Genomic DNA, 72,089 nt, shown 5'->3' with positions numbered 1-72,089 from the left:
TGATCAAAAGTCCAACACAGCAAAAAGATGACACAACCAACAATGTATCCAAGCACATTTCAAAACACAATCATATATGCTTCCAAAATAAATAAATAGGGAGAAATTGATGCATCTACTTCAAAACAAACTACCCTCATAACACACTTTATACATGTGCCTAAGAAACCAATTTTGAGATTTGGGGGGATACCCAACATCCCAAATGACTTTCTTGAGCACACTACAACTATGTCTCCATATTTTCACAAAATTTTGCAATTTCGAAATACCTTCAGAAGACTGAAGAGAATAGCACCAACAAGAATCCAAAATAAAAACCCTCTATAGAAGTGTGCCTAAGAAAGTGATTTGCAGAGTTGGTAATAGGACCAACAGACCAAAGCGCTTTCTTGATAACATTTCCAATTTGCCTGCCAAATTTCAAACGTATGTGCATTTTGTGCTCTTTCCAGAGAAACCTATGAGTTGTGCTTAAGAAAGCGATTAAAGTGTTAGAGCCTAGCCCAACAACTCAAATCGCTTTCTTAAGCACACCTGACTCACTGAGGGATTTAAAAAAAAAGTAAATTCAAAATAGGGATGGACTCCATCATACTGATGTCTAGGTGTGGTAGACCCTGTGCATGTAGGTTAGTCTGTAGCGTGGCGATGGATCCTAGAGCACGGTTGATGGATTTGGAGCATGCACGATGGAACGAGATAGTAGAGAGAACATTTAGAGTGCAGTCAACAGAATTAGACCATAGAGAGCTTGAGTAAATGGACAAATGAGGTATCAAAAGGGATCCAAGTAGAGTATCCCAAAAAAGGAGCTGGATTTTACCTCCCATATTGTGTCTAGGCAAAATCCTATACCAAGTAGAATCATCACTCTTTTTGTCAAGAGTCTTGCTCCTTTACTGGTTTTATTTTGACTGAATTTAGATACTATGTAAAGCAAAAGTGTGCTTAAGAAAGTGATTTTGCCTTTTGGAATTTTGTCCAATAAGCCAAATCACTTTCTTGAGCTTAATTCTTGAAGTGTGTTAAATTACTCCTTTAAACACAATTTTTGTTGTGGTTCTACTCTCTATTTGGTTGTTTATGCTTTTGAAATATGAACTTGCTTGCCAGATAAAAAAGATAAGGGTAAATGCTAACAAGAAAAGACAATAAAGTTGACTATTGGGGTTGTGGTCAAGGGCCATCCTAGACAGGTATGTTCATCATTCTATGTGTTCTTTTCAATGCCATTTGTCCTTAAGAAGTGTGGGGCCTCTATTAAATGTGGATGCAAAGCATTGTTAAAATGTGCTTAAGAAAGCGATTTTGGCTATTGGAGTGCTGTCCAACAGGCCAAATCACTTTCTTGGGCACAAATCTAGAATTTGTTCTTTCTTAAGAGGATGTTTGCATCTTTGAGTCATATACATTTAATGCCCCCATAAGGTCTCTAGTTGCTATTAAATTTCTCCTTTGTACACAATTTTTATTGTTGTTATGCTCTCTATTTGGTTGTTTATGCTTTTGAAATATGTTTCCTTGCTAGATCAAAAAGATACGGGCAAAGGCCATCAAGAAAAGATAATGGAGTTGACTGCTAGAGTTGTAGTCAAGGACCATCCTAAACCGTATGTTCATCATTCTATATGTGCTTTTCAATGCCATGTGTCCTTAAGTAGTGTGGGGCCTCTATTAAATGTGGATGTAAAGCATTGTTAAAATGTCCTTAAGACAATGATTTGGGCTGTTGAAGTACTGTCCAATAGGCTAAATCTAGAATTTGTTCTTTCCTAAGAAGATGTTTGCAGTTTTTAGTCATATACATTTATTGCCCTCATAAGGTCTCTAGCTGTTGTTTAAGTGTGCAGAAGTTCTCTTTCAAGGACATATTTTGCTCATGTTCTACTCCTTTTTTTGTTGGTCATGCCATTGAAATATGTTTTCTTTGTCTGATCTAATAGACAAGGGTAAGAGCTCCTAGAAGGAGACCCAAGGTAACCACTTCTGATTTTGGGGTCAAGGACCATCTTATTTAAAGTAGAAATGTTTTTGAGCCAATTTATTGAAGTGATTCTTCAGAATGTGCTCAATAGGCTAAATCGCTTTGCTAAGCACATTTCCTAGGAATTCTCTCAAGTGATATTTTAACATGTTGAGCACGATCTGACGCGTCACTTAAATAAATTGGCACAAAATGATGCCTCATATCAAGTTGAATTTCTATTTGTCTTAAGCACAATGTGTAAGTTTTCTCTCTTTTAAAATATGTTTGCTTTATCAGAACCACAAGATAAGGGCAGGGTTTCCTATAAGAGAAATGTGAACTTCACTTCTGCTGTTACCCTCTTGGAGCATCCTAAACCTGGTAGACTCTCATTTCATGCATCTTGATCTTCTTGTGTTGATGTCTAGACACAAGTAGATATTGATGAAGAGTTTTAAATAATGTAGGGAAAAGGAAAGGGGGTTCAAAAAGAGTATCAAGTACCCCCAAGGAAAGGACATCATGACATGCCCACGAAGGTTCCAAGTCAAGAGAAGAAAAAAAATCATGTGATGAACTGCTTTTTGAAATCCTAAGTGCAATTCCCATCACTGATTTCCACATTTTTAATGAAATGTTCAACAAGGAGCTGGATTATTCACATTTGGTTAACCAACACATTGAATTTCTGGATGAACAATGCAACATCTTTCAAAAGCTCACAAGGGAAGGCAGCTGTATTGCAAATAAGTATCACATCCACATCAAGGATTTATTGACAGAGAATAAGTTCAAGACTTCCATTCATAAGAGATATGATCTTTTGCCAAAGCATTTTAAGGCAGAGTGGAACATGCACAATAAAAACTACAAACTTTTGGAGGAATATTTGGAGTTTTTGTAATGTACCTGAACTATCATCAAGTTGACACTAAGGAAGGCTTGAAGATGCAAGAGGATGAGGAAGAAGATTAGAGGCCCTAGGATCAAGAGGAAGCCTTGGTATGTTAGGAAACTTAAATACATGAATGTTTGTTGTTGTAAAACACACAGACTTTGACTTGGCCTGGCAAGCTATGAATGACTTGAGATCTAGTTGTGTTGGAGCATTGCTCCATGAGGATCAATGCCCATGTCTCCCCGATGAATGTGCAGTCTATAGGCCACCTGGATCCTCATCATGTGTTGCAAGGGAGACGAGGTTTGGTGGCCTAAGGTTTCTGTGGGAGCTAGTAGTTTTTCCAAAGGGAGACCGTGAGTGGAACTGCATTGAATGCATTCATGGCACATACAATCATTGTAGTCTGAAGCTGAAGAAGAGGCAATTTCATGTCTATCCAAATGAAAAGAGGGCAGACAATCCTAGTGCTCTAAAATGGGGGAGATTTGAAAGTGTCAATGTTGAAGGATCAGATGAAAAGAGATGGCTTACTATCGTATAAGAGCACTCAGCCGAGGGAGCTTATAGGTCACTTGGTTTAATCCATCCCAAAATATGTGCTTCATAATTTCATGGTCAACTCTAGTAGAATAAGCAGTCCAGGATGTGCCTTGCCAATTTTCCCCATGACACTATTGTCTCTGTTATATATTTTGCTGAAAATTATCCATTTCAAGGACAAGATGAGATACAAAGTGCTCAATGGTACAACAAGCCGATAACAATTCTTGTGCATATCACCCTGGGGGGCCACTATGTAAAAAACCCATATAGCACATGCGATCAAGGGGTATTAAAAGAAACCCCTACCTATAGATTTTTATAACCTATATAGACCCCTTCAGTAAATTTTGAGATGATTAAAGTATCCCTTATGTATGAAAATTTTCACTTTTTGAATTAAAAAACCCCTTATGTATGTATATTTTCTATAACTCCATAAAAAAATAAAACCCCTTCCATTGATTGCGCGTGCTATCTTACATATTTGTTAGTGGACCCCCTAGGCATATCACGTACTATCATTTGCTTGATTCTTCTACAATTGATGGCAATATTTTTGCTGACTCACAAGAGTACAGGTCAGTGCAACGCACATGCCATTTCTACATTTCAAATGATAGGGAACATGACACCTTATTTGTGCAGCATGCTTTTTCACTGCATTGGGAATGGCTAAAAAAAGAAGGTCCCCATGCAAAAATATAAAACAAACACTATTGTAGATGAAGTGATAACTATTTTGTAGGAACAAGAACTAAATGGAATATTACTTTTTATAATGCTAAAAATTGCCATTCTTTAATCCTTTTTGAAAACATGGCTTCCTATCATAAGTTCTGGAAACAAAACCGTGACAAAATGAAATTCTTGACTTGATTGGATAGTATGAAAACATAAAATTGATCACATTCTCCATAGACAAGGAAAAAAGTTAACATGATTGCAATTTTTAAAACACCATCATATGAAAATGAAAGAAGAAGGTGCCCATCATACAAAATATCTTACAAATCATCATGTATTGCATCCTTATCTATATTGACACCCCTAATTTCCTCACTATCAGCATCAGCATCACCATCACCATCACTAGTCGATGAAGTTGATGATCTACCCTCCTCATCACTATCAACAATCACATATCCTCATCCCTAGAGTAACTCTAGAAAAGTGTCTAGCTTTATCAATGTATTTCTTTGAGGGAAGTTTTTATTTAATGATGCCAATTTTCTCCTTGCGAAGATGTCCAGCATTGGTCAATTGGAAGTCATAAACGAGTTCAATGTAAACCTCATCAAGAACAAGCACTCTAACATGTGCTTGATTTTTTGCCCCTCTTCACTTTCCCCTACCACGAACATTTGCGACCATTTTAGGGGTACTTTCCATTGTACGCATCATGACTCTTGCTTCTAAACCAATGCATTTGAAAGAAAATAATATCTCCAGATTCTGGTCAAACCAATCACCTTTGCAATCCAAAATAAATGGCCAAGAGAATCATCCTCTACAAGTGTTGCAACCATGGAGTTCACCTTTATACCCTGCACACTTCCACTCCACATTTCTACAAGTTGCTCTTGTCTTTTACAAGACCTCCATGCACCCAAATACATTTCTCTTTGTTGTGCATTAATCATAACTTGCAATTGTTTATGAAGAGAATTTGTTGCATTTTCAACAAGATTTGCATGAACTAATGGCCAATAGAAAGGAACACTTAGAGTGACATCATTATGTTCAAACCTAGAAAGAATTCGGAATTGATCTTAAAAGAACTCATTCCACCAGCTTGTGTCCTCATCTCTTGCATATGTGTGGGCCTTCTCAATGAGATCCTTCTTTTGTCAAAGGCATTTATGGTAATCAATGTCTCTCTTTTGGCTTTAAGCCTGTTGCACTTTTGATAAAACCTCCAGTGGATCTTGAAAAGAAGCACAAATCATATGATTCGGAATGAAAGATAGAAATAGCAATCCATTCTCTAGTAGCCATGATGGAGATGAAGAGTAATGCTTGCCATCCATATATGTTTTTCCATCTCTCATCTTTATGTGAAATTGATGATGAAAGCTTAGGTCGTTTAACTATTGAATACATATGTTGCATGAATTTGAACCATTCACAAAATGTCTAAAGTCAACTGTCTCTTTCAAGTGTAGCACATGAGGATGTTGTGTATATGCTTCAGTTATAAGTGAAATCATTATTGTCAAAGTGAAGGCATTGTGCCGCACTAGCTCCTTTGAGAATGTGCTAAACATCTAATCATTTTGGTAATGTGTGTGACCAACCAAGAGGAGCTGAAGTTTGATCTTAGTGAAGATACCTTTTAGCACCAACATATTCAAAAACACAAGCAAAATTTGATTCTTGTTCTCTCTAGCTGTGTTGTCCAATTTCAAATACAAGAACAAAGGAAGAAGCCCTTCCCATGTTGTAATTATATGAGGAAGAATGGTGATTGTTAGATTCGCATCATTATGGACATTTGGATATGTCAAAAATACTTTTGATAAAAGCTGGTTGTTATATATGAGACATCCAACAAGATGCATCTGCACAAAAGAATCCTCCTTCAAATCCTTTGGTACCCTAACAAAATGTGGGAGGTTGGTCTTTTTCTGGTCCATGCCATCAATACAAATCCCTAAGTATTTGTTTGGATTCTTCAAGCACTTCTTCCTAGGCTTTGTAAGCCTTGCTTATTCCAATGCTTGCTATTCTCTATGCACCTTCAAAGCCTCATTTACTTGATTTGAAAGCACAATTTTGGTATTGAGAAGAATAAAAAACTTAATCTAAAGTAGATGGACAATACATGAAATATTGAGCATGGAGGAGTACCCCTTTCACTCTTCGATTTTGCATTTTGCCTCCTACTCTTCAACTTTGCACATATGCTACATATCCCCATTCTAATCTTTCTTGGAATGGTCACATTGTTGAAGTAATTCTTCCATAACCTTGTGAAATGGCAGTAGTAGCTCGTGTGTTGCTCATTACTGTTTAACGTCCCATCTTTGTATATTGAGAATATTTCAAATCTTGTGTAGTTTTTTGTTAAGTGTAGTTTGCCAGTGGTTGCCATTACCTCTGCATGTTCCTTAAAATAACTTTCCATCCATGATCAAAACTTCCACAAGTTTCAATCAACTTTCCATAACAGCGATTACTCCATAGACCATCCTTCAAAGACCTAGATTGAATCCATTGTTGCAGTCTATTGTTGCCATGTGTGAGTGCATGCTTGAATGCTCCTCTACAAACCAATAGATGATCAAGGTAGTATCCAAAACATCTTTTGTAGTTCGCATGATTGATCGACATAGATAAGCTTCTTGCTTTCATGATTAAGACTGAGGTAGTCAGATCTAATGGACTTGATCTTCCCAACTTCTAGATGTCTCAAGCAACCATTATGGCAACACTATACCTTAGATGTCTTAGAGAGCTGAGCTACAGATAAAAAGAATTTCCTTCTCCTCCTATCATAGCTAGAATGTCTTCTATTGATGTATAGAGGCACTTCCTATTGTACAAGTGTGTGATCATCATTGCTATCTGAAGTTTCCCTTGTGCTTTGTTGACATGTTTCACTAGGCTGGTGTTGGATTCCTAGACATGATCTCCACATTGCTAGATGAATGGAGGCCTGCCCCAAGTGGGAAGTCAATATCCTTGAGTATTTGTGGCTTCAATGATTCAACATATGATTCCAATGATGACTCTAAGAGTAAGCAACCCTCGCCTTTATTTGCCATAGAGTAGGGAGACTCAATATATGATTTCAATGATGACTTTTACAAAAAACAACGATCATTGCTACTTGCCCTATCACATGAGATTCTGCATTGGGTGCTATGAAGCTGGATTAGACATGTGTCTAGCAAAGACCCATGCTTTTGAGTTGAGGTTGACGGAGAAGTAGTGTGGTAGGATGGAAGAGAAATAATGCCCCTAGTCATTTGTTCTTGACAAATGAGGAGAATGAAAGAATGGAGGATAATGCACATAACTTAAATGTGCAAAAAAGTAAAGGAGCATTGTTTGGGACGTCCTAACCCTAAACCCTAATTGTAGAAGCCTTGAAATCTAAAAGTTTAAATTTTTTTTAATAAAACAATTCAAATCCATAGAGTATATAATAGAGCATCAAAAAACAATTCAAATCCATAGAGCACATTCCCCAATTGCAATGTTCATCTATGCTGTTACTCATACCAAGGTCGAGACATTATTTTGTAGCAAATTTGAGGAGTGGATTGGAGTGTAGACTTTAACAATTCAAGAAGAAGAGAAAGGCCGGGGATGTATTTTCTATTAAACATTAGATATTCCATAAGGAATCAAAATATTCCTTTTTGAAATGTAAATGATTTAAAGGTATTGGTAATCACATATTTTGTTTATCAATTGAAAGAAATCTACATAGTGTTGATGAAGTTATCACAATAATTGATAACATCATCAACTTGAGTCATAAATTATGAAGAAACTCGATAACATCATCCAGTTGTGTTATAACTTATGACAAAAATCAATAACATCATAGAGTTGTGTCATGACTTATGACAAAACTTGAAATATCATCGAGTTATGTCATGTATTGCTTCTTAACTCAATGCTATTATGAAGAAGAAATGACAAAACTTGGTAATATCATCGGTTGGTGAGGAAAACATAGGATGCATGTTTGTGGAAGTTCAAATTTGATCTCTGTCCTATGACGAAGGCATCTATATGTCTTGATAATAGCATCAAGTGAACTCATGACTCATGATAGAAGTTGATAATGTTATCAAGTTATATGATAAGTTGAAGCAAAATAGCAATGGGCCATAATATGAGTTGGATATGGGAAATTAGAGCTAAATTTATGCTAGGATTATTGCTTGGTTCTTGTGGGGTATATGTGTTGGTTAGATGGAATTTCCTTCTATAAGGAATTTTGTAGTGGGTAATGACCCCCCCAACCTTGCACCCAATTTTTGAGTTCCTTCTTCTTCGAATTTAAACAAAGTTTTGGGGCCAAATAATGGGTTGTAGGACTTGGCCATTCTAGAGCCACTCATGTGCTCTAAATTTTGAGCCAGAAAGCTCCCAAAACGGAGTCTTGGTTCAAAAGTTATGGCCGTTTTACTATTTCAATATTTGTTATGACAAAATTCAATGATGTTATCAAGTTCTATCATAACTTAGGAAAAACTTTGATGACATCGTTGAGTTCTATCATAACTTATGACAATCCTTGATGTTGTCATCAAGTTCTGTTAAAATCATGCCAAAATTTGATGACATCATCGACTTTCATCATAACAATCACTACAACTCGATGCTGTCATGAATTTAGGGTTAACTTTATGACATTGATCAATGATATCATCGAATTATATCATAATTTGCAAAAAAATTTAGGGTTTATGGTACTGTTAAGGCGAAAGGAGACCTGCAAGAACACATTCAAAATTATATTTTTCCCAAGTTTTTCCTTGATCACCTCTCTTTTTTGCAAGGTTTTTCCTTGATCACCTCTCTTCGAGAGTCACCTATGATCTTCTAAGCTTGATTTTTTGTCTCAGCCACATAGAACTTGCCTTCTTTCTCTCAAACTTCCATTTTCATCTCTTCATCTATCTCGAATCCCCTAGCTCATAGAAGCTACCTTCTTCCATGCACATGTTGCCTATCTCATAAGAACAAAGACAAACGAATTTCATTTTGGTGCCATTACAGAAGAAGAACAAAGAAAAGATATTTCATTTTATTTCCAAGAGCATGGCCAGGTACCTCTTATTGTACTGTGTTAATAAATCTTTCATCAAACTCGATGATGTTACAAGTTTTGTCATATATTATAATAAAAATCGATGATGTTATTGAGATTCGTCATAAATTAAGACAAAACTTGATGATGTTATCCAATTCTATCACAAGTTATGACTTTATTTGATAACATCATCAAGTTGGGTCTTGCTTTCCCTGAATTGTTATAAAAAATTGGATGGCTTCTTTTTTTAATGTATTGGTATTCCTTTGACCCATGCTACTAATTCTTTATAATACACCCAACAACATTCTCTCAAGTTCAAATTGAAAAATTCTTCCATGACTAGGGATAAAGATGAATCGCCAGAGCTTGATAGCCCAGTCCCAACAAAGCGTACATCATCTCAAAAGTCTGATCAAGGAAGGCAGCCTCACGATGAGTTGGACTCACCAATTTGCAGCAAGGGTATGAAGGGAAGGGCCCAAAATAAGGATGAGGACATTGACTCACTTATTGTTGGGAGAGGAAAATCTCAAGGACAAAGGAGACAGTAGCAAGGCTATGTTGAGACAGATCTAACACCTCCTCCCAAGAAGAGCAGTGCTCATCAAATTAGCCACAATATGAGTTGCAAGAGGAACTGTCTCCTATACCTAAAAGGAAAAGACAAAAAAGGCAATTGCAGTCTTCCTTAGAAGCTTCTTCTTCTCATAGGGACATGGGAAAGAGTATAAGCCAGGAGCTTGCTACTATCAGGATTGAGCCAAAGGACATTTCAAATGAAGCAAAGCCTTTTTACTCGAATCAACAATGGGCACTAACAAAACAGGTACTAGGTATTGGAGTAGTTTCTATTATCTCAAGAAATAAAGGCATTGATTTGTTTGGTACACCAAAACCCTTGGGTGTTCTTACTAGTGCTTGGTATAATGAGGATGACACCGACGCTCTGCACTTCAATCTTATAAATAAAGGAAAGGTATGTGATGTTACTGTTATGGAATCTCTTTTTAGTGAAAATGTTTCTACACCTATGGAGTTTGCCAGAGCAATAAGCCAAACTATCAAAGACAATAGACACATTATCACTGAGCTACCAAAGCATCACTTTTGCTTCCTCTCAACCTAAGCAAGTGCTGGCTTCACAACCCCAACAATCAAGACATCTAGATGAGCCTATTGAAACCAAGTCCTCACATGCTTCTCAGAGGAAAATATCCATGGTAAAATCTAGAAGACCTGAGATAAGGAAGGATGACAAGAGAAAACGTATGCAAGATGGTGAAGATGTGAGTGTTCGGCACAAAGGTCCCTTGTGATGCTTTGGGATTTGGAGCTATAGAATCCAAATAAAATAGAATAAGGGAAAAAATTCAAAGAGAAAATCTTGTGGATGTCAGAATTTATTACATACTTATCAATAAGCTTCATCAACCTGTTATTCATGACCACACTAGAATGAAAGTATTAGAAATCTGTGCACCTGACCCTTTGGATGTCCATGACCTAAAGACTAAGATAAATATCAATCCATTTGCTAATGTTCTTCCATTTCTTGTAATGCGTCATCTTGCACAATTTCCAATGAAAGATGACTTTGATGCTCATCAAGTGGATCAATATGACTACTATTGCATTGGTGGTGATCATTCTGCACAAGCCAAGAGAGAGCTAGTACTTGAGTTTTGCTAACTCCCCATATTTTAGGAACTGTGAATGTAAAATTTATGCAGGTCTTAATAGAGTGGAGGCAAAGCTCTTAGCATGGGACCATAATATTGAAAATGACTATAGATTGACTATGACATTCATTCAACACATCCGATTCTTTCATAGTGAGTATCTAGAGTGGATTGCAGAACATGGTAAAACTTCCATTGAATTGAGGAAAATTTTGTTGCTTTGAAACTAGATTGATATTTGATGAAAGTAAGGCTTCTGATGCCTTATGAAAACATGATAATTTCTTCCAGGAAATGGTCCACTTTGGGATTTAGTGGACCAAATCTTTACCCTATGGGATATTAAAAATTTGAAAGGTCAAAAGAAGCCTATCTAGCGAGATGACCCGAATGTGTCCTACAAAGGGAAAGAGAATAAGGTTGATGTATCTCTAAAGTCCTTTCCAGACAATATGAAAATCACTCATTGGAAGTCTTTGTCATTTCCATGGCTTTCCCCCATTATTACCCATAGCCTAGCTTTGAAAGGAGCTAGTTGTGGAGACTTCTGTGAGAAAAGGTGAGTTTGACGAGTGAGTTTTTTTAAAAGTTTTCATAAAACTTTTCTAATGAAATACTTAATAATTTTATTTATTAATGATGTTAACACATGTATCTTGGAAAAAATAGGCACAAGACTTATATAAAATGTAGGAACAAATGATGTTTCACTTAAATTACTTGTCATGGGAGGAGGTTAGGTAGAATGACCCAACCTCAAGTAGTCATGGCTCATTGAAAAAATTATTTGTTTCCTTCAAGAATATTGTGAGTTTCGTTGAATGTCTTATACTTTCATTGTTGATAGTTATAAATTCTTCCTTCTTTATATACCTTACTCTAGCTTTTGGTTGCTACTACATAGAAATACTAGTGTAAATGTTTCTTGGATTCTTCATGATTTTTTGCTCAGAAAACAAGGGATAGAGCAATTACAATAGAGTTTCCATGTCCTTCCAATTTTATTTCCCATATTGAATATGCAAATTTTGAAAAGGAGAGCAGAGCCTTTCAGGAACTATTTTTGCCAACTTCTGACATGAAAAAAATTACTCTATATTGATGTTGTGGACATGGTTGATAAGATGCCAAAGCTAAACTACACATTCTGCATAGTTGGCATTCCATTTGGCTATAAACTAAAGGGATCAGCCTTTGACCAAAGCTCCTTTAACTATGAGCAATTGACACAAATGCTCCAAAAATTTAAATAGGTAACAACAACCCAACTTCGGAGGATTTTGATATTCCATTCTATGAAGCAATCATTTGCAGTTGCAAAGGTCCTCATGTAAGAAACACATGCACTTGAGTCAATGTGATGGTAAGCATCCTTATCCCTACCGTAGTTTTCTTTAATGTTTTCTAAATTTTTGCACTGATCATATGTGTTGCAAAAGATTTATTTTTATGGTTGGTTTCTATAGGTATAAAACAAATCTAACCAAGAGAAAGGATGATGATCTATTTTGAGATGATGACAATTGGGTATTTCTCTACCTCTCAGAAGAGAAAGGTTGGGATACATTATAGAAAAAATAATTTTGAAAATGTATTTAAGCATCCTACCGTGACAAGAAAGTTGCATTTCTCAGATGCATCCCATCATATGGTGAATCCATATCAGAAGCCCCTATGGCTGTGAGATGATAGACTTGTTTTCTTTTGAGAATGACTTCATCTTGGACCTCTTCTCTAGTTCTAGTACAACTATAGTTTGTGCTTTAAAGAAGGGACAAAACTATGTTGCAATTGAGAAGGACCAAGGGCAATCATCATTCATTATCCAATGGATTGATGCCATGAATGAGTAACTTGATGCTCATCATGAGGTGGGAATTGCAGAAGTTAATAGTGATCGAGTGCAAGCATCATCATTAGAGCCTCAACCTCCTCTTTATGATGAGGCTGGTGAATTTGTTGAGCTAGAGCATGAAGCTATTAAGGACACTGGAATAGGGTCAACTATTGTACAAGAAGGAGATATCGCTACCATTTTTTATAAGATAGGCATAGATTGTATTGATATTTAGTTAGACATTTGGTTTTTCATATAAATTTTGACATATGGACATATTTTAACATATTTAAATGATTTGGTGTTCTATTTGTCATAAGGATTTTTCATTCGGAACATATTTCACATGTACTTCATTTTGTTTCTTGGTTATAATATAAATAATAATACCTTTCACATTCATTTAGTTTGAATTAAATTTCTATACCATCAGTGATGATGAAATATTAGGGTGATTTTGTAGATGTAAAATATTTCTTGCAACCTACAAAAAAATATTCATAATTTAGCATGTGTTTTGAAGATGATATTCATGTGTAGTCAAGTATGAAAGCCTAAGTATATGTATCTAGTTCATCTTAAAAAGTGGAATTGCATAAATTTGTGCCCTTTTTTAGAATCGATTGTTTTTGGAGATGGACCTTTGCGAAAATAAACTACTTTTAAAAATTGGCCAATAGTCCTAGGATTTTGAACAAAATATTTTTTTTGAGAAGCCATGCAATGTTCTCACTTCAATTGCAATAGTGTTAACAACATTGGGTGTGGTCAAATGGTGTTGCCTCTCAATTTAAATCATCCCGTAGATTCTACTTTGTCTCAAGGTTCAAGTCCCTGACCAGCGGTCTAAACATGGTGTGGAATTTCTTTGGGTCTAGCCATGGAAAGGGTGAACAGGATGGATGTGATGCTATTATTAAGCAAGCTCTATTTAAATACCAATTAACATGCCTCAAGAAAATCTCGATGATGCCCATGATGCTGTAGCATGGCTTATAATCAACCTCTCCACAAGCACGCAGTCAACATACAGTAAACAAAGCCTTAAGAATAGTGTAGTGCACAGAATGTTCCATGAAGTGAAAGTGGATGAAGTGCAAAGGAGAAGCCGGCACGGTTGTGTAAAAAATTAAAGAAGCTCGCGGTTTGCACAAAATATGGGGCTTTTCAAACAACCATCTGATGAAAATAAGAAAACTTTATTGTTTTTGCAGTACGTACATCATGGGGGATCATGACAATTGTGAGAACATTGCAACTGTGAAGACATGGGAGTGAGTTCAAGCCTTTCCCTCTATATTTATATTGTGTGACAAATAATGGAGAGACAAACAATGACTCACCATAGTTTGGGGAGAGTTTTGATGACCTCACTAACTATTTGGAAGAGGGGGATAACTTTGCAATTGTCACTACCTTTGGAGAGAACGAGGAAGATAACCCATACTTTGTGTTGCAGTGCACAAAACCTAAGCACACGGATCAAGACTTGCATTTAAGGATAATTGTGAAACAACCTATGAGAAGTGGGACGTAGTAGTTGGAGCTTTTTGGTACAAAAGAACATCCAAGAGAGGCCATAATTATGAACTGCTACATAAGAGTCCACAAACATTTGTGTACTCTCATCTAGAAAGAGCTATTAAGTTCCGGATGCAACCTGTGCCACAATGAAAGAAGGGAAAGAGTGTCTTCAAATTGGATTTAGACATGCATGAGCACATCTTGGGGTGTCTTGGAGTTGTGGACTAGGACAACTAAGATAGTACTAAGGAAATGTAGTCTCATTGCAAGGAAACAATATTCGACTTATCCTGGAAAATGGAAAATGTATTTGAGACTATGCTTCTTTTAGTAAATCCCAAACTAACCACCACGCTTGTTTTTGAAAATCCCATGCTTGTTTCCAGTATATCCCAAACAACCATCACGCTTGAATTAGTAAATCCCATAACTATTTGAAAAATCTACAAATCCTAAACAAATGAATTGTATGCCATTCATTCATCTTGTAATAATAGAAGCAAACCACCGCACTGGTGGTAGTAAATATCCTCGTGTGCAACCAACCCACACTGGTGACCACTTATCCTATACTATTGCCATGCTATCCTTAAATTGTTGCAATGTGCTGTACTAAAACAATCCCTTTAGGTTGGTTCTCTTTATCTATTGTCAGATTTCAGCCACCGGGTTGCTGACCACAAATCATATTGTAGCAATAGAAGAAAAAACACTGCGCTAGTGGCAGTTAATATCCTAGTGTGCAACCAACCACCATGGTGGCAACCACTTATCTTGCACTACCATTGTGTTGCAACATCTACTTTCTCACTTCTGATAGTTGTAGCAAGCAGGCACATTCTGATAAATGCAAGGACAATTTTCTACTTAAAACTCAAGTTCTATTAAAAAGCCGACTGTATTCGAGGGGTGGTTAGCCCCTAAGAAAGACCCAGATAATATATATCCAAGATTTATTGTTATACAAATAAATAGCGTAGCTGAAGTTCCAAGAGATCAAGTTTGACATCTTTGAAGAACTTGTGATGTGCACAAGGCTTCTAGGACATGCGCTCGACACAGAGCACCGTGGGATCTTTTAGCAACATACTTTGTAAACTGTGCTTCCTTATAATATTGGGGGCCTTCCCACAAATACTCCAACAATCGATCCATCTTACGAATTACAATCTCGGGTCGATGTTGTAGAACACTAGTTCCTCCTCCAATACATCAATCTCATGTACAACAATCTCGGGTTATGGAGGGACCCATTGCAAAATGGCTTCATCTTCCATAGGATAGGCTAAAGAAATTTTGTTGCTGCCATGACTTTCCATCTCTGTTCCTTCATTGTTCCTTCACTGGTTTGTATTGAAGAGCATGTAACTTTCAGCAATGTTGCTACAATATCACTGCAATCACTTTGGAAATATTTATAATATTGGATCATTTCGATAACTTAGAGCTTTGTACAACATCACTTCGATCACTTTGGAAAAATCTATAGTATTGGATAGATACAGACATCCATTATCATAACGACATCATAGCAACATCCATCATCATAACGATTTCCATCATCATAACCACATCCATCACCATAATGACATCTCTTCCGATCTCATTAGCATTATCCAACCACTTTATTTCAAATCTTCAATTCAGTTTAATCAAAGTATTTGGTCTCACATGGCCTGTCAAAGGACACTATCTAGTTACATAGCTAAGAAACATCACTTCAATCACTTTGGAAATATTTTAATAGTGGATATATATAGACATATATATATATGCAGATATTTGGACTTTTTCATCTAACATTATGGTTTCAAAGGACACTATCAAAACTTAGAGCGTTCTCTTTTTGTACTATGTGCTATCGATCATGATAGAGGCATCTATTCTTCTCTCATTAACAGTATCCAACCACAAATATTGAACTTAATTTAATCGAGATCTTTCATCTCACATTATGGTCCTTGGCCTGTCAAAGGACACTATCTAGTCACATAGCTAAGAAAACATCACTTCAGTTACTTTGGAAATATTTTAATATTTGATATACCATACATACATACATACATACATACATACATACATACATATATATATATATATATATATATATATATATATATATTAACAGCTGCACTGACATTGAGAAATATAAAATAAAAAGTAAAGTAAGATACATGGAGAAGTTTAAAGAATGAATTTACATTGAGAAATATTGTACAATGCCAATCCTCTCTCTAAACAGATGGTCGGTGTGGAGATTAGTTAGGAGGTATGTATACAAACTTTTCACCAAATTCCCTTTCAAAAATTGAATGGGGAAGGGGGTGGTCTCCACACTCGTCACAGAGGGGGTACCCAATCAGAGGTGCATTGGCTCAGTGAATCTAGACTTTGTTGATGATATCATTAAGAGATCATTAATGCATTGTTCTTTGAACATCTCCACATCCAGTTCAGAGTAGAATGTACAACATATGCCTTAAACCGTGTTTAAATGATTATCTAGATGGCACCACCGGGACTCCCATCATCGTGGTGGCTCAGAATTATTTTTCCCTCATTTATGATTTATTGCAAAGCAAGGACTAAAATACCAATAAAGTAGGAAGAAATATTCCAATTATCCATTTGAGACCATGCTTCTTTTAATAAATCCCGAACTAACCACCACGCTTGTTTTTGTAATTATTTTTGTAAATCCCAAATGATAAATCGCGCTTGTTTTCAATATATTCCAAACAACCACTGCACTAGTGGTAGTTAATATCCTAGTGTGCAACCAACCACCATGCTAGTGACCACTTATCCTACACTACCACTGTGCTATCCTAAAATTATTCAAAGTGCTATATTAAAATAGTCCCCTTTAGGCTAGTTCTCTTTATCTATTGTCAGATTTCAGCCACTAGGCTGGTGACCAAAAATCCTAAATGAATGATTCGTATGCCATTTATTTTATAATAGAAGCAAACCACAACACTAGTGGTTGTCAATATCCTAGTGTGCAACCAACCTCTAAGCTGCAACCAACCAGTGCTATACTAAAATGAATCGCATCGCTGTAAAGTGCTATCTCAAAAAAGATGCATTGCCCAAGTAAACTTTGGAGAACATTAATAATTCAATAGATTACATACAGATTACATCTCAAAGACACCTTTCCTTTCGGGGGCTCATTTCACATTACTTTCAGCAAGTCATCTTTTTGAGCTCCCTGATTGCAGGCTTGGTCCTCCTTGCTCCTTTCCTAAAGGAGTCTGGTTCCTCCCTTCAAGGGATGGTTCCACATTGCTTTGAGCAAGTCACCTTTTTTAGCTCGTTGATTGCAAGCTTGGACTGGTTCCTCCCTTTAGAGGACTAGCCCCTCCCTTTAGAGGACCAACCCCTCCCTTCATGTTGCTTCCTATTTACTTGCTTTGAGCTCCCTAGTTGAAGGCTTGTCCCTTCTTGCTCCTTTCTTGAAGGGGTTTGGTTCCTCCCTTCAGGCTCCTTTTCTTTGCAGTCAGAGGCTTGGGCTTCTTCAATTTAAGCTCCTTGTGTTTTGCAAATTGTACCCAAATGGTAAATTGAGTTGTAGGATCTACTTTCTCAACGTGGATAACTATAGCAGGCAGACACATTTGATTTGTCCATGACCTAGGCAATGGCACATTACATAGTCTACATACCGAGCTTGCATGCACAAACATCCCAAAGAAAAAAACATGCATAGGGTGGTAGCACACATGCCATAGGATCATGCAGTGATGTATGATGGGGGTATGGTAGACCATGCATTTCGGACCCTACTGCATAACATGATAGGCATCCAATTTAACTATTGCAGTCGTCAATACCATAGTATGACTCTGTATAGTAGGACTGGTTCCTCCCTTTAGAGGACTAGCCCCTCCCTTTAGAGGACTAGCCCCTCCCTTTAGAGGACCAACCCCTCCCTTCATGTTGCTTCCTCTTTACTTGCTTTGAGCTCCCTAGTTGAAGGCTTGTCCCTTCTTGCTCCTTTCTTGAAGGGGTTTGGTTCCTCCCTTCAGGCTCCTTTTCTTTGCAGTCAGAGGCTTGGGCTTCTTCAATTTAAGCTCCTTGTGTTTTGCAAATTGTACCCAAATGGTAAATTGAGTTGTAGGATCTACTTTCTCAACGTGGATAACTATAGCAGGCAGACACATTTGATTTGTCCATGACCTAGGCAATGGCACATTACATAGTCTACATACCGAGCTTGCATGCACAAACATCCCAAAGAAAAAAACATGCATAGGGTGGTAGCACACATGCCATAGGATCATGCAGTGATGTATGATGGGGGTATGGTAGACCATGCATTTCGGACCCTACTGCATAACATGATAGGCATCCAATTTAACTATTGCAGTCGTCAATACCATAGTATGACTCTGTATAGTAGGACTGGTTCCTCCCTTTAGAGGACTAGCCCCTCCCTTTAGAGGACTGGCCCCTCCCTTTAGAGGACCAACCCCTCCCTTCATGTTGCTTCCTCTTTACTTGCTTTGAGCTCCCTAGTTGAAGGCTTGTCCCTTCTTGCTCCTTTCTTGAAGGGGTTTGGTTCCTCCCTTCAGGCTCCTTTTCTTTGCAGTCAGAGGCTTGGGCTTCTTCAATTTAAGCTCCTTGTGTTTTGCAAATTGTACCCAAATGTTAAATTGAGTTGTAGGATCTACTTTCTCAACGTGGATAACTATAGCAGGCAGACACATTTGATTTGTCCATGACCTAGGCAATGGCACATTACATAGTCTACATACCGAGCTTGCATGCACAAACATCCCAAAGAAAAAAACATGCATAGGGTGGTAGCACACATGCCATAGGATCATGCAGTGATGTATGATGGGGGTATGGTAGACCATGCATTTCGGACCCTACTGCATAACATGATAGGCATCCAATTTAACTATTGCAGTCGTCAATACCATAGTATGACTCTGTATATGAAGAATTTTCTTCTTGATTCCTTCCTCCCTCATCCTAAGGCTACGGATGTTCTTCTTAAGCTCCTCCACTCTTTCATCACTCCATGCAACCTCCTGCTTTGTAATGTCCCCATCCGTTCTGACATCTTCAAGCCTATCTTGGAGCTCTTTGATGCACTTCTTTTCTTATTATCCTCTATGCCTTTCCATGTCGACCATTTTTGCAGTGGCCTCAGCTTGCTCTCATGCCTAAAACGTCCTTGCTTCTGCCTCCTCTATCTTGGCTTCTACACTCTTCTTGAGAACTTTCTCATGTAGCATTGCTTTGCTACCTCGATTGCTTTCTCTTGTAGAAAATTCACCTTCTAAGACATCTTGTCGTATTGCTCAAAAATCCCTTTGAGGGTAGATGTCCAAGGACATGGAAAGGCATGGAGGAGAAGAACCATGTTGATTGCAACTCTAGCATGTGGATTGCTCTTCAAGTGGGTTATCATGCTCTTGCAGATTGCCCTTGAGAAAGATACATCCCGTCCTTTCAGTTGCTCTACTACTGCTTGAACCTACCAAAACTTCACAGTTCCTCTTGTATCAAGAAAGAAGCACATTGTCTTCTTTAGCACATCCTAGAGGTATGTTGGCAAGCTAGAAGGCTTGACTCCACCATATTTACTAATCTGAGCATTGGGATATACATCTAAAGATGATCTTACACAAGTAACAATGGCACAAAGGTACGTGTAAGTATTTTCAAGTGATATTGAAGTACTTTCAAGTACTGTAGTACCACATGGAATGACTTCAGTATCACTTGTAAATAATTAAGAGTACACTAGGAAAATCTTCAGTACCATTTAAAAATGTCACAAGTTCTTTTATGTCATTCGAAGTCCACTTGAAAGTGATCAAAATATTTTAAAAGTACTTTATGACAAATGCAAAGTAATTTAGACTGTGTGTGAGTGTTTTAGGACCACTTGGAAGTACTTCAGTACCACTTTGAGATACTTACATGACCTTTTTTGCTATTGAAGTGTTTTGTAGCACCACTTGAAAGTGATTTATAAGATCTATTAAAAGTATTTTATGAATAGTATAAAGTACTCTAAGTCTAGAGGGCAAACTTGACTCATCAAGCAAATGTATGGGATGCTTTACAAAAGCACATCCTCCCACCTCTTTAATTAAACACTTTTTTGTTCATTTTGGGAGACTCAAATTTATAGTGTCAAAATTTTGAAAACAAGATCTTAAACCTCATGTGCGATGGTGGTACTTAGATATTGCTATTTTTGGCATGTTTGCAAGGGTAAGAATCCATCTGCTTTGAATAGTTGGTGAGCATTTTCTGCAGAGATGTTTCTCTTGTGGATACCGAGAATATTTTTTACCTTTGCTAGGCTGATAAATTTGTTGTTGAAAATCACATCTTTTGCTTGTGGCACTTTAACTTGTGTCTCCAGGGGGGCCACTATGTAAAAAGCCCATACAGGATGTGCGATTAAGGGGTATTTAAAGAAAACCCTAGCTATGGATTTTTATAGCCTTTTTTAACCCCTTTTGTAAATTTTGAGATGATTAAAGTATTCCTTATGTATGAAAAATTTCACATTTTGAATTAAAAAAACCCATATGTATGTATATTTTTTGTAACTCCATAAAGATATAAAACCCCTTTTGTTGATCGCATGTGCTATCTCACATATTTCTTAGTGGCATCCATGCATAATATATATGGACCTTGTCCTCCCATACCCTGGATTTTAGACAAGGGTAGTAACATATTACATATTGAGTTGGCGCCCCAAGGTGGACAAGTTGATAATAGAGCTAAAGGAGGCAGGGAAGCTGGAAAAAGGAGAGAGCTATGTTCCTGCAGCACAATGTTCAGTATGTGTGTGTGTGTGTGTGTGAGAAAGAGAGAGAGAGAGAGAGAGAGATGACTGAGCAATGACAATATTGCTCCATGACTGGGGACAATAGCAACTTTGCATGGTAAATCAATAAAGGGAATATGAAGGAGTGTTTGAAATAACAATCCACCACTACGTGAACTTTTCATGATAGCTGTTCAGCCCCATAACTCCGCTTATTCCTTTATTTTGATTTATAATATTATTTCTTACTAGCTCAATAGGAGCCCCAGTTAGTAAAAATTCGAATTAGTATTAGTATGTGTGCGGAAGGACACAAATTAAACTAAGGCTTATGGTCAAATTAATGTAAGTTTTCCCTACTGCCCCTCACCACTCTTGATCTTCCTCTAGAAGCTTCTTCTACTTCTGTGTTAAGTAAATCCCCCTTGTCGCCCTCACTCTACGCCTCGTGTTCTCTCTTGGAGCTTCCCTCATTCTGCTACTCCTCTTGGCCCCTTGCATCGCTCATCAATGGGGAGCCATTCACTTCCCATTTCTTTTCCTGTTGCACCTCTGTTGCACTCTCAAATGGGGAAACCATTTTCATTTTCTGCATGTTGGTCGATGGGCCTGCTTTGAACCTGCCTTTCTTTGTTTTATGCTCTACATTTCCACACCATTCTCTCTCGCGATTCATCTACCGTTGCCTCTCTCTCTCTCTCTCTCTCTCTCTCTCTCTCTCTCTCTCTCTCTCTCTCTCTCTCTCTCTCTCTCTCTAGCATAAGCTTAATTAACCTATGCAAACAACAAACCTTCAATTGGAAGCCGAGCAGGCTTGATTTTTAGATGTGAATTTTCTCTACAAAATTATGAACACATTGCAATTTGTTCAGCTTGAAATGGATATGGGGTTTGGGAGATATGAATTTTTGAAGGTGGACTAGACATTATTACCTTTAGCCAATTCTTGTTAGCACTTGATAAAGTAATGTTTCTTACTAGCTCATTATTACCTTTAGCCGCTTCTTGTTAGCACTTGATAAAGTAATGTTAATGACAAAAGTTTTGAGCCACCTAGCAATTATTTGACCCACATACTGTGTCATTGTATTATTTGTTTTTATGGATGTCAATTGCAAGCAAAGGTGTGTTTGGTAGGTCAGTGTAAGCTCCTCACTCATGTCTAGGTGTCAAAAGTCTTGGTAGGCAATTTGCTCTTACATGTGACTTCATTGGCTTGTATATAAATTGAAAGCTGAATTCCTTTCTCTACACAAAAGAGACACCTTTTGTATGGAGGCATGAGAGTTAGGGCCTAGAATTTGGGATAAATCATGACAATGTAGCTGTCCTTATATGAGTTAGGACCATGCACTTCCTATGATAAATTTTCACATTTTCTAGGATTGTTATTGCATCGAAATAGTATGTAATTATGTAAATAGAAGAAGCCATTTAAATGGCTATAAGAGGTGTACAACATCATGTGCACCACTTGGAAACAAGCTTCATTGAGAGACAGTTTCCATTTAAATGGACCTTAGTTGCACATCTAGCAATTCATAGACCAATTGTCATTCAACAAAATTGGCCCTTTTGTAATATCAAGATAGTTTTCAAGAGGATAAGATCGATAATTGTTGTGGTTGATATAGTGAGTATAGACTTATTTCTACATATTCCAAAGGATAAGACTAACAATTGTTGTGGTTGATATAGTGAATATAGACTTATAGCTAGTCGTACAATTGTTTATTACTTGCATGACTTAGAATTAAGGCAGCTTTTTGTAGCACTATCAGTTCTTCTCAAAAGGTTGAATCATTCCTCTCCACTTTACTATTTATAGAGTATTTATATATCTTATCATTAAATTTTGCTTCCCAAATAAATTTTAAAATTCACACCTAAAAAAAGGGAAACAATTCAAACCCCATGTCCACAAGTTTGGCAAGAGAGTCCCATAAGCATTTATATAGAAATATATGTATATATAGAAACAAAGACCTTGATTTGTATAATGCCTAGAGCTTTATTATTATATAGGAATATATGTTTATGTAGAAACAAAGACCTTGATTTGTATAATGCCTAGAGGTTTATTGTTGAAGATACTAAAACACAAAAACAACAAGAGTATACGAGTGTGCATGGGCACTCATGCTAGCTAATGTGGCAAAGCAAAATGCTAAAATATCTCTAGCACACATGAAAAGCTAACCATATTTTTGGTAAGGTTGATGTGTTGTGCTCCCCATAAAGAGCACTAGTAAGACAACTTATTCACAAAAAAAGTCATGCTTTTAGCAAAATAAATGTTATAATAATTGAAAAACTCATTACACATGGAAATTCACAAAGAAAAATCAGATTCTTTACTACAACACTACCTCTAACGAGATAGTGCCAACAGAGCTTCTTACACCTTACTGACCAACTTTCATGTTTCCACATATACTTTCGTAAAAACAACCATGCTGTTACCAGAATCTGTCAATACTTAAAGCTAACATGATTCCTTAATAAAGTAAGGATTGTCATACCAACATATTCTACTACGATTATCATACCAACATATTCTACTACTTTATCATACCCTTAGTAAATTAGGAAGGGTCAAATTAGGAACCCTTCTCTTGTCAGAGAACATCTCATGGAGGGCAATGACCCTGTCAACATGATTCATACACTTAAGGATTGGCATACCAACACATTCTACTACTTCACCATACCATTAGAAACGATGAGCTCACCTGATGGAGGGCATGACATGATGGACTCTATCAAGGCCGTTGCTCATACGAAACATTGGCAAAACTGATGGAAATGGACATTTAGTCACTGCCAAGACCACTCGAGTCATTTTATTAGCTCGCTACTGCTCTAGATGAGCTAGAAAGAACTTAGGTTGGTGAGGCAAGCTCTTGGCTACCACTAGTAATGTGTGCAAGCTTCCCTAGGTACTTCCCCTTGGACAATCACAGGACAAGGTGGGGGGCCAAGATGATGTGAAACTAGGGCTATGCTCTCGAGGGGAGGTCCTTTGAACTTTCCTTGGATGATCAAATGAAAAGGTGGTGGCCAATGTGATGTGAAACTATGGCTCTGCTTTTGGAAAGCACATCCACACTACGCTGGAGATGACTATATTTTTTAGCAATAGTAGGATCTTTTGCCATCACCTCCTCCATCTCCATCCGCTTCTTTATCTCCATATTTTCCACCATCTTGCACCTGGGTGATTTCCTCCTGCTCCTGTTGTTGTTTCTCCCCCCCAGCACCTTGCCCACCACCTCCCTCTCAATGCCCGCCACCATCGCCTCGTTAAAAGCAAATCTGATCTCCATTGGAATGCCATCCACTAGCCTTCCCTCCACTACCACCCAGTATGCTATCACATTGCACATCGCTTCCCACACCCCTTCGTCGCTCAGAATCATCGATAGATCCAACTTGCCTACCCCCTCTAGATGGCACACGCTATTATGAGTAGATATTGCATGTGCCTCCTTGTACACAGCTAACTTCCTGCGCAGATCCTCCACAGTCCTCTTGTACAAAGAATTGGAGGTGAATGTTACACTGCATTGCTTCTGCAGTAACCGATCCACAAACTATAGGCAATTCTCTCTACAATCTGCTAGAATGCTCTGACAGGATTCATTGAATAGCATTAGCAAATTAGGATATTGGCCTGCATGCTTTTGTGTCACACTGAAGGATAGCTTTTGTGCGAGCTCATAAGCTTCTGTCACCAGATTCCTACACATTCCTATCACCATACTCAGCTGATGTTGCAATAGTTTGTCAATCACTACTTGCGGCACTACATTGGGCAGATTCACCCATTGAGTTTTAGCTATCAACACTTGGATCATGTCGACAAATTTCTTCTCCATCATCCCCCATGTGGCAGCTTTCAGCTGCTTGGAAAATTTTATGAACAGAGTATGCAAACGGGCAGTATAGTGCAGGTCCGGGGCATCAGGAAACACATCCGTGCTACCACGGAGCAGAATCTGTTCCATGCTTTTCTTCAGGCCAGTGACGACCTTGAAGAACCCCAAGTGTGCCTCTACTCTACTGGAGATGCCCTCCCCAAGAGGCTCTAGCTCAATGCGCTTGCTTGTTAGCATCTTGTCGATCTATACAATCACTTTCGGGAGCAAACGTACGATACTTTTTGCTTGTAACCGCATCAATTGATTTGCTAGGCTAGAAACACCAAGCATAGATTCATCCAACCGACTGAGTTCAGGATCCGTCTTGAAGAGCTCTTGTTCTTTCCGTCGGGCATCCTCGAATGAGTCATCTTCATCCGTCCTGTTGCAGACACAGATGTATCCGAGACCAATGTTGACAGCATTGTCAGTAATTTTGTTATACAGACCTTCTGGGCACAGTATCAAGATGACCAAAAGAAGCAGGCAGTCATCGATGAATTAAAACAAAAACACCCTAACCCACCAAATTGGGAGTTCAATGAGAATTATATGCAAGAGTGCATGGGTTTGGTCTTGAAGCATCATAGATCAACCTTGAATACTTCCATCGCAAAGGGGATGGCTAAACCCAGCTGGGCAGATAAAGCTGATTGGAAGTTCTTCAAGAAGCAGAATAGGGACCATCCCAAAATGTTTGAGGGTCAGAGGAGGGTTGCTAGGAGATGGCTGGACACCATAGGTACTTCGTACTTTGGTGCAGGTAGAGGGTTGGCATTCGAGGCAACCATGGTAAGTCTACTTCTTCTCATTTAATGTATTGTTCTATTTGTTTTACTACATATTACATGCACTTTATCTAACTCTCGTAAATTGGATCCACAGCAAGCTACGATGGGTCATCTTCCTATAGATGCAGAGATGCGACACACGTTTCACATAGGAACAAAGCCGTGGTTTATTGAGCAAGAGGCAATGGGAGCGACGGTCGATTGGGCTAAGGTGGCAACTCGCACGGTATAACTCTACTCCTACCTGTAATCTCACTTTTTAAATTGTTTTATTCTTTAAGTTCCAATCTAATTTTCAATTAATATGGTTTCACTCTAAGGGTCAAAGCTCGAGCGTCCCATCACCGAGGAGGCGAGCGATCACGAGGGCCAGGGATCAGGTACACTTGACGAGGGTCAGGGAGTAGGCGTAGCTCAGGAGGACCAAGGCCAGCAAGACAAGGATGAGGAGGATGATGATGACGATTCGAATGAGTAGTAGTAGTTTGCATATACTTCGCCATGTATATCATTTTGTATATCGGCTCATTTGAGCGATTTTGTATCACCCTTTTCGAAAGGGTAATTTTGTAACAAACAATGTTGTATATCTTCGACATGTATATGCTTTTGTTGCTCAATCATTTCATTTGAGCGATTTTGTATCACCCTTTTCGCAAGGAAAATTTTGTAATAAAAAGCTTTTTTTTGTAATTACAAAAAAAAAACATTAGTGGGGCAAAACAGGGCTTGCTATGGCCCTATTTAGCCCCATTAATGCTTTTTTTTAAGTTCTATTAATCGTCGCTATAGAGCGACGTTTATCAGTGTCGCTATATAGCGACGTTTATTAGCATTGATATATAGTGACACTTTATAGCGATCGTTCTTTTTCGATGCTTATAAGGACATTAATAATGATGTTTGCACCCGTAAAAAAAAATTTAGTGTAAAAAACGTCAGTATTTTTGTCGAAAAAGGGCCTATACCTTGTAGTGAAGCCTATTTCAGTTCCTTTGGAGCAGAATGTGAAGTTGACCGTAGATGCAGGTGAGCTTCTGGAAGACCCTGCTATGTACAGACACATAGTAGAAAGTTGGAAATCGCATTTGGATGCAGCTAGATGCATACTGAGGTATGTGAAGTCCACATTGCAGTATGGACTATTTTATGAGACTGGGGTTCAGACACAGTTGCATGGATACACTGATGCTGATTGGGTTGGTAGTATTTCTGATAGACGATCTACAAGTGGATATATATTCTCTTTTGGGAGTACTGCAGTCACTTGGAGCAGTAAGAAACAGCCTACAGTTGCCTTATCGAGCACAGAGGCTAAGTATAGGGGTGTAGAAATTGCTACATGTGAGGTAGCTTGGTTGCATAAGCTACTTTATGATATGCATCAGTCTACAAATGGGCCAGTTGTCATTTATTGTGACAACATGAGCAGTATACACTTGGCAAATAACCTAGTCTATCATGCTAGAACAAAGCACATTGAGGTGCATTATCACTACATGCAGGAGAAGGTTCTAGTAGGTTTATTGATCTAGTTTATGTCAGCATAGAGGATCGGGTAGCTGACATATTCACAAAGGCATTGGGTGTAGAGAAGCTGTGTAAGTTTCGAGACCTGCTTGGTGTGTAGGAATTGGGATTGAGCTCAAGGGGGAGTGTTGAGATATTGAGCTCCACTCGTGATATGCCACGGTGACCGTTGTGCATTTATGTCATTGACTTGTTAGCTGCAGATGCGGTTGGTACACCGCCCATGAATAATATTGGATGACAGCTATCTTTATGTACTCTAGTTAGTGGCTCAGTTAGTATGCCACCTTAGTTAGCTGAGTTTGGTTTGAGACCCACATATAGGGTTCACCTATTCTTTTGTACTTAGAGTTCTTTTGGCTTTCACAACTAAGAAGAAAACTATTTTCAGCCTCCACCTTTGTGTATATTCCCCCATTGTGTATGTAAGAAAGTTTCTAGTGAGACTCCTTCCTTCTCTCCCACTCTCTTCACACGGGATAGTGAATGAGAGAAAACTGGGGGAGGAGGAAGGGAGAGTAGGGGCTGAAGAGGCTGTAGCGATCAACATCTCTGCTATTATACCACATAGCAAAGTCAACCAAACTCAAGTTTCAGTAGACTAGAACTCTGAACACACTTGATTGAACTTGAGTAACCCTCCTTCTTGCAAGGGAACAATCCTCCAATCATGGAAGTCGATTCCCATGAGTGTCTGAATCAGGGTCCTCCTTCAGCAAGGTCCCTACCTTCAAGCTCCCACACCTATGAGCCTTCTACTTGGGCTCTGATACCATGTTAGAAGTTGCCCAACAGAGGGTACGCATAGTAGAAGACTGATAGTAATGCCCAAGAGCTCACATAGTGTGCGTGTGGGGTGTGGAATCACAAACTTCTTAATGTGTAAAGGTGCAAGCCAATAAATAGACAATGCTCAGAGAAAAATATAAAAGCAATACTTTATATTTTCATCCATCCAGAAACTAGGACAGGATACAATAACAAAAGGTCCTTCTACCACAAGCTTGTCACTTCTAGATCTTTGAGCTCACGTGATGAACCTCAAGGGTCCAACCCCCTTCTACCCTGCCATTTTCTAGGCATGGTAGGCTGGCTGGAACTAGCCCTATGCCTGGCCAACCAGGTTGCTGGTAACCCCCCCACATTGTTGCTCCTCTAGCAAGCCCTTCTCCAACATCGTACAGACTCATACAATGGGGCCGTACCCTACTGATGTTAGTGTGCCCTTCACTGGGCCTTGTTGTAGGCCGTACACCTGCCCTTTGCTTTGACAACTACCCACATGGTAGTTCATGTGGTGCCCATGTGATAGCCCCAATATCACCAAGTCTACCTCCCCCATGCTCTCCTCATATGGAGGCTTACAAATGGGGAGGCGACCATTCGAACACTTCAACTCTCGCAAACCATTGGTTTACCCTCCAAGTGTAAAGGAATATAGTGAGCAATTGGAGGTTGGGAATATGGTGAGTGGTTGGAGGCCGCGAGGCATATTTTGAGAACTTTTTGGCCCAAAATGTCTGAGGACAGTTCATTCTCCCATGTGGAGGTCCAAAGGGAGGTTGTGCTAGCTGAATCAAATTCTTGATGGGTCAATTTAATCGTGTGTTGGTTAGTTTAACTGTACTAAATATTCCCACATAAATCAGCACCACCTCTTAGGTATTTATTCGCTTTCCATGTCATCAATGGTGCAAAGGCTTTCCATACATTACAAGTCCCTTGATTATGTTAGATCTTATGATTTTGAGTGAAAACCAAAAGAACACCTTGTCATACCATTTATGGGAGCACCAGATGCCCATCCTATAACATTTCCCATCTTAACAAACCATTTGAGTATCTCCACCTGTTGAGGTTGGCATTCAGATAGCCAAGGTGAACATTTGAAAAGTGGACAAGTGTTCTTGCTACTAACATCTACTAGCCCCAGTTCACCCCTTTGCTTAGTAGCTTTAAGGGCTGAGATAATTTCAACATCACTGCCTCTTCCTCGGCCCAAGAAACACCCACATCCACCTATCAATATCTAGCTAGTGGCTTCTTGTGAAGTTCCTAAGTATGTAGTGTCAGCTACTAGCATGTGCTGAATGATATGTATTCCAAACTTGACAAATTTGGTGCCAACTGAAAGGTTTTTCTTTATCTCCAATCTTTGAACAAATAAAACCGCTATCTAAAACTAAGTCCTAGACCTTATAAAGTGGGGAGAGAGAGAGAGTTTACATGATATAGCTACCTGTACACTATGTTGTATTGAAGATAATCATGAATATATACATGAGAATCCCTTAGGATTAGGGTAAGGGTTTGTCCCTAATGCCCTATCTAGATGGCGCAATTTACATCATCCTTAACAACCTCTCTTAAATTGCACTGGGTAAGTAGAGGGTGCATATACAAGACCTTTTTGTGAACTTTATTTGGTGCATATGATAGCATCCAAAATTGAAAAGAATTAGAGTAGTATGTGCATGTATGAGCACACTTACGTAGCGGAAGCCTTCATTGTACATCTTATGTGATCTTGTACAAGATGTGTATTTTTGCGTCTTAAGTTGTATGTCATCCTGTACCTTTGGGAACAAAGCCCAAAAGATATATTGAAGGGAAGAGGAAGGAAATCAAAAAGTAAGATGTCCACTTGCATCAAAGACTGGTCAATCAAAAGATGATTGCATGTATGGTTGCATGCTAAATATGACATAAGTCATCGTGGAGTGTGTAGTTGCTATGTAAAACATGGAACTCTCTTGCAAAGAAATGAACCTTATAGATCTCTTTCTTGAAGATGGAGAATGCCTTACACAAGGATGGTTTGATGCCTTGACTAGATACAAGGGCTTGTGACCACCATAGACTTTGATAATATCATAAAGTGGAGAGAGAGAGAGAGAGAGAGAGAGAGAGAGAGAGAGAGAGAGAGAGAAAAAGAGAAGTGCACATGATATAGCTATTTGTACACTATTGTATTGCACATTGTCCTGAATATATACATGAGAATCCCTAGGGTTAGGTTTAGGGCTCTCCCCTAATACCCTATCTAGAAGGTACAATTTACAAAATGCACATCTTGTATAGGATCACATATGTTGTACTCATTGTATAGGCTTCTGGTGCGTAGTCACTGTGCTCACATATGCACATACTAGTTTGATTATTTTAAGTTTTCTTTTTCATTTTTGGATGCTATCATATGCACCAAACAAAATCCACAAAAAGGTCTTGTACATGCACCCTCTACGTACCCAATGCCATTCAAGAGGGGGTACTAAGGAAATGTAAATCACACCAAACAAAATCCACAAAAATCCACAAAAATCTCTTGTACATGCACCCTCTATGTACCCAATGCCATTTAAGAGGGGGTACTAAGGATGATGTAAATCGCACCATCTAGATAAGTCATTAGGGAAAAACCCTAACCATAAGGAGTTCTCATGTATGTATTCATAATTATGGTCAATACAACATAATTATATCATGTGCATGACTCCTCTCTCTCTCTCTCCCCACTATTTCAAGACCAAGAGGAGTACCTAGGCTTGGACAATGACACCCTCTCAATTTCTTTCATTGCTAACTATGATGCCCAACTTGGTAAGGAATCTGAGTCCATTCTAAGGATGCCCAAGTGCATTCAGACTGAGAAACTTCCCTGTGGAGTGCATCAAAAAGATATACATCATTCTCCTTATTTAAACTAGAAAAAGTGACAATGTCATTTGCAAAAAGTTGTGAGCACATTTGTTTGCAAGAGGGTAGCAACATGTTTTAATCATCCTTTCATCCATTGAATCCCCTTTTTAAGAGGTTAATCAATGACACTATGTATCAAGACAAATAATAATGGTGCTAGTGCGAAACCTTGCCAAATGGATCTACACAAATCTAACCTACCATCCACCCTTCCATTACGATGATAAAGGATGGTTGCTGCATTGCCAAAGAGAGTGCTCGCCATTCCTATGAAGGATGTAGTTGTTCTAGCATTGCACGAATGAAGTCCCATCTAATCCTATTTCAAGCTTTGTAAAGATCAAATCCAAATAGAATCCATGTTTTCCTAGAAGCATTGGCATAATGGTTGTACACATATTAGGGACATTCTCAAATATTTCTTTACCTCTCATGAAGCCTTTTTGCTCATGATCCACTACCATCATGGACACTTCTTTGGTTTGAAGTGCCTCGGCGTTGTCCAACACATTGTATGAACAATTGAACATTGTTTTTGGCCTCTAATCACCGATTCTTAGTCTATTTTGGTGGTTATGAAACATTTTCCTCAACCCTATATTAATGTATTTTGAGAGAAACCCACTTCAAACTTAAGCATTACCATGTTCACCAAATCATCTTTTAATATATCCCTGACCCACAAAGAACTCTAATCCAAACCATCATGGCTCGGGATTTTTCCTTTCTAATAACATTAAAGGATTCCCACAATTCATCCTAAAGCATGGGTATGCAATCATAGACAGCTTTTTAGCTATTGTACATACTTGTCTTATAACTGTAAATATGCTTGATCATATCAAATTTGTCACTTTCAATGTACAAGGTATGTGATGGTAGAAAATGCAAATATGTGTGGATGTATCTCAACAAATTACAGCCAGATGTAGTCGCATTACAGAAGCATAACCAACACATGTTTGCAAGTCAAACTAGACACTTTGCTGGTTATGGCATTTTTTATGCTGGAGAACTCTTTCTCAGGGGTGGTATTCTTGGTGAAGCATGATCTTGAGCCACTTGTGGCCCTCAATGATCATCAAGGCAGATGGATTATCATACAATGCCTTGTTCAAGGAGAGATTTTTGAATTTGCCTCAGTATCCATTACTTGTGCACATCAAGAACCCTATTGTTGTTGTTTTCCAACATCCCCTTCATATTTTACTTCCAACCATCATCTCCTACTGCTTCCATCTGAATGATACCACCACTTCAATTTTAAATGCCAAAATTCAACGATGAGATTGCCTTTTCTCTCCATTACCCTATAAATAAACTCCCTCACCTATTTTTGAGGAATTATTTGGAAAAATACTATTGAGAGGCAATCACCCACCTCCAGCTAATCACAAACTCCTAATCCCCACTTGCTTTGCATTAAACAACTCTACCGCTTGGATAGCATCCTCAATGCCGCCAGTAATATAGCTAAATGGAGTCATCTAGTGTTAGTTACAGGGTAGCTCGTATTATTTCCCTCACCAAAGGCAAATGCTTTTCCACTCATAACTGTTACTCTCACTATTGACAATCTCATTGCTTGTGAGCTCATACTATTCTCTAAATCAAAGCATTGCAATTGCTATAGGAGTCCAACATACCATAGTCACATTCTTGACATGTGCATTGCATCATGACATAGAAATTTTCACAATGCGGATAATCCTTATCAAACTTTTGAGGAGATCTTTGCAACCCAATTGGTAAAGAAAAGCACCACCACATTGGAATATGATCAGAGAGACTTGAACCTACAACATACTTGCCCTCCTTCAAAGAATGCATCCACCTTCATCAAGCGCATAAATAAATCTATTCTGCCTGGTTGAAACTCTATCCCTTTCTTCTATTATTCCATGAGAGACCATTAAAGACTTTCAAATTTAAGTCAAGTTAATCCACTAGTCCCCATTCTAGAAAAAATTCTTCTCAATCTTGTTCAACCCCAAACCGGTTTGTCCTCATATGCAACCTACCCATATAAATTTTGGTCATGTACTGATCACCCCCCAAAACTTACTTACCCTTGACAACTTGGAGTCCAAGCCCTCTAGCATTCTCCTCAATCATGTGAACTATTATTTGGGCTATACATACTCGCCACATTTAACTCAAACCCAGCCATAGATGTCACACTACAAAAATGTTCCACTCACAATCTTAGAATAACTCCCTAGATTCTGACCAACATAGCTGTCACAGCTTTTCCATGCATGGAGAATTTACAAAAATAAAAAACCTACCTAATGGGAAGCAAGGCACAACCCATCCCTCTCACCATGCTTGATTTTTCAAAGCTAGATAATGTCTAGCTTAAGCTCCCTAACTATTGAAAGGCACAACCCATCCCTCTCAAGACGCTTGATTTCCCAAGCAAGAAATGTCTGGCTTAAGCTCCCTAACTAATGAAATATAATGTCTTGCCAAAAGAAAGATAATCTCTAGCTTAAGCTCCCTAATACACCACTTCTATGTCACCTTGTGGCTTAGTTGGCTTTGTGGAGTTCAATCTCCTCTATGGATGAGCCAGCAATCTATAGCTAGGCTACATGTCAAAGCATAAAATGTAGCAAAATGAATTTTAATGTGATCATTTTATGTACTAAATGGCTGCATTAGATAAAGAGGTGGTTTTGATGAAGAGGATTCAATGTTGCTATGACTGGTGCATAAGTCAAAGTGAAGACATGAGGTACTCACTGTGTAGAGCATGCTATTCTAGTTGCTTTTTGTTTTTGGATTACCTCAAACTTCCATCTGGGCCAAAAGTTATGAGCATTTGAATTTTGTGCCAAACTTTATCCCAGAGGGTGGGCAAAATGATGAGGTGGCATGTGATGCTATGGCAAACTGAGGTCACATGCCAATTATAAAAGTGTGCCTGTGTGGAACTGTGTACTTGCACATGCTGACATGAACTGCCATGTGTACTACAGATATGGAAGTATCTTGACTCGAGTGATGACATGGATAGATGTGGTACTATTGATGATATGGCAAGGACACACCTCTATTGAGTTGGTAGATAGGGTGCTGATGTGGCATCCTGATGATATGGCACAACACATTGCTATGTTGATGTGGCAAACGTGCCACATGGCAAAATCTTGAACTAGCCCCTTGTGTGGTGAGGTTGAGGATAAGGTGATAAGGCTGTTCAAAATCTTGAGTAGATTCTATGAGAATCTCTCAAGATTTTATCATTGTTGGCTTATGTAACCGACTTGCTATGATTGTTGTTGAGGCGGGCTATCGTTGAGAAGTCAGTACTTCTTTTTAGATGAGCCTTGTTGAGAAAAAACGATTGTCCAGCTTATTGAATCCTACCATTCTGGCATAGGAGTTGTGGATCTGGGTTGTTGCAGGGGGGATTCACTAGTAGTAATAAGGAGACGTCACCTGCGTGCAATAAATATATGAAAATTCCCTTTATCTACCCCCTATTTACGGGACCTTACCTTATAAAATGTACCTTCCTTCCCTTATATAACCCCCCTCCCTTACACTCACGTGGTACCATACGATAAACCCTAGTGGACCCCTCGGCGGTTGTTGGTCCATGATGTCATGTATCGTTGTGGTTCGGTCCAATTGATGGCTTGGAATGGCACTTGGTATGGAGTGTTGTGCTAGCTACTATCATTGTGGCACTGCTGACCATTACACTTGTTTGCTTATGATTGGAAGCCACTGACAAGGGCGGTTGAAAGTCCTTGTTTCTAGAAGTCAAATAGGAGTTGAGCTGTCTGCATTTTTTCTTAGCTACCCCGGTCGGTCGGGAAACACGTTTGTGGAGTGGTACGTTATTGAGCCCTGTATGCTTTGACATTTGGGCTTAGCAAAGAGGTGTTGCCGGTTGATAGAGGATACTTGTTGGTCATCGAGGCGGCAGTTCTGAGCCTTCTTTGCAGTAGTTTGTGGCCTTTGTTGAAGGTCATTGAAGGTTCACTATAGCTACTTCCATACGAATACTTATTCATACAAACAAAATATTGATACGAATACAATTTGATGATGTGTCAAATTTTGAAAAAATATGGCACAAAAGTAAGTTTTTCCTTGAACTTTGCTTCCAAGTGAATCATTTGATTGGTTTTCTTGATTTATTAAAATCCCAATTTCGAAATTTCCACTTAGTGGATAATGCATTACTATAAAAAAACAATGCATCAATATGCTTATACGATCTCTCTATGTACATAATGGTCATGAAACTTTGCAAATACCTTTCAAATGGTAAGTTCCTTGTACTTGTGAAAATTGACAATGATCCGACAATGTCATCCTTTATATGGTGCAACACATGCATTTTCTCATTTTCAACTATGGACTATGCACAATTATAAAAAAATCATGAATCGACATGCTTATACCATACATGTATGTATGATGTGGCCATGAGACTTTGCAAAGTCTTTTCATTGAGTATGTTATTTATACTTTCAAAGTTTCATAAGCTCTAGACATCATTTGTATGGTGGGTCATGCACATGTTCTCATTTTGAACTTGCATGGTGTGTAATTATTAAAAAATATGCATCATTACACTTATTTCATAGGTGTATGTTGTCAATAATCACAAAACTTTGTAGATACATTTCGATAAATTAGACCGTTATACTTGCACTTTGCAATTCTAAATCTAAGATTGGCTTCTAAACTCTCCATGCATTTGCAAAAATATATTCTTTTGAAACTGATGCACATCTACGATGTGCTTGAGTCATTTATAATATCCAAGTAACCCCATGATACCAAATGCCCAATCATTTTGAGCCTTCATTCTTCATCTTGCAATGTAAGTCCGTTTATGATTAATCTCTATAAATTGATGCATTCTTTCTTTGCAATTGAACAAGCAACAAATAGTTTTGATTTCCTGAAGAAATGTTGAGAAGTTGTTCTCCCAAACTTATACAAACAATTTACTTGGGCTTAGATCTTGACCCCCTTCTTTGAGGTCATTTGCTTTGTTGATACACTGCAAAGTATCTAACTAAGTAAGGCCATTGCCATTTCTTATGGCCATGGAATTTTTGAGCATCTAAGAAATTTTGAGGATGGCCTTTCCAATTTTGGAGCATCTATAAAATCTCAACATTCCATCAATTGCTAGAATTGCAAGAATCCATCCATTCTTATCATGAGAACTCGTGGGTAGCCAAGAAAACCTACATATATTGTGCAATATTCAAAACCTCTCCTTACATACAGGTCCTACATTCCTCTTCCATTACAAAATATGAATTTTATAAATTTCTAAATTATAAAACCCCTTATTCTATGAATTTATTGGATAGAAAATCCCTTCGATGTTGAATCCATGTCACATGGTTACTAATTTCCAGGTGCAACCTCTGAGGTCACCAAGAGTCAAAAGTCATACCCTAAGCAAGTCTCCCACCCTAAGCAAATCTAAGATGGACTTTTCAATTATCAATATGAAATTTTCATGGTGCATAGTCATAAAGCTAATGAGGTCTAAAATTTGGTCCAAATTTAGTGGATATCGTTGTCATTCTTGCACTAGCCTGATCCTTGGCCCTCGTGGAAGCTATCTAAGCCAAATCCCATGAGACTTGCCCCCTCGTCATCACCGCTCACCTCCGCTAATGGGATGATCAAGCTTGCACCTTAACAGTGAAACCATATTAGTTGGAAATTAGATTGGAACTTAAAGAATAAAACAATTTAAAAAGTGAGATTACAACTAGGAGTATACTTATACCGAGCGAGCAACCACCTCAGCCCAATTGACTGTCGCTCCCTGTGCCTCCATCTCAATAAACCACGGCTTTGCTCCTATGAGGAATGCGCATCTTGTCTCTTTGTTTGTGGGAAGGCAACCCATCGTAGCTTGACGTTGCCTCGAACGTGGCCCGTCCACTACTATTGAGGTGCGAAGCACCTACAGTGTCCAGTTGTCTCCTCGCAACCCTCCTCTGACTGTCAAACTTTTAGGGTTGGTCCCTATACTCCTTCAAAAACTTCCAGTCAGCTTTGTCTGCCTAGCTGGGTTTAGTCTTCCCCGTTGCGATGGAAGTTTGCAAGGTTGACCTACGATCATTCAAGACAACACACATGCACTCTCGCATGTAATTGTCATTGAACTCCCAAATTGGGGGGTTAGGGTATTTTCTTTTAAATTCCTTGATGAATTCTTTCTTCTTTTCGTCATCCTGGTACTGCTAGTCAATATTTATGCCGCTCTTGAAGTGGTGGCTCATCAACTGCCTCATGGTGGCCAGCACTTCTAAGCCCTTTTTATTTTGTATTAGTGACTTCATAGTACAGGTCCTTGGGAAGGAAAGGAGGAGTCATGGGAGTGGCACATAAGGGGAGAAATGGGGTCTCAAAAGGGCCTCCAATTAGTGTTTCCTAATTTCAAGGGATTAGAGAGGGATTTGAGGTGTACCAATGAGAGTGCTAGAAGGTGTGGGGCAATGGTATGTTGAGGCCAATGAGAGCCCCTATTGGTTGCTCCCCTTACACTAGGGACCACCCAAACCATCCCCCCCTCTTAACCCATCTTTGACCCTCCTACCAGGCGTAAATCTCCCACATGAGCCAAAATCTGCCTTCAATGGGATGGTAGGGCCCGTGTGGTGAAATTTTCTTCTCCCCTCCCTCTTTCTAGGGCCTCTTCCCCCCACTGTTCTGGTCAAGCATGATAATTCCCTCCATTTTTGAATTGCCTCCCACGCATTTTCCCTCTTCCCCCTCTTTCTCTGCTCCCTCCTACTCTGGCTTGCTTGCTAGAGCTCCTCTCTCTCTCTCTCTCTCTCTCTCTCTCTCTCTCTCTCTCTCCCTATCTCTCCCTTCTCTCTCCTATGCCTCTGTTGGTGCTGCTCTGTCCTTCTCCATCTCCCTCTTTTGTGCCTCTGTTTGAGCTGCTCTGTCCCTCTCCTTCTCCCTCTCCTGTGGCTTTGTTGCTGCTGCTCTGCCCCTCTCCTTCTCCCTCTTTTGTGCCTTTGTTGGAGTTGCATTGCCCTATGTAGGAGTCCCATTCTTGCTATTAATGCAATCTCTACAAGCATGGTGAGGAGCAAGTTTACAAGACCATGCAATGTTGTGACCTCTTGTGTCTTCCACAACACCAGAAATGCATTGGATGAGTGGATCCCTTGCACCTACAGCTTAAATGACTAGAGAGTGATGAAAGGATCAGCCAAAGGTCCACATAAGTGTCCCAAGAGCAAGAGAGGTGCTATCTTGCATGAGTGGAAGGGGCGCATCTTGAAGTTCTAGTTTGGGAAGAAAGGATGGCTAGCAAAAGTGCAACATGTTTACATGGGAAGAGAGATGTGGCTTCCTCCATCATTCAATCAATCTAGGATACCATGACACTGTGAGCCTTTCTATCTATGTACCTTTTTCACCTATAAGTAATGAGTCCATTTGGAAATTTTGTGTTTGGTTTCTAAGAGCTCTTATTCATGGTGGCAGATCTCTTCCCTTTGGACTTCGAGGAGTGGGAACTAGTTGAATCATTCATAGGCAAGTTCACTAGGATTCATGAGGATTTAGGTAAGAAAATGCATCTAGGGGAGAAGTTGGCCTCCTTGTGAATGAGCAATGTGTATTGATATAATGCAACATAAATCACTCTAACAACATCATCAAGCTATGGCCGTCTACAAATCATTGCACCACCACAACTTCAAGACATAGATTGCAGTAATGTGGACTCGAGGACATTGTAATCGTACAAGGACAAGATTGCAGATGGACTCTAAGGGATGTGCAAGAACACCTATTGGTCATGGAGGACGGCATGTGAGAGTCCTTCTACTTTACCTTAAATGGTGGTAAGATCATCCGCTGTGTGGAGAAAAAAATGCAAAGTGCCAATTTCATTCCTCCTGCAACTTTGAAGATTGCTAACAATGTATTTGACTAGTGCAGCATTTAATTTTTTGTCAAATCCGAGTTATTGCTTCAAAAAATGATGGACAATTAAATTGAAATGTTATTTCTTTTGATGTTTTCTCCTTTCAGTTCATGGTAAATTTTTTCAAAAAATTTGGGGATTTTATGATTTGTTTTAATTTTTAGGGTTTTGATATATATTAAGGGGTAAGAACCCTTTTTACATCACATTCTCACTTTCACATTTAGAGAGCCATAGAAACTCCCACCCTCAAAAGTTACTCACTCCATCAGTCGTTGTCACTATTTGCCATGGATTCACTTAGAATTGTGTTTCATGATTTCATCTCACGAACTGCATTTGCAGGTTGTGAGGAAGAGCTATTTTTAGTGTTTGATAGGACTTTAGATGTCCTAGGCACATATATGCGAGCCAAGGATGACTTCTCAAATCTCATCCTCTACATGCAAGACAATTTCACAAATTTTACTTATACACTTGACCACTCTTCAAAGATATGGGTTCCCATAGATTACATCAAGTATCTGTTCCTAGAGGAACCCAAGTTTGTAAAGCGCTTGGCCCACTTTTGTGATAATCTTACAGAGGAAGGTTTTATGATGGTCAAAGTAAAAGACATCCTAGAAGCGGGGATCACAAGAAATACAGGCACGAAATTCCTTTCATAAGAGATGACATTCATCTTTCTTCTCCAAGAAGGAAATTTAGAGGAAGAAGCCTTATTGTTCAACACCCCCTCTTGTAGAATTGCTAATTTTCTCGTTGTCCCTAGAGTAGACTCTGACATGTACATGGAAGAGAGTCTTGACTATGCAAGAGAGGAGATGGAAGTAGCTCAAGCATTGAGCCTGCTTCAAGAGCCCACAGTAGAGCAAGAATCTGCATTGGAGACCGCTGACCTAGAATCAAACTTATGGTCCTTGTCCCCCCTCATCATCGATGGAGAAGAGTACGTATTTCTCCATGACATAGAGGTTCTTTTTGAACTACGAGAGGATTAGGCACTCGGAGTCCTATATGGCTTTGATGTTGACACAAGTTTCAAAGATCCTGGGGTTTTAGGTTCTGAAGACCAGATAATGGAAGAGTTTCTCTTGACGATGCTGGTTTCAATGAGGGATGCAGACATGTCGATTTATGATGCACAACTCTATCATGCAGAAGCTTCCACCTCCAATAGAGGTCAGGAGAAAGTTCCACCTCCCAAGTGGAATAGATAGCACCTAGTTCCATCAACATTGCAAATGAGGAAGGGATAGAAGCCGACGATGCTGTAGTGGTAAGTTTGAACAATATTTTTATTTTGATGTTTTTTTGGTATAATTTGTTTTGTCGGTCTTCTAATGTTTGTTGAATTGTTGCAGGATGGGTTTGAGCTTGATGAATTGTCATCTCAATGGGGTAATGTTCACAGCACATTTGGGCGAGATCATTCTTTGGCCCATTACCTGAACAAAGTCGCAGAGCACCTCGTGGTCTTTCACAACAAATTTTCTCCTCGAGGTCCTTCGGAGTTACTGAAGTGCAAGGCATTGTCGTGCACTATCGAGTACTCCAACATTTATTGGAATGCCGACAAAGTGATTTTGGTACACGATCTCGCTGCTATCAATGCTTTTGGATCAAACATTCTTGGCAGGGCATTGACGGTAACAGCTATGTCTTTGGCAGCAGGAGAGGAGGATGTTAGTGCTATTGCGGCTAGGTTTATATCTAGGAGTCCACTAGGGGATTCAAAGAACCCTATTCTCAATGTACTTGAACTAGCCAAGAAGAAAGATAGCCTTTGAGGCCTTTTGTAAATACAAATATATATTTCAATGGATACATGACTTTAATGACTACATGTCTTTATTATTTGTTTTAAGTCATCGTTGCTCGTCATGAATTCATAGTATTTATTCCATTGTATTTTGTTTAAGTCATTGATGATATATTTTCTCCATCTTTTTAATTGTGAAAATTAATAGCCAATTTAGTATGATTTTCACTAATTGTGGGTATCAAAATTTCATTTCTATCAAATCCTAGAGGAATTTCACTGTGGCACAGAAGGGAAAAGTTTTTGGGATGTCGCCAGGATCCTAGAATGCCTAAAACCCACCACGGCATAAATTTGGCCATTTTGACAAGTTCAAAATGGCCAAATTTATGCCGTGGTGGGTTTTAGGCATTCTAGGATCCTGGCGACATCCTGGACACTTTTCCCTTCTGTGCCATGGTGAAATTCCTCCAGGATTTGATAGAATTCAAAAGTTACATTAAAATGAACAATAACTTTAGTCTAAACATGGAGAATTCACAACAATATGATAGTGTAGAGAATGTGGGTATATTTTATTTAAAAACATCGACCCTTGGGCCTCAGATACAAGATAGTGCCTTCAAGGGCAAGAGGTAGTCTAAGTCCTAAGGGTGGGCTCTAAGAGAATCTAGGGCTTTAAGCTTGGGTCACTCTGTAGCTGCATTGCGAGAGCCTTGTCCTTGTCCATGACCGTGACACGCTTTGCATGGATGGCACACAAGTTGGCATCCTCGAATAGAGCGCTTGCTCCACAGCCTCTTGGAGCACCCCCATAGCTCTTGTTCTCAATCACACATCGTCCTTGTACCCCTGTGCTATATCTCGTACCACACGTTGGAAGGGAGCATGCGGGATTAAGTTGTCGGTGGTCTTGTGCATCTATTTAATCTCCCTTAGGGCCCGTGCTCTTGGCTTGGCTCTGTATGGCTTCTTGACTCTTGGTGGAGGATTTACAGGTACCTGAACATGGTTCCATGGCCTCCTGTCTACCTTGAATTTTTTGTGCTACTCTTCTTTGCATTGATCCTCCTCTAAATCTCCCTCTCGCGGATGTCTTGAGCTTTGTCCTTCTTTAGGATGGGGCTTCCTCCATGTCTGCTTTACCCTCTTTATGGGCACAGGTACCATTTCCACGATGGGCTCTATCACTGGGAGAGAGATGATTGTGATCTTTTTAGTAGTATGTTGGCCCCTATCCCTAAGCCTCTCTATATCAAGGAGGTTATCAAATACATTTTGCTCACGCGAGGGAGCCCTCTCATAGGGAGGGGAAGGTTGAGGGGAAGGGAGGTTCTCAAATACATTTTGCTTGATCGAGGGAGTGTTATCATGGGGAGGGGAAGGCTGAGGGGAAGGATCATGCTCTTGGGACTTGGGAGTGGGCTCACAAGACTAGGGAGTGGACTCACGAGACTTGAGAGGAGAAGGCTCACGAGACTGGGGAGTGGGCTCATGGGACTTGGGGGAGGGCTCACAAGAGTCGAGGGAGTTCTCACAAGAGTTGGGGGAGGGCTCACGAGAGATTGATGAGGTCAAAATAAGCAAGATACTCAAGAGTGAGTACACAAATTGTGGTCAAAATAAGCAATATATTTATTTCATATCTGTATGCAATTACACCATAGCTTCTGTTGCTGGTCTCTCACTCTAGCTTGCAACCAATGTGTGACTCCTCGACTCCCTATGGATGCTTTCCAAACACTATGCCTTCTATTCTTTGATACAATTTGAACTTCTTTTGCAAGTTCTGATGCTTTTGCCTTCTCAGACTTCAAAGTCCTTCCTAGTAAACAACTAAAAAACCAGTCGAACATCTCATGCAATGCATTGCTATGAGTGACACCACCACCATGCCTTGAGTTCTTGAAGTAAGCTGCCTTGGCTCTATAGTGTGACTTCTCCATGCCTTGTGTATTCCAAATGGACAAAGGGCCCCAATTTTGTGTAAACATGATGAGAATCATTATAGCAACTACAAAAACTGTTTATAAAGCAAGTGCTAAATATTACGATGGTGCAAAGATTACCATGTAATGTGTAACGTGACTCCCCCCATGATTTCACCATTAATTGCATCTCGGGGGCATCACTATGTATAAACCCTCTATATTACATGCGTTCAAGGCCTATTTCTAAAATCCGGCCTTATCTATAAAGTTTTCATTAATAAAATGTACCCATTTTTTATACAAATCTGTTAAATTTTCCCAAAATTGTTTGAAATACTCCCTTATGTAAATTAACTTTTGTAAAATTTAGATATTAAAAATTTCCTTCTGTTGAACTCACGTGATAGGGTTACTTATGATGAGTGACCCCCCCTGAAGTGCATAAACTCTTCCAAAACCATCCTACTTTTATAATTCATCTCATCAATTTGAACCTGACAAAGCAATTTTATCAATGCATCTACCTTTGTCCATACTATAGCTCTCAAAGTTGCTACTTGAGGATGAGAAGCCTTATTGTTCGTGCATTCACACAATGCTTTCCAATATTCCCAACCCAAACTACTTTGAGACAATGTATGTTTGTCTTTGTTGAGATTGTGGTTTGATAGGAATCTCCTTGCCTTCCCTCCACCCATGGACACTTTTGCAAGAAGATTCCATGTTGCCCTAGACATTTTCTTATCCTCCTTAAGTTTGACATGTCCTCCATGGAATCCCATCTCTGAGAGCAACTTCTCAGCTTCTGCAATGCACCGTGTGGATACTTCTTGTGGAATTAAATTCCAAGCATAAACAAGATGCAAATACAACATCTTATAAAAAACGGGCAGTTATGCATGTAAAGTACATATGTGTACTCTCTCAAGTGGGATGGGCAAGATGGGATCCCACTTTGGATCCTTCTTGTCATGATTGGGAGCTTGCATTTGGCTACAAGCTAGAATGCCATTCTCCCATCGTAAGCCAGCCTTTTGCTTACGTTTGCAAACACATGCAATAAAGGCATGGGTTTATTGCATTTGCCCCTATATCACAACCATGCAAGCACTTAAGGGTTTTCAAATCACCAGCAAGATGCCATTCAACTTGAAATGTTCCATGGCCATCGACTGTCAATGTTTGCCCTTCCTCTTGTCTTCAGATCGTTGATGGGATTCTTGTTCTATCTAGAACCCACTTCAATGTCTCATGGCACTCTTTTGGAGTCTCAAGTGCTGCAAGCCACCATATATCTTTCTCTGATTGCACTGAGAAATCTTGCTCTACTTCCTTGTTCCCTTTAACAAAGGTTAAGGCTTTATTCATAATGCAGATTCTAACTCTCTCTAACTTGTGTTCTTTCACCAATTGAGCTTCATACATTTTGATGACAAATATGAGCTTTCCATTGCAATATGTACAACAAAAGAGAGAAATCATTAGGATAAACATGATAAAGGAAATGAACTAAGTCAAGTGCAATGCTATAATGCATTTCCTCTTACCATCTTCTCTCATGTCATAGAATTAGACTGTTGCTTCTTGTAGTTTCTCAACATCTAAGTAGACATTGTTGAAAGCATTCATCTCAAAGGTTTGCAAGCCAGATTTCTTTTTACTCTTCCAAGTCATTGTGCCCCTTTACGTAATGGTACCCTCCAAGCATTTCTGTTGCACATTGTTGTTTCTCGCCATGCACAACTCACAGACCAAGGTATGGGTAGGGGCATTGTACACTTCTTATACTTTCCCAAAATAGCAGACTTGAAAATTTTGAAAACAGATGTGTAAGCTTCACGACTTACACCGACAGTATCACAAGCTGCAAGCATCTCCTTTGCATCCACAATATCCTTGAAGTCCTTCATCACCTCTTCAGCAACTTGCATACATAGACACTTGTGTCTTGGGTCCCTTAGTATCCCAATGGCATTGCTTGACTTCAATAAACTAGCTAGAGCATATGAATAGTCAATATCATCCCCATCCGTTCTTCCCATCACATCTTCCATGAAGTTCCTAAAGAAGAACACAAGAAAAACTTAGTCACAAACAGTGTAGCACAAAAGAGTGTAATTTCATTGGAGCATTTGATAACCAACCTTGTAGCGCGGACTCTCCTCTTTCTAGCACCACCAGTGGGTGCCAATGCATCCATGTCATGTAAATACCTTCTTTTCCTATCCTTCAATCCCAAAGGTGTTTCTTTCATCTTTTGCACTCGTTCTTCTACCTTCTCTCGTTCCTTCTCTATGGCTCGTTGAACTTGATTGCATAAAGATGTTTCCAAGCCTTTTTTGGACTTAGCTAGCTTATAGAGTGACTCTTCTAATTTATGTCACTCCAAGTCCAATGCATTTTGCTCCAAGTCCAATGCTTTGGATTTATCATGAAGATCCTTGTTCTTTCTTTGAAGATCCTGCATAGAGGTATGCATTGCAACAATGGTGCTATTTCCTAAATGTGCTAGCATCTCTGCTTGAGCTCTATGCATCTCGCTTGCTTGCATAGCCATTGACTGAGAATTGTTTAATTGATTGCAATAACCAAGCTACCCCACATGTCCATTTCCAACAAACTAAACTAGCTCATGCATTGTATGGAAAGGAGGGCTCTTTTGGTTGGCAAGATCTAAAGGATACAAGGACCCTTCTACCCAAAGGTCGAGATGCTTCTTTCCTTGCGAACGAAGACTGTGAATTTTGAAAGCCCCCCTCAATTCCAGACTGCATGTGCTTGCATATTCAGCCTCCAACTCTAAGTGAACCTGGTACTTGTTGGAGATGTCCTCAAATTGTGGTGCCATGAGTAAAGGAGTGTAGAGAAGGAGAACGTGTGGAGAAGCAAGCTTGAAGAAGCAACACGTAGGAAGAGGGATGGTGAGGAGGAGTAGGGATGGGGGGAGGGAGTACCAGTAGTTGAAGAGGAGGGAAGGGGGGCGGACCAGCAAGTGTGGAGAGTGAGGAGGAGTAGGCGTGGAGGAGGAGGGAGGGAGGAGGGAGGAGCAGGAGGGAGGGGGGAGGAGAAGCAGGCATCGAGGAGGAGGGAGGGGGAGGGGAGGAGGGAGGGAGGCAGGCATGGAGGAGGGAGGGAGGGGGAGGGGAGGAGGAGCAAGCATGGAGGAGGGAGGGAGGGAGGGGGAGGAGGAGGAAGGAGGAGGAGGGAGTGAGGAGGGGGAGGGGGAGGGGAAGGGGGAGGGGGAGGAGGAGGGGGAGGGAGGGGGAGGAGGGAGGGAGGAAGGGAGGGGAGAGGAGGAGGGAGGGAGGAGAGAGAAGGAGGGAGGGAATTCAAAATTTTGAATTTGTTGGTTCTCACCTAGGAGTAAGAGTTATTGAAGAGGTGGGGTCACTTTTGGGCTTAACCTAGCTAGGTGAGGGGAGGTTAGGACTTTTTGGGACCTACCTTGGCACTTTCATTAGGACTAGAATCCATTTCTTAATCCATCCCTTATGAGGCCCTTTTCAGACCACATTTCTCCCCTAATGGTAGCAGTGCTAGAGCAAGAGGTGATACTTGAAGCGCTTATGGAATGAGGAGTAGAAGAGGGAGTGGGAGTGGGAAAGGGCAAGGGACTTAATTGGTACTGGGTCTCATGACCAAGTGGAGATCTGTAGGGATGTGAGTGTGTTGACTCGTCTACATCCCCTGAGTCACCATAACACCCTTGACCCTTCCTACTCTTCCTTCCCTTACGATGGGTACACCCAGGTGATGACCCCTCGGTCGAAGGAGCTAGAGGGAACGACTGTCGAGTAGGTCCAGCCATCGGTGTAGGAGAGGGAATAGTTGAGGTCCTCTGGGATATTAGAGAGAAGAATCTCTCTACCTCAGCATTGCTCATCTGTGTAACAAACTCATCGGGACTTCCGATGAAGCCGTGGACTGCTGGCAAAGAAATTCCCCCAGGGATAGTCGTAGTGCTAGGCACGAGAGGAGTCGGGCCAGGGGTAGTCGCAGGGGTGGGCCCCTGAGGAGTCAGCTGACTGGAATCAAAGTCCTCTGGAGAGTACAAATCATGATGTCTCCTCCTACTACAAGGGGTTCTGTACTCAGTGGATGTGCGACGTGATGCCATGTCTAATTTGGGGGGATTGGACAAACACAAGAGTGGGTAAGAAGCGAAAAGACAATTATGAAATTCAAACTCAAATTCAATTTAATAAAACTATGAAAAGATAGTTAATTACTTAAGACAATTATGAAAGGACATCAACATAGAAAGGACAATTATGAAAGGACAAGTATTTACTTAAGACAATTATGAAAAGCCAATTTTGAAAGGACAAATATTTATGAAAGACAAGTGGAATCCAAGACGGTTATCATATATAAAAAATGTCGCAAAAAATACTATTGTTAGGCAAGAGTTCTTATATCAAAAAAGAGAGCGGGAAGGAAAAAAGAGAGGGGAAAAGAAGACAAGAGAGGAAAAAAGAGAGGGGAAAAAGAGAGAAAGCATATGCTCATGGGTAAGCATAAGCATATAAGGATAAGAATACACAAATGCATATGCTTATGAAAAGAGAGAAAAGAGGATGAAAGAGAAGGGAAAAGAAGAGAAGAAAGAGGATGAAAGAGAGGAAGAGAGAAGAAGAAAGAGAGGGGAAAATAAGAAAAGAGAGAAAAAAAGAGAGGGGAAAAAGAGAAAAAGAGAGAAAGCATATGCTCATCATAAGCATACGCAAATGCATATGCTTATGAAAGAGAGAAAAGAAGATGAAAGAGAGGGGAAAAGAGAGAGAAAAAGAAGAGAAGGAAGAGATTGAAAGAGAGGGGGAAAAGAGAAAAATAGAGAAAGCATATGCTTATGCTTATGCATGAGCATATGAGCATATGCTCATGCATAAATGCATATGCTTATGAAAAGAGAGAAAAGAGGATGAAAGAGCGGAAATAAGAGAGGAAAAAAGAAGAGAAGGAAGAGGATGAAAGAGAGGAGGAGAGAAGGAAAAAGAGAGGGGAAAAGAAGAAAAGACAGGAGAAAAGAGAGAAGAGAGGATGAAAGAGTGGAAGAAAAGAGAGGAAAAAAGAGAAGAAAAAGAGAAAAAAGAGAGGGAAAAGAGAGGGGAGGAAAGCATAAGCATATAAGCATAAGCATACACAAAAGAGAGGAAAAGAGAGGGGAGGAAGAAGAGGAAATAAGAGAGGGAGGGAAAGAGGGAGGAAAAGAGAGAAAGAGGGGAAGAAGAGAAAATAAGAGAAGAGAGGGGAAGAGAGGGTTCCTACACCCATCACTACAGCGAGCGCTTAAGGCGCTAGCTGTAGGCCAATGCAAATCATGAAAATAAAAATAGGAAAAGAGAGGAAGCACTTTCTTACCTGGAAAAATATCGCTCTGAAGAGGAGGTGTTTCGTGGACTGGCCCTACAAAAGAGAAGAAACATACCATTTTTTAGATAACTAATTAATGAAAGGAGGAGTTTGGAGAAGGAACATTCCAAAGGGATTGGATTGAGGGCACAAGCATAAGCCTACAAACAAGGAGAAAGCACAAAAGGAAGGGAAAGAGGAAGAAGAGAAATACAAAAAAAAGAAGAGGTGAGTCCTTTCTTTCACCAAATCTCGTTTTTTGTTCTTCAACTTTAAAAATCAAGCATGAAATTTAGCAAATGGTCTTAGCAATGCAAGGAGAAACATGCTTCAACACTCACAAAAAAAGAACCTATACTGCTTAAAGAGGCACACCTTCTTGAAAAACATCCTTTCACACGAGCAGAGAGGGAGAAGGGTGGAGAGGGAGCACAAGTGTTGGGAGAGGGCCTGGGTAGGGGTGAGGAGTGTGGGGAAGAGGTTGGAGGAAAGTGAGGTTACCGAATATAATGAAGGATGAGAGTTTTTTTATTTTCTCACAATAGAGTTGTGAAGGGTGGCATTGCACGGGGTTTTGGGTTTTAGACCCCAGCGTTGCTATATAGTGACACTGGTCGGTCGCTATATAGCGATGATGTATATCTTACAAGAATCACTATATAGTGATGGAACATGATATAACGCTGCTATATAGCAATGGTTCAGGACACTAAATCTAACAATAGAAGAAAGGAGCTCATGGGTGGCTATTTTTTGGATCTTAATGGATTTCCTTGCATTTTGTGTTTTGATTTTGGAGGTGTGCAGATGGACGGGGTGAGTGGAATCTTGTCAGATGATGCGTCGACTCCCAAGAGCAAAGAGTGGCTTACGGAGAGGTTGTATTGTCATTGCACTCATTGCAAGCAAGAAGTACGACATCAATGCCATATTCTCATGTGCTACTTGCGAATGTATGGGGAGGAGCTCGCACTAGTACCCACCATTGGTGGTGCACGTGGTGATGGATCATAGATAATTCAATGCTATTTGAGTTCTTGATTAATATTGCATGCGTACACGACACAAAACCTTGAGACAAGATCTTGTATTTACATGAAACCTTGAGACAGGATGAGAAGGGTGGTGAGGGTGCGTGTATACCTTCACACATTGAGCGAGAGGATAGTCTCTCGGATGTGCCAGATGATGACGAGGGTATGGTGGACATGATGAATTCTATTTTTAGGGGCACCACATCACATGTACACATGATGTCTGAGTCTGAGGCCAATATTGCGAGAGTTGCAATCAACATGGTTGTACGAGGGTGCTGAGATGTCAAAACTACGGCCTTGTCTCTCAATCTTGAATCTGCAAGCAAAGTATGGGTGGTCCGATACAAGTGTCTCAGCCTTAATGAGGTTAGCTCTTGCATTAATTTATCTCATTATTTGGATATTGTTTTGTTTTGAGAATCACCATAGTTTGTCATTATTCAAAGCCTATGTATGTTTGAATTGTGATAGGTTGCTCCAGAAGATGTTGCCTGCACCAAATACCATGCCCACATCAAGAGATGAAGTGAATAAGATGCTGACAATGGTGGGTATGGATTATGATACCATCCATGCTTGCCGTAATGATTGTATTCTCTTTCATCGTGAGCATGGAGATTTGTCTAGTTGTCCAGAGTGTGGGGAACAACAATATAGAGATGACTTGCAGGGTGAGCAGATCTTGGTAAAGGTCTTGAGACACTTTCCCATCATTGCTAGAATATAGCACATGTTCCGATGCAAATCCATAGCAGAGTTGATGACTTGGCATGCTACACATTGGTCCACTGATGACACATTGAGGATTCCTATAGATTTTGTAGCTTGGAAGCACATAGACTGGCTGGACTTTGCGAGGGACCCACGCAACTTACATCTTGGGATCGCCATGGATGGCGTGAACCCTTTGGGTTACGCTCGACATCTTGGTCGACATGGCCTATAGTCTTGGTGAATTGCAATATCCCACCATGGCTAACAATAAAGAAGGGACACCTCATGCTTGCACTGCTTGTGCCAAGGAAGTACAAGGCTGAAAACATGGACGTATATATGGCACCTTTGATAGAGGAGTTACAGATCTTATGGAGAGGAGTGCAGGTCTTTGATATTTCTAGAGCTCCTAGACATACCAATGACATTTTGGTTAGGGGAATCTTGATGTGGACCATGCATGACTACCCAAGATATGGAGAGTGCGCAGGTATGCGGTTGTGTCTTTACATGTATAATATATGATACTTTTATGACTCTCTTTCTAGTGCATGTCTTATACTAACACATTCATGCACGCATGTAGGACTTGCAATAAGTGGGTACAATGCTTGTCCTGTTTGTGGGAAGGGTTTGATACCGCTTGCACGACACTACAAACATATGAGGACAATGGTTTATGAAGGTCATGCTTGATACCTTCCGCTAGACCATCTCGCGCGTGGAGGCTAGCTTGATCCACCACTGCCATATTTGAAGGCAAGTGACTGGATTCAGGCTTGGAGGGCGAATAGAGAGGAGCCTCCTCTTGGTATGAAGAGGCTATCCATCTTTCACGAGCTTCCTTGTTACAAATCAATCATCTCTTGGATCCCATGCATATCTTCAAGAATGTGGGGGCTACTATTTGGGCACACTTGGTTGGTGCCAAAGACTCGAGAGGAGTGCGAGACTTGCATGCTATAAATAGGATTCCTCATTTGTGGCCCCAAGTACGTGTTTGTAAAGTTGTCCTCCCAAAAGAAACATGGATCCTCTCCAAGAGAGAGGAGGCAGTGGTCAAGGCAGACATTACCTCTTTTGAAAACCAACAGGATACATGTGTTGCTTGAAAGGAGCATTTTCAAAGGAAAATAAGCTTAGTGGTCTCAAGTTCCATGATTTGCACAAGGTCTTACTAGTATTCTAAGCTATAGGATTAGTGCAATGATAATTGTGATGCGTTAGTGTAATTATGATTATGTTATATTATTGACATGACTTCTTTGTTGCTTGGATTCATCCTCCCACTGTACAGTGAAAGGGTGCTTAGAAGAAGATGCTAGAAATGCTATATTCAAGATCAGTGGTTTGTGAGGTATGCTTAGTATCAACTCGCATCGATTGCATTTTCTTCAATTTAAGTTGAATAATCTGTAGACTGATTATGAATATATCTTACATGGGCATGTGAAATAGGTGGATATCTCAAAAAGAGATCTCCATATCAAGCATCGAGAAGGCTAGGGTGTACTCCATCAAAGCCTATGCTTGCTTGAGAAGCACTTTCCCTCGAGCATTATGACAACTCAAGTGCACTTGCTTGTGCACATGGTTGATGAGGTGGCCATTGCAAGTACCGTTCATAGTCGGTGGATATTTTTTCTCGAGCAGTTTATAAAAACTTTGAAGGGATTTGTAAGGCAGAGAGCAAGACTCGAAGCAAGCATGGCAGAGGGATGTCTTATGTTAAGAGTCATTAGTATATATCATGGAGTTTCTTGCATCCATGGATCCCGACTCTGCCACAGGCTTGGCATAACAAGGATGATGATTGCATTGTTGGGAGATTCCCCAAGGAAAAGGGATTGAAAGAAAGATGAGCGAAGAGCAAATGGAGAAACTCAATAAGTTTTGTATCCTCAATAGCAAGGAGATGCAAAAGTGGATTGAGAGATATGAAGCAGCCAAAGCAGAAAGAATAAATGAAAGCATGAGATTCAGAGTAATGCACATGTGAGCACAACCATATCCACGGGATCTTGCCCTTCTCCCCACTCACATATCACTTGATTGGCTACAACTGGCTCTACGTAAAGCAGAACGCGATGGAGAGACAATAAACGAGCGGGAATGAGATTGATCATCTGGATGTATGATGCATGTAAGTTTCTTACCTCTTGACGTAATTAAGTAATTATTTGTGGTAATATACACTATAAAATAGATGCATCCTAATTGTTTTAATGATTCTCTTTTGCAGTACAAAAAGTACAGTGCATTATGGTCATATGGACAACATTTTTGCGTGGAACACGTCGATTGAAAGAGAGTCACATATGATTGTGGAGTCATGACTAACTTCAAACAAGATAGCCGAGCAAGTGCTTCGGATACACAACAACACAAAGCAACTATAGACGTGCTTGGTAGACGCGCAAAATAGCGGGCGCGTCTATAGGCGTTGCTTTAGTAGAGAAATTACGGGCGCGTCTATAGGCACGTCTAAAAGCTCGTTAATTTGCGCGTAAATCACCGCGTCTATTTGCGCGTTTGACCTGAGAAAATACGGGCCCGTTTAACATCCCGTTTATTAGTGCGTTTATTTGCGCGTGTATTTGCGCGTGTATTTGCGTGTTTATTTACGCGTTTACACTGAGAATCAGACGCGCATTTAGACGCGTAAATAGACGCGCTCCAGAGAATACAGAAAGTGAGATTTTGGTGTACATCATTGCTTTCCAAACATTGCCCATGATTACCAAAGTACATAATTTTTTGCAAGCCCACATATACAAGAATTAAGTGAAATGAGGAGAATGAGACAATATGTAAAATAGTTTTGCCAATATCAATTGTGGGGCTACGGTTCAATCTCATCCTCAATGAGATCAACCCTTGCCAAACTATCTACTTCAAAATCCAAACAATTGTTTAGATCTACAAATACATTCAACCCACTACTACTTGTGCCACTCATGTGCTCATCGAAATCAACATCTCCAATGGTAGGCTCGTCCTCACGGGTAATGTCGGCCTCAATATCTATATCTCCTATCTCATGATCATCCTCCTCTCTTGTATGACGGTCATCATCACGTCCATGGCCATGATCATCCTCCATACGCTCCATATTAGTAAATGTACTATACATCACTTTGAAACATGGCATAATAGGTATGACATGCCACCATCTATTATTATCCACCATTGGTTGATAGACAACCTAATTCAAACACAAATACAATCATGTTACTTTTCTTGCATCAAATATTTAAAAGCGAGTATTTTTATGTGTGTGCACAGTACCTGTTCACATTGTTGCGGTAGTACTAGTGTGTCCTTCCTACTTTGCCAAAACTTTGTGGAGTCAATAGTTACAAAGCCACTTGCATGACGTTTGATTGTTGCATTAGGGCCTCTTTCCACCACATCCTTAAACCACTTTACATCCAAAACATACACAAAGAAGCGTCGAAAGTCAAGCATAATGATATCTTGGATTATGCCACAATAATCATCCATGGCTCCATTGGCTCCCTCAAAGCTAGCAATGACGCCGCAATCTTGTGTGTTTCTCTTATCATCAATCCGTTGTGTTTGAAAATGCTTGCCCTCACACCATATAGCATTGAACATAGTGCACTACACCAAGAAAAAATCAATTAAATAAGCAATCTAAATTATAAAAAGCTCCTAACTTATGCATAACATTCTATATACCGACCTTGCTCATGCATCCCCTAGCATACTCCCATTCTTCCATTGTGATATGCATCCCCTCGTCTTTCTCTGCTTTCTCCATTTCATCAAGTAGCCAATCCACATGAATATCCTTTGGAAGTGCTCTTAGATGCTGAGGGTATGGCACACGAGATCCGTGGTGTGTACGAAAGAGGGCCCTTTCTTCTTGTCTTCTTGCCTTTGCATCCTCGTATCTTGTCACCCATCTTTTCATCACATCACTATTAAGCACGCAAAAGAGGTTGATACTATTACGCAACTCCGTGTCTATTACTTTATTGCGTCCTTTTCCTTGAGGCACAATAGAGGTCATCCTTAGGTCTTCATCATCTCTCCATAGTCGTGGGAGAGAGCTATCCACATCAACAAGAAACTCAGAAATATATACAAGTGACTCTTGTACCAACCAACCCTCGGCCATGCTACCTTCGGGTCTTGCATTTTGTCTCACGAAGCCCTTCAACATCTTCATGAAGCGCTCGAGGAAGAACAACCATCGTGCATGTATAGTACCGCATATAGCAATCTCATCCACCAAATGTACTGTGAGATGTAGTTGGCTTGTGAGAATAGAACGTGGAAATGTCTCCTCCACTGAACAAGCTGCCTCCACTGACATAACTCGAGCATTCTCAAGCGTGGTGGGATCTATTTCCTTTGAGCTCACATACCTCACAAGCTTGCCCATCTTGTAAATACAATCTTTCACGTCCTTTGATGCACTACGTGAAATGCTAGTAGGTAGTATGAACTGAACCCGCGAGGAGGTGGTTGATTAGTTGCTTATAGCTATTCACTCACAAATTTGAAAGGAAAAAGATATTATGCATATAAAATACTTACTTGGAGCATCTTGTGCCAATCATGAGATTTCAAGCCATATAATTGCTCTACACCTCTTTTCTTGCTCTTTGTAAAGGCTCCCTTCAAACACCTCATGCATCCAGTGGGAGTACGAATTGTAGTAATAGCGCGCTTCACTGTCGCCATCTCTAGCTTTGATAACATCCACGGTGCACGAGGTAAAAAAACACGCCCATTTGGTCTCTCTTGAGGCCAAGCTTCACGCATCCTCCCTGTGGTACGTAGATCCTCCCTTATGCCTGCCGAATCTCGTGTCCCATTCAAATGCTCCCAAATGGTAGATGCCACATTCTTGAAGATATGCATGGGATCGAGCAGGTGATTGATCTTGAGGTGGGACCAATATGGTAAACGATAAAAGATGGAGTATCTAAACAAAATAAAGTGTTAGCGTGCAATCTTTACTTCCAGCCAATAGTTACAAATCCTTACCGGCTCATGCCAAGTGGTGGAGGAGTCGTGGAACCGTCCCAAATTCTCATCCAATCTCCCGCGGTGAGTGATTGTGGGAGGACTTCATTCCAAGGGGCAACATATCTAGGATGATCAGGTGGGAGAAATCGATGGTGATTCTCATAGATGACCTTATTCAATGCGTCTGCCCGTGAGGCAACTAGCGAAGGACCACAAACAGGACATGCATGGTAACCCGATGTAGTGAGACCTGAAACAATAGATGCAATTAAGAGTGGAAGGTGGGTTTAGGGTGCCACGTCCTTTGCCTATTCATAATTAAAAAATGCAGTGCTTACCTGAACACTCGCCATAGCCTGGAAAGTCATGCATCGTCCACATCAAGACTGCTTTGCAGTTGAAGTCTCGTGACGAGGGAGGCCTGCTCACATCATGCACCTCAATACCTCTCCAAAGTATCTCTAGCTCATCAATCAAAGGCTCCAAATAAACATCAGGGTTTTTGACTTTATGTTTCCCTGGAATTAGAAGGGACAGCATGACATGTCCTTTCTTAATAGCCATAGAGGGTGGAAGATTGTAATTCACCAATACCACTGGCCATACACTGTAAGACGTGCTTTTGAGACCAAATGGGTTCACACCGTCCATACCCAATCCAAGTCTCAAGCTCCTAGGTTCTTCCTTGAAGCTTGGCCATGTGTCTTCAATATGCTTCCACGCAGGAGAGTCCGCGGGAGTTCTCCACTTGCCATCGGTTGATCGATGGGAAGAATGCCATGACATGAGCTCTGCAATAGATTTGCACTTGAACATATCTTGGATGCGAGGGATTATGGGAAAATGTCGCAATACCTTACGAGGCACGTCCAAGGTTTTGAGATCTGCTCTATATCTTGCCTCTCCACAAGTAGGACACTCTCTTGCATCCTTATGTAGTCCACGAAACAAAATGCAATCGTTGACACATGCATGGATGCGCTTGTAATCTAATCCTCCAAGAGAGGTCACATGTTGCCTTGCCATATCTCTTGAGGTCGGTAATTTATTCTCCCTTGGAAGCATTTTACACAATAGCCTGCACGTAAAGACCATAAATGAGGCATTTGAGTAATTGACCCACGCGCATAATTCTCGCATAATTCGAGCAAAATCGACTTTAAAGCTTACTTGAGTAATGCATTCAAACTTGCATTGCTCCATCCATAGATGGTTTGCAAGTTTAGTAACTCAAGGGAGGCACGTAGAACAGAGAATGTGCACCCCTCAAACAGTGGAGTCGATGCTGCGGTAAAAAGATCATCCTGCTCCATGCTATTTTCCCTCCCTTGATGGACATATAAATCCCGCACCATATCATCAAACACCTCCTCCTCCACGGCTTCATGAGGGCGGAGGGCTACTATCACCATCACTCCATGCATCCGTAACGGTCCCTCCTGAAGATCCCACCTCATATCGCCGACGCTTCGCCTCCTCACGACGGGCATAGGGGTTACATGTGCGGGTGTGGCACTGCATCCTGTACTCGGGGGGGTCACTCATCATATGTAACCCTATCACGTGAGTTCAACAGAAGGATTTTTTTTATTTCTAAAATTTACAGAAATAAATATACATAAGGGACTAATTAAAATAGTTTTGGAAAAAATTTACAGATTTGTATAGAAAAGGGATACATTTTATTAATGAAATTTTTTACAGATAAGGGAATTTAAATATAGGCCCTGAACGCACGTGATATAGAGGGTTTATACATAGTGACCCCCCCGAGATCCTGTATCAAATTAAAACGGGATCATAACTCAAACATATGAACACCCATAGGTATCTCAATCAACCTTAACTTACAAACCCTTACCCTGTTTACGGTCACATCCCATTCTCCATACTTTGAGATATGATTGAGCGTAATCCTGCGTGCACGATACATGTTTCCTCGACATCGATCACACAGACATTTGATTTTTTGCTCCAACCACATTTCGCGATGGTGGATACGGAGGGATTCATCCTCACTGGAGCTACTTGTTGAAGATGGAGACATCCTACAAACAAACAACCCACCAAATTTGCTCTTCTTCAAATGCTTAATTTAAACTCTGTGTTGCGTCTATCACCGCGTCTATAGTCGCGTCTAAAATCGCGTCTAACGGCGCGTCTACTCTGTGTATTCAGACGCGACTATAGACGCGCTAATAGACGCGCTAATAGACGTAGCTTTTAAACCTGCTTTTCGGCGCGCCGCTCGCTTTGCTTTTCTTTCATTACTTAAACTTCGCGAGCGGCTTCTTTTTTTCTTTATTAGCAGTTCCATAGATTCGAAGCTTAAGAGAGAGCCTCTCATACACAGCTCCAAGCTTTCACTCAAGAGAGAGGGAGCGTACCTACACTTGCTTCCAAGCCTAAAGAAGAGGAGGAGTACGAACAAGGAGAAGAAACAAGTTTGGAAAAGAAAGATCCTTCCATACCTTTTTCCAAGTAAGTCCTTTTGAAGTTGTTCTTGCTTGCTCTTTCCAGTTTTGTACTTTCTCGCATCCATGAAACGCAGGGTCTAGGTATGAGCGACACGTTCTTTTGTCGGGCGAAACGTCCTTTTCGACTTTTTAGTATTCTCGCCTGTCGGAACGCGTCTATATGCGCGTCTGAGAAAGCGTCTAATCGTGCGTCTAAAAGCACGTCTATTCACGCGTTTGGATTGTTGCAGACACACACAGACGCGTCTGTAGATGCTCAGGCAGACGCTCTGTTAAACGGACTTTTAAACGCACTATTAGACACGCTTTTAGATGCACTGTTAGACGTATTGTTAGACGGACTGATAGACGGACTAATAGACACGCTTTTAAACGTACTGTTAGACGGACTGTTAGACGCGCTTTTACTTGAATTGTTAAACGCTCTGTTAGACGCGTCTATAGATGCGCAGATCAGACGGGTCTATAGACGCGCTCTGACAGAGCCTGTTTTTTTTCCCCCTTTCTTCTCAGCTCCCAAAGTAATAGATTTGTTTCCTATTTTCCAGTTCAAGATGTGGCCAGGAAGTGCTTATAGCTCACCTGATCCACGGGAATCGATTTGGAAGGATTTATATAATCTTTTAGGGCACCCTCCTAGTCCTGCAGAGTTATACGGGTATATGACGGGTACCCTTAACACTCCCCAGGAGTCGGCACTACAGACTCCGAGCCACCCCACACCGCCTGAGATCACCCCAGCGGAGTCCGCACAGCCGTCTTATGCCCCTTCCCCCGTACCGTCTTATGCCCCTTCCCCCATGCCATCTTATGTCCCTTCTGCCATCCCGTCTTATGCCCCTTCCCCCATGCCGTCAGGAGGTCCTTCTGTCTCGGCGAGCCGTCGACGTACTCCCCAGCCGTCGAGACTCGGTTCTCCAGCTATGAGTGGTCAGCGTAGTCCCGTGCAGTCCCCAGCTACGAGTGGCCAGCGTACGAGCTCGACACGACAGGGTAGCAGGCGTAGTTGCAGGGAGAGCGGTGGCGGATGCTGCTTTGGGCAATGTGGCGGTGAGGAGGAGGATGATTCAGATGATTTAGACGTGCCTCTGGGTGATGGTACGATTTATTATGACATCACTCAGACAGGAGGCATCTTGATGGATGCGCGGGGGAAGGACATCATGGCCTTTATGCGCTCTGTAATTGCTAACAATTACAGAGATTGCTTTATCCACTATAAAGACCACCCAAAGAGGTTGGCTGAGGAGACCCTCGCTGCTGTTCGCTCTAGGTATCCTAACCCCCCCAATCGCCAGTTCACAGATAAATGGGGGAAGTCAAAGATTGTTACGATACTTAGCAATAAAAGATCTTCCCTTAAAAGGCAGGCACTAGCGGAGCTTGCTAGGCTTGAGGCAGGTCAACCTCCAAGGGGCCCGCCCCACACCGCTCACAAGCGTGAGTGGAAGAAGGCAATGAAGTCAGCGAGGGAGGAGCCCAGTCTGTAGCACGTGGAGGCACGGAGGATCCAGATGGAGGAATATGGAAGCGCGCATTTTGGAGCAGGGGGTGTTGAATCATGGGAGGCCCAATTTGTAAGTATCGATCTCAAATTATATTGCTTATGTAGTTTATTAGGAGGTTGGTTGTTTCTTTGTACTAATCCCTCCACAAAGTGTATCGCGGTCATGCAGCTTGAGATCGTGGGCAGATACCCTACTCCAGTGGAGACAGCCTACCACCGCCACCATCGCAGAGGAGATACATGGAGGCACTTCTATGATGACGGGTTGATTACTGAGGAGCAGTATACCCGAGCTACTGGACAGGCCCCCCAGGTATTTGAAAGTAATTAAATAATGCCAAAATTATAAGTAAAGATTTGATTTTTCATACATTGATATATGTTGTCCCTTGTTTACAGCCCCATGCACAAGACGACGAGGAAGACGAGGAAGGAGGTGCAGAAGGGAGCGCAGAAGGGAGCGTGGAAGGTAGCGAGGATTAGTTGTAGAAGTAGTGCTACTATTCTTTTTTGTACTTAAAGCCACTGGCTTGGCTTCGTGCCTCTTGTATATAGACTCCTCTTATTTTTTGTACTTGAAGCCACATGACATGGCTTAGCTTCCTTATTTTTTGTACTTGAAGCCACATGACGTGGCTTAGCTTCGTGCTATATGTATATACAAGCACTTTTTGAGCTTTCAATTTTATTGCATTTTGGAGTTGTAATATTTTATTTGGAATTGTAATTCAAATGCGGTTGGCTATAAGAATTGAATTACAGAATGTGGATATGGGATTCTTGTAACTATATAGCATACACAACATACACAGTACTATTCTGTAAAATTTATATAAAAAAAACAGGCACGTCTATCAGTGCGTTTAAAAATGCGTTTATATCCGCGTCTGTCTGTTCGAGTTGCGTCTATACGCGCGTTTATAAATACGTTTATAAGCGCGTTTATTTATGCGTTTATGGGTGCATCTATATGCGCGTAAGTCGGATATATAGACACGCGTATAGACGCGGGTCTCCAGACGCGCAAATAGACGCGCCCGTAAGTTTTTTATTTAGTTCATAAAACGCGTCTATGCGCGTGTCTATGGGTGCTTTGTCTTGTTGTGATACCAATCTTCTCTCCTCGTAGTTGGATTATTATGGGACCATACGCAAAATCTATGAACTGATTTCAGGCGATTTAGTATTTTCATTCTTGATGCAAAATGGTTTAGAACTATTTAGAATGGTCCCCATGAGATAGTGAGGAAAGACAGTAGTGGTTTCTTTGCGATAGACTCCACCAAACTTTGGATGGATGAAAGTGATACTTTTATTCTTCCTGAGCATTGTGAGCAGGTGCATACTAATGATTTAATTAATCAAAGATTTCATTTTTAAATATCAACTGATACATGTACTTAAGCATAAATTCATACAATTGATGGCATTTGACACCCATCTTCAATATAGGTGGTTTTTCATCCGGATCGTCCTGATCCAAGATGGTGGTACATGATCTAAGTTGCACCACGAAGTAAGCAAATTTTTGAAGATAGAGATGTAGATATGGAGATGCCACTACTAATGCTGGATCCAATTGATCTAGATGAATCTAGCGAAGGAGATGAAGATCACAGTATGAGCCAAGAGGAAGATGCACATAATGACATCGTACAGGAGGAAGATGGAGATCACGATATTGAGGAAGAAGATGACAATCATCAAGAATCACCCGACTTTATTGAAGAAGATCAAGTCTTAGGTGAACGTACAATACTAGAGTACGATGATGATATAGGAGATCAACTCGGTATAGATCAGTTAGAGATAGACTTGTTTAGCGTGCTCGACTCGGCTTAGGATGAAGTCGTTGATGTAAATGATCTTCATTGATTTTTTTTCATCTCAAACTTGGACATGAATATATGAGCTTCAAACTTGATGTACGTGCTCTTGTACTTTTATTCTTTCAAAGGATCAAACATGTATGAAATTTTTTTTTTTTTGTCATTGGAAAAAACTCTCTTTAAAGGTCGGTATGGGGAAAAACACTCTCTGTAACATGTTGCTATAGAAAAGTGTCTTAGAGTCGTTATATAACAACCTTTTACAAGTCTATTAAACATCGCTATATACCCACCATTTACAAGTCTGGTAAATGTCACTATATACCAATGTTTTACAAAGGTCGCTATATACCCACCTTTTTAAACTTGCCTTACGTGTCTACGATTAGTGCACCGTGCATGCTAAACGTCGATGCTTAACTGTTGGAATAAGGCCCGTGTGTAGTAGTGAGGTTAGAAGCTCTTTGTTCAAGCTTCTACATCTCATGTAACAACCTTCGCCATGCTACGCATACATTTTATGAGTCCCAAAACCTACACAAAGATGAATGGTTGAGATGAAAATGATGATTGAGCTGGCCACTTAATGCAACACTAGAGGCCATGTGAATGGCACTACCAAGGTGATCTTGTCAATATTTGATATTTTGAGTGTGATGCTAGGTCACCCCTCGATTGTGTGGGTAATTATTCCATAGAGGTGGCTTATAACGCATCACCAAGCATGACATGCGAAGCAATTCCATACCATCCCACACAAGCTAGATAGAGTAGTGCAAGTGCAAACGTCAAATTGGAGGAAATAGTGGCATTTAAATTGTCCTCTTGTAGCCTTCCCTCGCAAGACTCACACAACTACCATAAGCGTGATACCATGGAGTGCCATGCTCCTCTCAGCCATTGTGAGATGACATTGAGGCTAAATTGCAGGTTCCCTTCCTTAGACTCTCTTTAGTTGTGATTTGTGTCATATCTATCTCTTAATTTGAGTGTGATGTATCCATGTGAAGGGAAAAGGGCTAACAAGCACATTAAGTGAGGTGAGTCGTTGATAGCACAAGGAGCATATTTCGAATAGGTTTTGAACCCGAGCTTAGAGGCGGACTAGTTCCCACAACACTCATAAAAATGTAAGAATACCACATGAGTTAAACACAAGGAGATTTTCAAACTCTCATTTTTACATAGTGTTTACATATAGAAGGGTAGCACTTAAGGGGGTATTTATACATTAAATAGACAAAGGTTGTCTTGAGCACAATCACTGCATGCACGAGAACGCTTGGACTATTGCCTGGATGCTTCTGTGCGACGAACCCCCTACTTCCAAACTCCTGCGACCAGCTTCGCTTAGCTCCTCTACGTTCTTCCTCAGCACCTTGCCTTCCTCCCCTTCCATCACCTCCCTCACCACCCTCTCCACCTCCTCTCTCCCAACTACCCCGCCCTCTCCCGCCTCAAACCTCAGCCCCACCTTCCACTCCTCCACGATATATTTCGCGTCCAGGAATTGATCTGCGAAATATGGCCAAACGAGCATTGGAACGCCGCTCGTAATGCCCTCCACCGTCGAGTTCCATCCGCAGTGCGTCAGGAAACCGCCCACCGCCGGGTGTGACAGAACGCGCAGCTGCGGTGCCCACCTTACGAAGTAGCCGCGATCCTTAGTCCTCTCAAGAAAGTCCTGATCCGTAATAGAGGTATATGCGACACCGTCCACTAGATCTGGGCGAAACGCCCACAAGAATCTCTGATTGCTAGCTTCAAGGCCAGAAAACACCTCTTCGAATTGCAGTTTGGATAGAGTGGCGATGCTGCCGAAGGAAACAAAGAGGACGGATTGTGGTGGTTGGTTTTCCAACCATTGAAGACAATTGTCTTCCTCCTTCCAAAGGCTCGTGCTGCTTTCACCGCCTAACTCTTCAACCAACGGACCGACTCCGTAAACGGGACAATCCAGACGCTGGGATAGGGCCTCAAAGGCAGAGCCCTCGAGCTCCTCAAAGCTGTTTACAATGATGGAATGGGCTTTCTCGTAAGCGATCGTGCATTGACGAACCATGAATGGGTACAGGTACTCGTTCTCGTCTACAATATGTTTAAAATCGGGTAGATCTGCGTTGCGTAGTGCAGGAAGACCAGGAAGGGCGTCGTGAAAGTGGTCTGCCGACGTTGCTCCGGCTCGATTGAATCTGACCACGTTCAGAGCTGCATGGTGAAGCAAACTTAAAAGTCAGGACGTGAAAGAAAATTTGGCTTTGGTCAGCGTGAACAGAAAGATAGAAAAGAGAGCACCGTTGCTCATGACTTCTTATAATATAGTCGCGCACTCTATATCGTGGAAAAAGCCCATACCCTTTTCGATAGGAATCTGGCCTTGTGAGAGATAGAAGGCCAACAAGTTGAAGCTCTGACTGGAAGGAAACAGCACGATCCTTGGAATCTTAAACTTGTCGGCGACATCCTGTGCAGGACCTGACATAAACACATCAGAGATCAAGCAAGTGACGGGGTTGCCTTCCGTGGAAAGACGTTCTACTAGCTTCGCAATGGAGTCAGCCAAACGCTGCGTAACGTTCATAAAATGCTCCATCGACATTCGAAAATCGTTAGCCATGTCAAGCCCATGAATAGGAATGTGTGCTCGCCGAATATCCAGCTGTTGAGTGTCTTTTTCTTCAAGTTGAGCTGCGGTGTCCTCAGTGAGGGATTCGACGATTCTATGGTGGATGGGGTCGACGTTGACGAAAGTGATGGAGAAGCCGTTGGAGGCGAGAATTCTACAGAGGCGCATGAGAGGGTTGAGGTGACCTTGGGCAGGGAGGGGGATGGCCAAGGCATGGGGTTTACGTGCAAGGGCAGTAGGACAGAATGCAAGAGGTGCCATGACGGTACTGGGCGAGCTAGCAGGTGAAGATATGGAAGACTAGTTCGATATGGAAGACTTGAGGGGCAGATATGGAAGACTAGTTGGAGGCATCTATGTCTATAAGGTATTTATAAATTGTGCAAGAGAGAGGTGTGGAAGTTACTCGTTATTTGATAAAGTCTGCATCTTATACCATCATATCCGTCACCGAATGCGAGGCATGCTACATCATCATAGTTGTCACCATGTAGTGTTGGTGGGCAATTATGCTTCCCCTTTCACTCATGAGAGAGTCCAACCTCTATAGGCTAGGTTTGAGTGTGGGTTGTGTGTTCTTAAGACGAGATCATGAATGGTACACATGGAGTAGGTCTAGTCCCTCTTGGTGGAGTAGAGCAAAATCGAGGCAAAGGGATGCTCCCCGCATGTTTTTTTTTTGGCGAAGAAAAGGGAGATTATATTACGGAAAAGAAGAAATATAGCTCTCTCAGACAACGGGCATGTTCAGGAAGGAGAAAGTAATGGGCTATTCCGTCAAAGGAATCTTGAAATATTGATTGCTTTTGATGGACGATGTGTCATCTATTAGTAAAGGTCATTCGCAACTCTTAGGCTCATTATGGTTAGTTATCCATGTCATAAGGGAATAATTGAAACAATAGGTATTGCAACAAGCAAAAGGGAAAAAAAGCAATGAAGAAAAGAATTACTTAGTGAACTTTTGGAGAAACACAATGACAATTGGTGGGGTTGTAACATATATCGAAATTCTATTTAATAGGGAGTGTTCCATGTAACAAATCATGTTATTGAAAGACCAAATGATAGCTCAATATATCACATTGTGAGGCACTTAATAATCTCTCTCAACCTAGTCTTCTAGACCTTCAACCCTTCACCATCCACTAGATCAAGCTTGGTGTCTCTAATAGATGCTTTGCAAAATATTCATGCCATATATCATCACCTAGTTTTTTAAGGGCCAAAAGTGCACATTTCTATTAAGATCAAGTCTTTATTAAAAGGATTCACAATGTCATGCAGCTTTGAACATGAAATCAAAATAGCATGATTTTCCTTCCATTTGTGTTTTTTGTCGCAAAGTCATCAATCATCAAATGTACAATTTTTCATCAAATCCAAATTCAAATGGCCTTTATGTAATGTTTTTTGTAAAAGGAAAACTCATCGGTTAGTTTTCTCTGTTAAACAAAGAAAGTGGTGTCACCGAGCAAGTGCAAATAGAGGTGCTTTGATTGTCTTAAACGTTAGAAAACATCAGAAAGATCAATTGATAGAGCCATAAAGTGCCTAGGTCAATAGATCATTTTAAAAAGGTGATAATTGATGTCATGCCATGTCTCTATTTGCTACTAGGAAGGTGACATAAGAAAAGGAAGTGTTTGATTGAATGTTCTAGGATTTCTACCACAATTTATGAGGGTTATGTAAGTTTTGACCCTACAAATGCATAGGTAAGGGTGAATGGTGACTTTTATCCAACACAATGTCCATTTGTGTGGTTCCCTAGTTATTAAAGCCTGGACCTATAATGTCTCAAGTGCAATGGTATGTGTAGGATGAACAAGTCTCTTTATACATCATTAAATGCTCAACCTATTGTGTCATCTCTAATTCTGAATGGAAGTGAGCAATTATTTCTCATTGATTTGTGTGAACCACTCGGGGGGTCACTATATATAAACCCTCTATACCACGTGCGTTCAAGGCCTATTTCTAAAATCCCTTATCTGTAAATTTTTCATTAATAAAATGTACCCCTTTTCTATACAAATCTGTAAATTTTTCCCAAATTTTTCCAAAACTATTTAAAATAGTCCCTTATGTATATTTATTTTTGTAAATTTTATAAATAAAAAATATCCTTCTGTTGAACTCACGTGATAGGGTTACATATGATGAGTGACCCCCCTGAGGTGAACCATGAAGTAGAGAAATGAAATCTCCTTCAAACAATTCTAGCATGGTCCTAGATCAAGCAATTGTATTGTAGTAATGGGTGGTAGCAAGCTAAGGGTGTCCACCTTTTGGCCACTTTCCATGGCTTGGCAGGGGAGAGAACATCCTTTTTTGCACTCAAATCGGGAAATCTGACCTACTTCCCTAAGCATTTAGTTCTTGAAGTCTTAAGATAAAACATCACACATGCCTTTGTGCACATAATGGTGTGGTCCGATCGAAAATTGGATTTACTCATAAAATTTTTTTTGCGGTGGACTTCAGGGCCACATCGCATGTCACACTTTTTTACAAACAGACACTATGAAACTAAATTCATAGTTTCTCCCTTGTTATACATCAAATGAAAGTGAAACTTGATAGGAAGTGTCCTCACATATGGTAGAACTTAACTTGATTTTTTGGAAGGGTTTATATAAATAATAATAAAATTTGTAAATTTATAAAAACCAAAAAAAGGTACATTTTTTTGTACCACAACATTTTTTTAGTATTATGATTAATTAAGCCAATTTGATATAGGTTTAGTGGACACACAAGGGTATGTTGGGGTAAGTATGATCAAGGGCTTGCTCTATGGTGCATATGTGCATCTAGGGGAGTCACATGTGTGTTTGTATGTGTGTTGTAAAGGCACATCAAGTGCTATGATGTGTCTAGTGTGTGACCTAAGTGATGATGTAAGACAAAGGGAATCCCACTGATGTAGGGATTGATTCCCATTGATGTAGGGACTGATTGCCACTATGTAGGGAAGGTATTACCTTCTCCCCCTTTCTATAAAAGAGAGTCTTCTCTCTCACAATCATAATAGAGATCTACCATATTGCTTTCATTGTGCTCTCACACCTCTTGCAAGATGCATCTATTCTATCCTACGGGATCCTACAAATGGTATCAGAGCTTTGGGTTCTAGATCTAGCCTAGCCTAGCATTAGATGCTATCTCTAGCATAAACTACAAGTTTCTTCTTCTCCATTTTCCTCCTTCTTCCCAAAATATTTGAGAGCTCTGTTCTCTGCCTACAGATGACCATTGCCCAAACCCTCTGAGCTACAAACTCCTCTTGTATGGGGAAACTTCTAGCTGCAAGCTTTTGGTGAAATTTCGACTGTATGTGAAATGCCAACACTCAGACTCCCTGATGCCTTTTCTTGCAATGCGACTTGCTAGAGCAGCCGTTCCAAAATTCCTCTGAGCCAAGCTTGCACAATAGTATGAGCTAGCTCCTGTCTAGATTTGAAGGGAAATGGTCCACCAGGGAGGGAGAAGCAGCAAAAAAACCAGTCGACTTTCAAGCTGCTGGCTATGGCAACGTGACACGGCATTTCACCTCTCCTTGTTGGTAGCCCTTCTCTAGTATAAGGCCCTTCTTCTTGCATAAAAATCCCCTTGAATAGAGCTATGAGCTGTGAGAATTGCACCCTCCAAATTTAGGTCTCTATTTTGGACAGTTTTGACAATGTTGTGAGTTTGATGCTACATTAGATGCTACTTTAGCATTTCTGATGTTTTAAAGTGTTGAATAGCATTAGTACAACTGTGGCTACAGCTTTGCTTTAAGTTGCTACACCTGGATTTGCTTGGAATGCTTTCATTTAGCCACCTCTATGAAGCATGCAAGTAAAAACATCATTTCCATTATGTTTTGTAGTATGGAATTTGGTTGCAAGCCTTTGCTACTCTAAATGCTTGTATTTTGAAGCTCTTCAATTTTTTCTAAGCCTTGTAAGAGAGTAGACACTGCCCATTCTAGGTTAGACCCTCTCATGGCTACCATCCTGAATATGGATAAGTTCAATGGTAAAAGCTTACACACATGGCAAATGAAGGAAAGTTTGCATTGATGAGGGAAAACCTTTGGGGGCTTGTCAAACCTGCTTCAACTTCTTCTTCAACAACCTCTAATGCTGGAGAATCCTTAGCTCTGACACACCCAGCAAGAGATCCTGCTAGAGAGGAGAAAGCCTATGGCATCATTGCTCTTGCCTTAGGAGATGACTATATTCATCACATCTCTGACTTAGAGTCTCCTTCAGAAGCTTGGCAGAAGCTTGACATTATTTTTGGTGCTAGCTCTCACATCTCAAAATTGTCACTAAAGATTGCTTTCTTTGAATTGAAGATGGTTAGTAGCACTCCTTTGGCTGCCCATGTCAATCATATGCAAAGTCTCATGACTCAACTTGCTTCTATCAACTCTCCAATCACTACAGATGATGCAATGGCAGTGTTGCTCAAAAGTATGCCTGAAGATTATGATCATGTTATTACCACTTTGAAAAATCTTTCTAATCCTAATCTTGAAGGTCTTATTTCTGCTCTTCAAGAAGAAGAAAGGCACATGGAACTTTGGAGAGGCAATGACACAGCATACCAGAGAGGCAATGACACAGCCTATGCCATAAAAATTCAAAAAGGCAAGTTTTCACCTTGCAAACATTGTCGGAAGACTAATCACCTCCCAAAAGATTGCTTGAAGATCAATCCATGCAAACATTGTGGCAAAAACAATCACCATGAAAAGTATTGTAGAGCCAAAAAGGAAGAAGCCACAAAGTCAAAAATTGCCAATCTACTCTCATTTGATGAGTCTCCACATGATGAAGATTATGCTTTTTAGGCACCTTGTCTTCTTTGTTTATCATCACTTGGTCAAATTTTGAGGTTCTCTGCCTGGAGTAGTACTCCAAAAAGAATATGTTATGTAAAATCACCTCTGGTCACCATATGATGTAGGCCATGTGATATGTGTTTTGACTATCCCATTTCTGTGAAACTCACACCCTTGGGAACCCTTGCTAGCATGGGATCCTAGCCATAGATTAATCCTTGACCACCATGAGATGGCATGAGAAACTATGAGACTAGATGAATCCTTGACACTGCAAGAGGCAATCCCTTGAGGGGGGTTTGTTGGGGTAAGTATGATCAAGGGCTTGCTCTATGGTGCATATGTGCATCTAGGGGAGTCACATGTGTGTTTGTGTGTGTGTTGTAAAGGCACATCAAGTGCTATGATGTGTCTAGTGTGTGACCTAAGTGATGATGTAAGACAAAGGGAATCCCACGGATGTAGGGATTGATTCCCATGGATGTAGGGACTGATTGCCACTATGTAGGGAAGGTATTAGCTTCTCCCCCTTTCTATAAAAGAGAGTCTTCTCTCTCACAATCATAATAGAGATCTACCATATTGCTTTCATTGTGCTCTCACACCTCTTGCAAGATGCATCTATTCTATCCTACGGGATCCTACAGGGTATGTGGTGGAAGTGAAAAATCTCAAATTTAACGATTGGATTTTGAGATATCTAAGATTAATTTTCACATTCACTTATGAGAGGAGTGGTAAAGGAAAAATGAAATAAATATAATATTTTGTGCACATAACCAATTATGTCAAAAATCAAATATATTAACCTCCTCCACGTGATTAATCTAAGGAAAAATGTTTCGTTAAAATTGACATAGGGAAGGCTTGGTAGATCACAAATCCTAGTGGCCGCCATTTGGGGGGTGGCATGGTTCACATGTGGAAGGCTAACTCATTAGACAACTCATCTAAATTGCCTCATCAGCATGCCACGTAAGCAAGTTTGACTATGTTGACTTGCCACATCACCCATGCCATCTACCCACCTCTTGCCACCTTACACATCATTAATGTCCACCTCATCATCTCACCCTCTTCCACATCATCACACGAGCTGCCACATCACAATCATTTGCCACCTCACCATGTCACTTTTCTGCTATCTCAACCATGTGTGCCACCTCATCAAGCCACATCATAGGCATGGTTGGAGCCTAGTGATCAGTCAACTGCCACCTCAGTCTTCCACCTCATCTTTGCCAACTCATCATTGCCAGCTGGTATTGCCATATCATAAAGCCATGTCACAACCTTGGCCACCTCATGCATGATGACCTTAGAGGCATGACACATGATGTGCCACCTTAGTAGCACGCATGGAGCCACATCACCCGTCAACCATGCTCATGCATGCATGGTCATGCACATCATCAACCATGCTCATGCATGCATGCTCATTCCAATCTTCAAATCGCCTAGTCGTGCCAATACGCGTGGAATTTGATTCAATAATTAGCATAGGTGAATTGTATTGCTACATAACTATAACAATACACCATTTTTTTTAGCATAGGTTAACATATAATATTTGCTACATAATCAAAATGTTACGACATAGCATTACGTTAATATGGAACTAAAATTAGGTGAAATCATAATATTTGCATGACATAATCAAAATGTTAGGACATACCACTAGGTTAATTTGGAAATAAATTAAGATTAAACATAATAATATACCATTATATCATGCAAACATGAAATCAGATTAGCATTGGATTCCTTTAAAATTAGTGTTAAAAAATGAAAATTTTTCAAATTAGAAGAGACACTTATTTTGGTCAAATAACCACCACTAGATTTAGCCAAACTAAATCCAATCAAGATCTGTCAAATTAGAAGAGCCACCAAATCATCACAACCACTAGATTTAGCCAATTTACTACATCCAATGAAAGCTAATCAAATCCAATCAAGATGTAGGAGAGGATTGTACAACCTCTCTATAACAGACTACTTTTTTAGAACTCATTTCATGCATCCTTAGAGCCTCTCCATTCTTGCCTACCTATCACTTGTCACTTTTTCCTACCTTCATTGAGAATGGTTTCTTAAAGCCGTAGATCCGATGGACGTGATAGAAGCAAGAAGCCCCCTACTCATACTCTCATGGATGAGGAGTGTAAGAGGAAGCCGCATGAGTGAAAGAGAGCCTTGAGAGTGAGAGATCGTGCTACTGATGATGCACCGTTACCCCCACCTCCATCTCCCACCTCCACCTCCACCTCCACCCCCACCTCCCTCCCTCCCTCCCTCCTCCCCCTCTAGCCCCCCACCACCACCACCTCATCATGCCCTCCCCTCCTCCCCCTCCCATGCATACCCTCTTCCCTCCCCCTCCCCCCCATACCCTCTCCACCTCCTTACTCCCCTCCACCTCTTCCTCCTCCACCCTTCCTCACCCCCCTCCCCCATCCACTTCCCTCCTTCACTCCACCTCATCTTTGTTTGCCTTACATCCCTCCCCCCCCTTGTTGTTCCCCCCTTCCTTTATCCCCTCTAGCTCTTCCCTCTCAACTCTACCCCCCCCCCCTCCCCCCTCTAGCTCTACCCCCTCCACTCTACCTCCCCCCCCCTCCCCCCTCTAGATATACCCCCTCCACTCCACCTCCCCCTCGTCCCCCTCCACTCCCCCTCTAGATATACCCCCTCCACTCCACCTCCCCCTCCCCCCTCACCTCCCACTCATTTGCCATCTTCGGATGTTCCTCTTGTCCCACCTCTCCCTTGTGATGGATCGCAACATGACTTGCCCAAGACTACCATTCGTCATCGTGCTAGTAGCCTTAGTGGAGTCATTCTTTAGCGACATTATGTTAGCTTCAAAGTCAGCTCTATTATCTTGCTTGATAGATCACCCTGCCTTGGTAGAGTGTAGGAGGCTTGCTGGTCTTGGTGCATCTAGAGATAGGGTAGTATGTATTGAGCTCTAGTGTCTGTCGGTCCTACGCATCCATCAAGTGTAGGAACACAGCAGATGCCTTGGAAGCATGTCATGCCATTGCAGCTGCCATTAATAAACCCCAGATGGTTGGCCATGTACACACCACATCCCATCTCCTTGACATTGCCCCGTGCATATTGCAGGCAGGTATGATTAGGAGGCAAAGTCTAGAGGACCATGATGATTCTCTTTGGGCTTCGAGTGGTCGTGCACCCTGTAGTGATTCACTATTAGACGATTGCACTAGGTCCTTCACACAACAGTTTTGGAGGAGCATTGCAGGGCATCTCCAGTGTGTGCGAAAGAGGGTGTCACGTGGCATGTACATTGACCATGGTGCATGTCTTTTGGAGTGTACCCAGACTGAGTTGTACACTCAATTTGTAGAGGCGCACCCAAAGTTCATGATTGGGAAGATGTCACTTGAGCGATGAAAGCCATGATTTGTGTGGTGCTCCCAAGAACATGACACATGTTGTCGCTATCATGTTGATTTTGGATTGATGTACGATGTATTTTGTTCCCTTGATGGTCACAAGGGAGTGGTTCCTACTAGCCCTCGTGACTTCATTTACTCCATATTGTGTGCACGATATGGTGATACTTTGTACCACTTCCTTGATGTGTAGAGGGGAGGTGTACGGTCTGTGGTCACTTGGCTAGAGTGCTGTGAGTTCTGCTAGATGTCAATGATGTGGAGATTGTGTGTTGGTAGTAGTATGAGTACATCACGTTGACATAGATGGTGGTGCACAGTCCAAAAGGTTGCAGCTTGTGGAGCATCAGACTCCACGTGTTGCCTTCATTGATGCTTTCCGAGGGAAGTATCACTACATACGCCACTCCCACACTGCAAAGTGGGAGGATTGATAGTTCTGTGCTTGCTTGAGCACATTTCCCATAGGGGTGGTTGTCTTGGTGGTGGACTTTGCGGAGAACTATACCTTTGCACCACAGCACGAGATCCAATCGGATTATTATTTTTTTGAATAGGTGACATGTGAACGAGTATTCTTCTTACTTATGTTTTCTTTTGCATTTCATTTATTTATTTCCTTCATCCTCATTGTTTTTTCCATGCCATCTTGTAGGTTGCTATTTTGTGCATATTAGCTATCATCAT

The 72,089-nt window shown here is 40.6% G+C and overlaps 1 protein-coding gene across 1 annotated transcript; it reads right to left on the bottom strand.

The window, feature by feature from the left end:
• Positions 1 to 24,072: 24,072 nt before the first annotated feature.
• LOC147891840 (UDP-glycosyltransferase 85A1-like) lies at positions 24,073 to 63,404 on the bottom strand. The gene is made up of 5 exons (XM_087388520.1): positions 62,873 to 63,404; positions 61,783 to 62,725; positions 25,186 to 25,333; positions 24,724 to 25,062; positions 24,073 to 24,603 (listed from the first exon to the last, which is right to left on the bottom strand). Exons 1-5 carry the CDS (start codon positions 63,402 to 63,404, stop codon positions 24,073 to 24,075), a joined length of 2,493 nt encoding a protein of 830 aa, XP_087244646.1.
• Between the last annotated feature and the right edge of the window lie 8,685 nt (positions 63,405 to 72,089).

Source organism: Dipteris shenzhenensis, chromosome 17 (genome assembly GCF_047967505.1).
Source record: "Dipteris shenzhenensis isolate YYH24624 ecotype China chromosome 17, Dip_SZ_1.0, whole genome shotgun sequence".
NCBI lineage: Eukaryota > Viridiplantae > Streptophyta > Polypodiopsida > Gleicheniales > Dipteridaceae > Dipteris > Dipteris shenzhenensis.
Note: the sequence above shows the minus strand (reverse complement) of the source record. Positions and strands in the feature narration are given on the sequence as shown.

Coding starts and splice junctions, on each gene's coding strand:
- LOC147891840 (XM_087388520.1), bottom strand. CDS start 63,404: ATGGCACCTCTTGCATTCTGTCCTACTGCCCTTGCACGTAAACCCCAT. Junction 62,726..62,872: donor CCAGATTCCTATCGAAAAGG/GTATGGGCTTTT, acceptor TTCACCATGCAG/CTCTGAACGTGGTCAGATTC. Junction 24,604..24,723: donor CACAAAAGCTATCCTTCAGT/GTGACACAAAAG, acceptor CGGTTACTGCAG/AAGCAATGCAGTGTAACATT.